This window comes from Vipera berus, assembly GCF_964194415.1.
Source record: "Vipera berus genome assembly, chromosome: Z".
Lineage (NCBI taxonomy): Eukaryota > Metazoa > Chordata > Lepidosauria > Squamata > Viperidae > Vipera > Vipera berus.
This window is the reverse complement of record NC_138205.1, coordinates 16633940-16701146: the sequence shown is the minus strand read 5'-3', so window position 1 is coordinate 16701146 and position 67207 is coordinate 16633940. Positions and strand designations below refer to the sequence as shown.

The window sequence follows — 67207 nt, the reverse complement described above, 5'->3', positions numbered from 1 at the left end:
CCAGTCTGCCGTTACCACCACAGCCACGCCCACCCAATGGGCCACACCCACCCAATGGGCCACACCCACTCAATGGGCCACGCCCACTTGGCACCCGATGATACATAAGTGAGGTTTGGGTTCCAGTTCGGTCTCTAGAAGGTTCACCATCACTGACCTATATTCTCTGCAGCCTATGGTAACCACACTGCACGCCTCACAAGTCAAGAGGTGGATTCTGATAAGATGGTGGGAGAACTGGAAACTTGTATAGAAACAGTAAAAGTAACCACAGCAGCAGAAAAATGGAATTACTCCAGCATGGGTACTCCTAGAGCTGATTTATGGTGTACTGTGGGGGTAAAATACTTACACTTCCCTCAAACTGAGCAGGTACTTGTGCAATTGTCCAATTGGCAATCCCCTTAACCCTGGCATTTGAGAAAGATAAGGTAATAAAAGGGCCCTGTAGAATAAAGAGGGAGCGTTAGGGTGTGATGTCAGAGGCAGGGGCTCCTTTATTCCAAATAATACAGGACCAGATGGAAAAATTGCTAAGGTATTACAAGGTCGCACTAAGCTGGCAGAAGAATTGGCTCAGAACTCTGGAATAGATTCTTCTTTGGCTGGATTCATGGTTTGGAAAGTGGAAAGATAGGGTAGTGTCAATCTTCACATCTTTGGTGGCGGCGGTGGCAAGGGTATTAAAAGCCTTTAAAACCACCTCCATTCAGTGAAGCTATGCTTCTTCCAAAAGAAGAAGAAGAAATAGAGGAAGGAACAGAGAAGGTAGAAGGTAAGGTAAAGGTAAAGGTTCCCCCGGACATGCGTGCTAGTCGTTTCTGACTCTAGGGGCCGGTGCTCATCTCCGTTTCAAAGCCGAAGAGCCAGTGCTTGTCCGAGGATGTCTCCATGGTCATGTGGCCGGCATGACTAGATGCCAGAGGCGCACGGAACGCTGTTACCTTCCCACCGTAGTGGTCCCTATTTTTCTACTTGCATTTTTACGTGCTTTCGAACTGCTAGGTTGGCAGAAGCTGGGACGAGTAACAGGCGGTCACTCTGTTACGCGGCACTTGGGATTCGACCCGCCAAACTGCCAACCTTCTGATCGATAAGCTCAGCGTCCTAATCCACTGAGCCACCACGTCCCAAGGTAGAAGGAGGTAGACGGAATCAGGACAGAGTGTGTGATATCATGCTGTCAAGGTGAGCAGGATCGTATGGAACAACGTTCTAGGAAAATTGCAAAAAAAAAAAAGCAAACTAGGGTATAAAAGAAAAGGGGGCAAATTGTAGGGAATAACAAAGTGTTGTTTTTGCATCAGACCATGTTTAATACATTTTAAGAGCAAATACTTGGAAAATGAATGTGGCCTAGAGAAGAACAACTAAAAGCAAAGGTTAGAAGAACAGGAACTGCCTTTGCTGACAGTTTAACCATAAGAGCTTGCACATAACAATACTGCTTGCGCCTATGCAGATGGATTCCAAGAAAACAGGACCTGGGCTAGGCAAAATTGCACACACACACACACACACACACACACACATACACACACACCCCTAACTTAGAGAAGTGAACACAGGTAAGACACGGGTAGGGGATTCACATGAGGGAATTAGGCATTCCAGATACGGTGTAAACTTATCAAATGGGATTGCAAGGGAGGGACTTGTGCTTTGTGCTGAGGGAATAAAATGCCGTTGAAATCTATTTTTGGATGTGCCTACTTGCTAGCCGCCCGCTCTTGCAAGAACGTATTTTTCAGTAAACTGATTGCTGCTTCACTTGATGACTCTGTTAAATTCTTGGAAGCTGAATGTGTTTCTCACACAACTGTGCTTCCCCCCCACACACACACACTCTTTCTAGCATGTGTATGGCAGCCATTTCAAAAGACCATTTAAACAGACTCCAAGACATTTGGGGCTTTTGATTTTAGAAGGGATGTGCAGATCTATATAAATCAAACCCACTTTACTATCTATGGGAGTAGGATAAGAAGGGCATTTTAAAATGATTTTTTTTAAAAAAAATCAGTTTTAAAAAATCAAAAATTCTGCAATTATATTTGTTCATTACTCTATTAGCTGTCGGAATGGAAGTTCACTTGGAGTGGGGAGGGAGTCAAAAACGTGAGGAGGGCATCCACCCTGCAATCAAAGCCCAACATCTTATTTCACTGTTTCTTACCTTTGGCAACTTCGTGGACTTGGTGGACTTCAACTCCCAGAATTCCTGAGCCAACTGACTAGGGAATTATGAAGAGTTAAAATCCAAGCATCTTAAAGTTGCCAAGGTTGAGTCAGGCTGCCTTATTTATAAGTGATAAATGTAAAATGTAAAAATGCTTTCAAATCTGGCAACTTTAAGATGTGTGGACTTTGCTGGCTGGGGAATTCTGGGAGTTAAATTGCTAGGATTAAAAATCTCTGCTGGTTTGAACCATTTCTGCATGCATGGAAATGCATAGAAAAGGGCCAGTTCATCCTGAATAACTATCTATGAGATCGCTAAGAATTGACTTGGATTTGATGACATGTAAATCACCAACCAATCAGAAACTTACATTTTTTTCAGAACTTTATTTTTACAAATTTATGAGAAGATTTGACTGCGGGCAGTCCTGGAATAGAATAAACTATTAGGATGTTATGGAAATTAGATTTCCATAACATCCTAATCTTTAATAAAGTAAATCCACTATATCTATGAAATCCAGATAAATAAAACAAAATAAGAGTATAAAAATCCGAGATAAGGAGGAGGAGCAGGGGACATTTCACATTTTCCACTAACTCTCTGATTCACTCCCACTGTCACTTTCACTCTCACTCTTGTTGTCATCTTCCTCCTCATCTTCCTCCTCCTCTTTCTTAGCCATATGACGATAATAACATAAGCTGTAAGGAAAAACGGGGATAACACCGTGGGAAATGAAGCAGAACACGGGTGTCAAAATCAGTCACGTCATATGACGTATCAAGACGTATCACAACTTTTTTGCCTTTGCTGAGCCGGGGTGGGCATGGCCTGCGTGTGTCTCATCCGGCCCGCCAGCCAGCAATTTGATACCCCTGAAGAGCATAGAAGCAGATTTTAAGGTTTCTAGCCTTGTTGAATTCCACCAGCAATCTCTTTTTTTACTGATTAAGCTCTTACACATACCAGCTTCAGAGAATGCAAGGAAAAATTCTAGGATATGCCTTTAATTCATCTACAATACTGGCTGTGCCTGCAGGGCCATATTATTTCTTTGCACAAGTTATTTTGTGCATCTTTCAATAATGGGATGGGGGTGGGGGACTCAGTCTCCTGCCTAAAACAGATTGCATATCCTGGGCATAAACAAAAGTGTTTGTTGCCTTCAAAAAAACCCCTACAGGTAGTTCTCCACTTATGATTATAATTAGAACCAAAATGTTGGTCATAAGTCATTGCTGTTGTAAGTCGGGGCACCCACAGGATCAGACCTGATTTTTTTTACTTTTTTTATAGTAGACACTAAGCAAATCCTGTGGTCATTAACCTGAATCACACATCTTAAGCAAATTCATTCTCTCAGATGGGTGCTTTTTGCTGGAAACTCAAAAAAATGCCACACACCACAGTCACTCGTGAAAATGGATGCTGCAACCAGATATAAATTCAAACTGTTGCTAAGCACCCGAACTGCAGTCATGTGACCAGGGAGTGACATTTTACAATGGCCAGAAGTGCTTTATACATCATAAAGCACCTTTTTCAAAGCTGATGGAACTCAAACCATTGTTAAACGACTGTTTGTAGATTGAGGACGTGTGTTCTATTAAAGTTTGTCTGCCATTGTTGATTTTTCACCATGGTCCCACCAGAAAGTAGCACCTCATCCCTTGTGTTCTCCTGCCTCAGACTGATGTCCTCAAGGTAGGTTAAACATAAACATACCTCTCTGGGAATAGAGGGACCCCTGAAGGACAGCATTTTGAGAAAATTGGTTTTATAATTTCAGCTATAAATGATGTTCTTTTAAGGATGACAATAGTTATATAGCTGCAACTCGGTGATTACCTTCACAACTTTCCACTGGGAAAATTGAACCCCAATTTCCTTAATCTACAATGGGCAGGTCCGTGTAGGCCAGGGGTCTTCAAACTTGGCCCTTTTATGACTCGTGGACTTCAACTCCCAGAATTCCTTAGCCAGGCACGCTGGCTGAGGAATTCTGGGAGTTGAAGTCCACGAGTCATAAAAGAGCCAAGGTTGCCTACCCCTGGTATAGTGCTTAAGGCTTCAGACTAGAAACAAGAGGTCCATGAGTCACACCTTAAGCACAATGCCGGCTGGGTGACCTTGGACCAGACACCTTCTCTCAGCCCTGGGAAGGAGGCAATGGCAAACCAAACAAAGATGGTGAGGGGTCTGGAAGGTAAACCATGTGACGAACGATTGAGGGAACTAGGTATGTCTAATCTAACAAAGAAAAAGGACTAGGGCTGATTATGATAGCAGTCTTCAATATTTGAGGGTCTGTCACAGAGAAGGAGGGGATCGACCTGTTTTCCAAAGCACCTGAAGGCAGGACAAGAAGTAACGGGTGGAAGATTATCAAAGAGAGATTCTACCTAGGTCAGGGGTAGGCAACCTTGGCTCTTTTATGAGTCGTGGACTTCAACTCCCAGAATTCCTGAGCCAGCCATGCTAGCTCAGGAATTCTGGGAGTTGAAGTCCACGACTCATAAAAGAGCCAAGGTTGCCTACCCCTGACCTAGAACTAGGGAGAAATTTCCTGTCAGTCAGAACAATTAATCAGTACTTGCCCCTGGAAGCTGTAGCTGCTCCATCACTGGAGGTTTTCAAGAACACACTGGACAGCTATTTGTCTGGAATGGTATTGGGTCTCCAGCTTGAACAGGAAGATGGACTAAAGGCTCTCCTAACCCTATTATTCTATGTTCTATGTTGTAACCACTTTGTAAAAAAAAAACTGCCAAGAAAACTGCAGGAACCTGACCAGGCAGTCTCCAAGAATCAGACTCAATTGAATGGAGGTGGGGGGGAAAGCACACTTCAGAGGCAAGGCTTGGGAGACAGGGATGGCTGTGGCAGCCTTTTCCCACCAACTGCTGCCCAGGCGTGACAGCCTCTGAGATTCACAGTTCCAAAATACTAAATGTCTTCATGTTATCTGCTTCCAGTTGTCCCCACCAAATGCACATGAGGCTACTCAATTGTAAAGTGGTGAGACTCACAAAGCAACAACAATGAAGAACAGCACACCTCCTGTAATCACGCTCACTTTCCAAGCTGTCCAATCAGCTTTAGGGGGTGGAGCCCGGGAAGAAATCCCTAGCGTGAGAGGGTTTTTCACTGTCACAGGTACCGGTGACAATAACGAAGATGGTGGTGGTGGAGACAATGATGATGGCGGCGGAACCAGCGCTGGTGGGTGAGCAAACCAGGTGGTGTTCTCTTTTGGAGGTAGCACTGAAAGAAGAAGAGGACAAGACGGGAAATAAAAAGACATCGAGGTGGGGATTAGGAGTCTGGGCTCCTGTTTCTCAGAAGTAGGATAGAATTCTCAAAGGATAAAATTCTCAGAGGAAGGATGGAATTCTCAAAGGAATTCTATCTCTTTAAACTTCAACTCCTAGTCCCGTGGTGGCGAACCTATGGCACGGGTGCCACAGGTGGCACGCAGAGCCCTCTCTGTGGGCACACGCGCCGTCACCCCAGTCCTAGGCCTTCAGCTGGGTTTTATAAAACCTTTTCACTTTAGGCCTCCTCCGCCGTGTGCAAAAAAAAAAAGGTTCAATCAATCAATCAATTTCAACTTCTCACGGGGGAAAAAAAAGTTCTTGCAAAGTTGGAATTGATTGAACTTTTTAGTCCCGCCCAGTCTGCCGTTACCACTGCAGCCACGCCCACCCAATGGGCCATGCCCACCCAATGGGCCACACCCACCCAAAGGGCCACGCCCATCCAGCACCCAACGAAACATAAGTGGGTTTTGGGTTGCAGTTAGGGCACTTGGTCTCTAAAAGGTTCGCCATCACTATCCTAGTCAATTGGCTTGGGCAGGGGTAGGCAACCTTGGCTCTTTTATGACTCGTGGACTTCAACTCCCAGAATTCCTGAGCCAGCTATGCTGAGGGGAAAGGGAGAGGTTTCCAAGCTGAGCCATGCTGGCTCAGGAATTCTGGGAGTTGAAGTCCACGAGTCATAAAACAACCAAGGTTGCCTACCCCTGGCCTAGGCCTAGGCCGCTCTATGACTCGCGGACTTCAACTCCCAGAATTCCTGAGCCAGCTATGCTGAGGGGAAAGGGAGAGGTTTCCAAGCTGAGCCAGGCTGGCTCAGGAATTCTGGGAGTTGAAGTCCACGAGTCATAAAACAACCAAGGTTGCCTACCCCTGGGTTAAGTGAATGGCTTGAAAACTGACACAAAGCAACCTACTTTAAAGGAAAACATATCTGGTGTTCAAAAAGCAGAAGGACTGGCTCCACCCAAGAAGAGAAACGCTCTCTTCATTATCACAAGGTTGAAAAGGAGTCTAAAGATGACCCAGGGGTATTTTTTTATATATTGCAATGTTGCAAAAAGAGTAGGGCTTTAATCACATGGTTGAGCCAACCATCTAAACCTTTTTAACCTCCTCCCTGCAGATACCCCTGAGGTCAGCTGCAGCAGCAACCTCTGCACAAACTATATAGAGATGTCTTGTTTTTCCCCCCTTCAGAACTCTTAATGAAAGTCAAGGATTTAATCAGCCATTAAAAACCAGTTCCCTAGAGCCCAAACCTTGATTTCACAGACTAAAGCCACAGTACAAGCTTACATCTGTGCTATGAGGCAGGTAGGCAAGCAAGTTGTTAGGCTCAGGTGTTCTACATCCAGGCAGTCTCAACTGAATCTTCCACTGCTCAGTGGATTTATTTTCCCTGAGAGAAGAATATTGTTACAGCCTTTCTTCTATATCACAGCCACAGTTTCTCCATCTCTGGTAGAAATTAAGAAACAGCATCTCTTATGGGTGGCCACTGTATGTGCCCACAGTCCACAATCTGTCTTGCTCACAAATGCTATACCCATTTCACAGGGGGCATAAAAAACAATGACCAGTAGACGGTAGCAGATTCAGAGGCCTTGGTGTTTCTTTATTGCCATCTGGTGGCTACCTAAAGTTTTGCAGCCTAGGAATCATACCCCTAAGGTGGGCACCATCCCCATGTTACAGAATGAGTCTCACTGAAGTTGGCAGAATTTCCTTCTTGCTACACAGCATGACAGAGTTCATCCAAGCCCATACGTACTATAGGAATATTACAGATAGTCCTCATTTAATGACTGTTCAGTGACCATTCAAAATTACAACAGTGCTGAACAAAGGGACTTATGACCTGTACTTAAAATTATGGCCATTGCAGTGATCTCATGGCCATGTGATGAAAATTCGGTGTTTGGCAGTCTGCCTGTCCTTGCAACCAACCACAGGTTATCTCAGCTATCCACCCAGCCCACCAGTGCATGCAAGCTGGACAGCACTGGAGACCCAGGCCTTTTCCCCACTCCACTACACCCAGCAGGCCTCACCATAGTTACAAGACCAGAAGCATATTTACCTTCACATTTCTCTACAGTTGCTGAGAGGAGTACCCAGCGAATGAGAGACGTGGCCTTCCTAAAGAGGCCACTTCATGCCATTCTACAAGCATGTGCCATTCTCGCTCTATTTGGAGACAATCACGTGAATGGCGCCTGCTTGGAGTATGGTGCAAGGTGCTAGGAAAAGCATCTTCCTGTGTCTACTTACCTTCTATGCTTTCTAGGCTCAAAAGCTAGCAAACGCAGTTGTAAGGCTGCCCCTTTGGGGAGAAAAGGTCCTCCGAACCGAACCCCAATATGAAGCTTCTGGGGACATGTTCCAGTCCTGATTCATTTCACTCACCCACAACTTGAAAGTCAAGCTGGCTGGAAGTATAGCCATTTGTGTCCACCATTTTACATCGGTATCTGCCTGCATCTTTCGTGTTGGCTTCTTTCTTGGTAAGAAAGGAATCTGCCCCGCTGGCCATTAGCTCCTCCTTGTCACCCACCATCTGAGAAGAACAAGTCCACATCATTTCTGTGTCTACTTAACAAAGTTGTTGCCATTCAGCATGACAGAATGGGTAGCAGTACAAGCTCTCTGCTGCAGAGTAGGATCATTCAACATACTGCTTCAGTTTGGAAAGTCAAACTCAGAAGCTAAAGAGACAAAGGGAATAGGGCAGGGGTAGGCAACCTTGGCTTTTTTATGGCTCATGGACTTCAACTCCCAGAATTCATAGCTGGCTCAGGAATTCTGGGAGTTGAGGTCCATGAGTCATAAAAGAGCCAAGGTTGCCTACCCCTGGAATAGGGTAATAGGTTTGTGTCAGACAAACTGCTTGTTGGAGACAGTGCTTACCTTGTAGAACCTGTATGTCTTCACTCCATGGCTTGCCTTATGCCATTTCAGAGCACAATCCAAAATCAAATCTTCATCTTTTTCCACTTGAACTATCCGTTCTGCAAAATTCAGCATGTTATAATTCTACTGCCAGGCCATGCCAAGAGCTGCTACCTTAAATTATTCCTTTATTGGGCTTTCTTGACCAGCTACCCTGCCTGGAAGTGATGGGAGAAGGCAGGGAGGGCCCTTTAAGTGATGTTTTCAGTAACAAAGCTCGCCTTTGATTAATGTTTCTACTTCTTTGAAGTAACAAGCAAGAGTGTGAAATTCTGATCAGGATTGGGTCAAACTGGCCAGAGACAAGAATTGTCCAAACATTTGAACTTTAATAACCTAAAAACTCAGACTTCCGGGTGGCAAGGCTCCGCCGATGGCGGTCATTTCTGACCGTCAGCTCCGTTGTTCCGTTCGAATCGCAAAAACAGCAACAATCAGCTGTTTCGCGGTTTGGGAATCCTCCCCTCGGGAGAAGAGGGGAGGGTGAGCATTCAGGTAGAGGTAGAGCTCCCCTAGACCCCCAGAATTATTAATCTGGGGGTCAAAGGGTGAGAGCTCCCTCGGAGCCTGAATTAACTCCAGACTCGGGGACTCCTCTGTTTTAAGGCTTTAAAACAGAGCAGGATGCTGCAACCATCCCTGCACTCAATATTGTACTCTGGATTACTTGGACGCAGGCAGAGCTGAGCAGGAGAATATTGAAACAGCAAGTATATGATCTTTAACTCCGGTTTAACTTAAAAGAAGGGGAGGAAGATGGCGCCAGAATAAAATTTTTGGAGAAAGCAGGAAGAACAAAAGAATAAGGAAAATAAAATAACCTAAAAACTCATTATAATGTAAAAACCTCACCTACTGAATATGTAATTGATCATTAACAAATCACGCTAAGAATATTACGGGATGCTATGAACTGTTACATAGCACATATATAGCTACATATATACCTTTCCGGCTTGGACCCTATTTTTGGCAGAGGCACACCGGGATAAGAACCTTGCCGTCATTTAAAGCTAACAAAAATTCCACGGACCCACAATTTAGACAGAACTTAGACTGGATTCTTTACCTCTCAGTCCAACCAGGTCCTGTTATCTACTAATCCAGCTTAAAACTGCATGAGTCGATTTGGGGGTCTTCCCTACCTACCAACACTCACCTCCACACTTGAGGTTCTTGGTGCAGCTATACTGATTTGCAGTACATGAGAAGCAACTGATGAAAGTATAAATCATCCGACCTATAGAAATGGAGTTGAATCAGAGGAGGACCAGAAGTGAGAACCTAACTTGCTGGGTGCAAAGCAGAAGAAAACCAGAAGAGTGGACATGAGGGTCCCTGCCAGCCTTATGGGTCTATGATCTTGCTCTTAAAGGCAAAACCACACAGGACTCTGATGAGTAGACCTAGTACAGGGGTGGCAAACCTATGGCATGCGTGCCAGAGGCGGCACTCAGAGCCCTCTCTGTGGGCACGTGCACTGTCGCCCCAGCCCCTCCTCCCCCCGCGGCCTCTTCACCAGCAGCCCTCCCAGAGGAGTCGCCTGCGAGCATGGCCCACGAGTAGCAGCGCAGCCAAGGACATGGCAGCTGGGCAGCGGGGACAAGACTCTCGTGTCCTCTTGCACGCAGTTGATGCTGCGGGGTGCAGGCGGAGGGCATGGCTGCCATGGCGCTGCTGAGTTAGTCCATTTGAGGTACCTCAATTAAAAATTGTTGCCCAATGATGCACTGTTTTGCCCAGTTAAAGGTAACAGATACGAGAGTTTTAATAGCATATAAACTAAGGTTGAAACTAATCCTTCCTTCCTTCCTTCCTTCCTTCCTTCCTTCCTTCCTTCCTTCCTTCCTTCCTTCCTTCCTTCCTTCCTTCCTTCCTTCCTTCCTTCTTTCCTTTCTTCCTTCCACTTGAAACAGTTCTAATTATGTTCAGGACCAAATATAGAGTAAGACTTGTGAGGAGGGGGCAACAAGAGGAGAATCTGACCCCTAAGCCTGATCACACTTCAAAACAACCCACCATTCATTTTAACCAATTTGATACTCACCACATTCGTTGCTGCAATAGACTACAAACCAACAGGAGAAACAAAGAAGGTCATTAGCAACAGATGGTTTATCTCCTCCAGCCCCAATTCCCTACCTAGTGGTTTTGAACTGGTACTTGAAGTTGACATTTTAACATCAGTTTGAGCAAGCAAACCACCAAGCTCAATTTCAGTTGACGGTATCAAATGATAGGCACAGATCAATCAGAGGAAGAGAGAATGGTAGGTGGAGATAGCGTCTTTGTTGCTAGAGACCTGTGGGTCTTCTGCTGTCTGTAACTGACATTAAATGAAGTATCCACTCTCAGTTTGTTCTCTGCCCCTCAAACCCGTCCCCTCCCCACTTGTCATTTTGGACAAAACCAATCCTGCTCCATTAGAGAGACAAAAGAGAAGGTCAAAGTAGAGTGAACTATGGCACTATTGTGAAGAAGAACCCTAAGTACAGGGTTTCTCAACTTTGGCAACTTTAAGGCGCGTGGATTTCAACTCCCAGAATTCAGCAGCCAGCATGTCCTTGGAATACTAGGAGTTCAATTGCCAAGGTTGGGAAACCCCGGCCTTAGTGTACAGTAATCAGTAGAGTAGGAAAGTTTCAGAATTTAAGGAATTTCATTTCTCTTTAGAATGAACCAATTCAGTCTTTCTGTGGTTATGGGAATCTCACAAATTCTTGGAAGTCATAGTTTTGGAAAGTTTACTTTCAGCAACTGAAATGGGACAGCCTACCAGAATGGGCAAATTGGCAGCAACCAGCAATAAAGAGAACATTATGGGGAAACCTCAGATTATGTTGATGGCAATACACAGAATTGCACCTGGTTATTTAAATTTAGAACTACATCGTCCTTTTTTTTCCTTTTTAGAAGTAAATAGAGCTCACGTTTTGTAAATTGTGGCATGACCTCTTGAAAATAAGACACCAGTTTCTGGAGGCTCCACATCAATTCATTGAAAAGCTGCTCACCTGCCAAAAAGAAGGAAGATACAAGAGGGTGTTATGGAAAAGTTGTGACCTGGGTTCTGGGACCTGGCCTTGTTGGTGAAAAGACTGGAGCATTCTATGAAATAAATTAAAAATCTGGGCAGCTCAGGAAAAGACTTAGAGGTAGTCCTAAACCCGGCAGGCACCAACTTGCATTTTCTTTCCACCTGACTAAGTGCGCTATTCTGGAATCGGTAGAAGCCAGCTGAGTTTATGCGCTTGCTAAAAACGATACAGGGACTTCTACAGTCTGTAGAGATCCCGTTGTTGTTTGCTAAATATATCTGTTAAGATCAGCAAACCCAATCTTAATGATTCATTAGAGCAGTGATGGCGAACCTTTTAGAGACCGAGTGCCCAAACTGCAACCCAAAACCTACTTATGGATCATCGGGTGCTGGGTGGGCATGGCCCATTGGGTGGGTTGGGCAATTGGGTGGGCGTGGCCCATTGGGTGGGCGTGGCTGTGTTGGTAACGGCAGACTAGGTGGGACTAAAAAGTTCAATCAATCAATTCCAACTTTGCAAGATCTTTTTTTTCCCTGCGAGAAGTTGGAATTGATTGATTGAAACTTGTTTGGGGTTTTTTTGTGGGTTTTTTTGCACATGGAGGAGGCCTAAAGCAAAAAGGTTTTATAAAACCCAGTTGAAGGCCTAGGAGTGGAGCAACGATGCACGTGCCCACAGAGAGGACTCTGCATGCCTCCTGCGGCACGTGTGCCATAGGTTCACCACCACGGCATTAGAGCGTCCAGTTGTTGAGCCTAGCGATGGAGGATCATTTATATCTTCACTTTCCTCACCTCCCAGCACAGACCAATTTCTCTTTACAGGGACATCATTGTTGTTGTTAGCTGCGAAGTCGTGTCTGACCCATCGCAACCCCATGGACAACGTTCCTCCAGGCCTTCCTGTCCTCTGCCATCTTCTGGAGTCCATTTAGGCTCACGCCTACTGCTTCAGTGACTCCATCCAGCCACCTCATTCTCTGTCGTCCCATTCTTCTCTTGCCCTCAACCTTTCCCAGCATTAGGCTCTTCTCCAGTGAGTCCTTCCTTCTCATTAGGTGGCCAAAGTATTTGAGTTTCAACTTCAGGATCTGGCCTTCTAAAGAGCAGTCAAGGTTGATCTCCTCTAGGACTGACTGGTTTGATCACCTTGCAGTCCAAGGGACTCGCAGGAGTCTTCTCCAGCACCATAGTTCAAAGGCCTCAATTCTTTGGTGCTCAGCCTTTCTTATGGCCCAACTTTCACAGCCATACATTGCAACTGTTATCCATATGTGAGTTTGTTGATTCATGAGAGCAAATTCTCTGGCTTGGTTCACTCCAGTTTCCACTGGCTTTGTTGTAAACATACAGTGAGGCCTTGATCACCAGTCATGAGATGGCTTTACTATGGAGCCTTTATTTGGGGTACTTAAACCACTGTCTAAAGAAGAGGATCTTTTGAAGAATAAAAATTGTGATCTTGGCTTGGCCTCCTTCCTCTTTATAAGCTTTTGCTATTCCAGTGTCTGACTTTAAACCTAGTCAATGTTAGTCACTACTTGTGAGAACCATTTTAAGATTATTAGACTAGAATTGCCTTTGAAGTGCACGTTTAAAATTGCTAATGTGAAGGGAAGGGAAGGGATTTGGGGAATATTAATGGGGGAAATCCTTTCTTCCTTTGAGTAAGGGAATTTCAAAAAACCACCAGATGGTGCTGCTTAGTTAATTCCAAGAGGAAAAAAAATATTATATTGGAATTCATTATGATGGTGACTTAAGACAAAAACAGCAAACAGGCCATGATGGGTGAATTGGGCAAAGCTTTTTTGAGGTATATGGAGGACCTCGCACCACTAACCCTGTTCTTAATGGATTGCAGTATGTCTAAACTCAAAATAATCTTGAGTGCCCTTCAAGGGGAACCAGTCTTATGCATTCCTTTTATGCCATACAGCACCATTCCTTTTATCAGGCCTCTACCTTCAAAGTTATTTTCCTTGATCTGGTTCAGAGAGCGTTTGAAGTAGACGGTGAGTTGTTTTAGTGTTAATTCATCTGAAAATAATGGAAAAGAAGAACAATTTTAGGTAAAATAAAATGGCCAGTTTCCTTCCTTCCTGCTCATGCATTTGTCTTAAGAAGTCTTGTTTAAATCAGTTCTTCATATCTAAACCCCAGTCCACAGCTTCCACTATTTTGTGTCCCTTTGTGAATTCTGAGGTCTGCAAACCTAAAAACTGTTTCCAAAAGTTTTCTGATTCAAACACACATTAAAGCAAACATTGCTGGATTCATTTTAAGACAGCGTGTTGTGGACCCATTGTAATTTATGCTTGGAATGCAGATAAGTCCAAATCAGGGGTTCAAAATCATAGCTGTGTGTTATGTGTAAATCTCCTTAAAGATGTTCTTGCAAAGTCTGAATCCGTTAGGGAATTGATTATTATCCCTACTAAAGGTAGTTCTCGACATGATTACAACTGAATCCAAAATTTCCATTGATAAGCAAGACCGCTGTTAAGTGAGTTTTGTCCCATTTTACTAACTTTCTTGCGACAGTTGTTAAGTGAATCACCGCAGCTTTTAACAACACGGTTGTTGAGTGAATCTGGCTTCCCCATGGACTTTTCTTGTCAGAAAGTGGCAAAAGGGGACCACGTGACCCCCCCCCCCCCAAGACAGGGCAACCCTCATCAACAAATTCAAGTGTCCGAATTTTGATCACATGACCACTGGGATGTTGCAACGGTCTTAAGTATGAAAAACAGTTTTAAGTCACTTTTTTCAGGGCTGTTGTAACTTGGAATGGTCCCTGAATAAATGGCTGTAAGTCGAGGACTACCGATATATAAGTGTTTAGTACATTTTGAAGCACAGAAATTTTATCTCGCACAGGCACAAAAAAACATTAATATATTTTCATAAATGCATACATTATTTTCCAATTATTTATAACCTCAAACAAATGATCAGATATAAAAAACCTATCAATTGAGTCTACTGGGTTTGATAGCAAACCTAAAGTAGCATTAAGATGATCAAAGGCCTGGAGACTAAAACATAAGAAGAACAGCTACGGGACTTGGTTTTGGCTAGTCTAAAGAAAAGAAGAAATAGGGGAGACATGATAGCAGTGTTCCAGTATCTGAGGGGCTGACACCAAGAAGAGGGGGTCATGTTATTCCCCAAAGCACCAAAAGGCAGGACAGGAAACAATGGTTGGAAACTGATCAAAGAGAGAAGCAACCTGGAATTAAGGAGAAACTTCCTGACAATGAGGACAATTAACCAGTGGAACAGCTTATCCCCAGAAATTGTGGGCGCTCCATCACTGGAGATTTTTAAGAAGAGACTGGACATTCACCTGTCTGAGATGGTATAGGTTCTCCTGCTTGAGCAGGGGGCTGGGTTAGAAGACCTCCAAGGTCCCTTACAGCTCTATTCTATTCTATTCTATTCTATTCTATTCTATTCTATTCTATTCTATTCTATTCTATTCTATTCTATTCTATTCTATTCTATTCTATTCTATTCTATTCTATTCTATTCTATTCTATTCTATTATTTACTTTTACTTTACTTTTATTAAATTTATATACCGCCCTTCTCCCGAAGGACTCAGGGCGGTTAACAGGGCATATATAAATAACAATACAAAAATTAAAAAGGAATTAAACAAATGCCCAATTAAAAATTACAATAGCAATAAAAGCAATAAAAGACCCATTAAAAACCCTAACGTTCCCCCCATCAGGCCAGACCAGCTAGTTCAAATAAGTGGGTCTTCAGACCACGCCGGAAGGAGCAAAGGTCCGATGTCTATTCTATTCTATTCTATTCTATTCTATTCTATTCTATTCTATTCTATTCTATTCTATTCTATTCTATTCTATTCTATTCTATTCTATTCTATTCCATTCCATTCCATTCCATTCCATTCCATTCAGATGGTGAACCCAGGGCTGGATCCAGATCTTGTCCGTTTGAATGACTAACAACAGTTCAGTTAGGATGACTAACATCAGTTCCATACCAACGTACACACATACAAAAACAAAAGAGATATCACAGCAACCATCTTGCAAGCCTCTGGTTGCATTTATTTGAGTGGGCATCCTAGGCATGACTAGAGCTCAGTTTGAGCTGGGGCTTTAAGATCAGCACATATTTTGTTAACTGAAGCACCCATTTCAGTGCTTAAATGCAGTGCAAACCGTGACGCAAGATTACATTATTTAAATTGCTTGCATGACATAGGAATATGGTCAAAGGCAAGGAAAGGAGTCTTCAGTCTGCTCCTTTAGAGTTCTCGTCTCCAAATTTGGTCTCAAAAAAGGGTTCATCTTAAAAGCGTGTTTTTTTTTTTAAATCACCTCATTCATTCAATATGATATCTTCAGCTTCTATTCTCCCTTCACTACCCAGGCTCAGAGCAAGTGTCATCGGGATTTATGTTTTTTAAGGCTTTTTTTTTCCACCCATCAAGGCAGTTCACCCTCTGATTTTTCTACTTGCCATTTCTATTCAGTTTTGTTTATTTATTTTATTTATCTAGGAAGCCTATATTTAAATACATAAATATGGACAGATAACAACCAGTTCACAAAAACCAATATAAAAGCCTACCACAGAACAGTTAAAAATAATCCAATACAAAAAAAACCACCCCTCCCTGAGGCAACATATAACAAACTCATACTGTATATACATGAGAATGAGGCTTCTCTAAATCTTGGTCCGTCCTATGAAGACCTACGGGAAAGGCCAGGTCTCTGTGGCTTTCTCAAAAATCAAGAAGGCCCAGGACCTCTAAATCTCAGGCACAATGAAAGAGAAGAAATGTTGGTTTCATCCCACAGGATGACACTGGTTAAGACAAGAGAGGAGATCTGGGGCATGCTGAATTTATCGGGTCTGGTGGGACAAGCAGAGATAAGTGGTCCCACAAAAAAAACAGAACCCATTCGTAATATGTGCCTATAAAATATGGCAATTTCTCTAACTTGGTCCTGCCAATGTTTGAAGATGAGGTTGCCATAGCACAGTGTTTCTCAACCTTGACAACCTGAAGATGCCTGGACTTCAACTCCCAGAATTCCCCAGACAGCCATGGGGAATTCTGGAAGTTGAAGTCCAGGCATCTTCAAGTTGTCAGGGTTCAGAAATATGCCCTGATATGAGAAAATCCAAGGAGAGCCTTCAGATTATGCCTCCTGCTCCAAAATATTGATCTTATAAATTAGTATAATTTGGTAACTTGCCCTCATTGTTATATATTGAAGAATATATATATATATATATATATATATATATATATATATATATATATATATATATATATATATATATATATATATATATATATATATATATATATATATATATATATATATATATATATATATATATATATATATATATATATATATATATATATATATATATATATATATATATATATATATATATATATATATATATATATATATATATATATATATATATATATATATATATATATATATATATATATATATATATATATATATATTCTAATGTGCCTAATGTGCAATCAGCCCGAATCTCAGAAGGGTATGGCTGACTGATGAAAACAAATAAGTTTGAAATGCATATCAGTCTCCCTTTAATTCTTTGTTAGCAATCTAAAAAAATTTACACAAATATGAGCTGTCACTGTTGTGACTACTGCCGGTCGATGGCCTTCGGTTAGGCTGAAACAGGAAATAAAGATTTGTCCCATGTTTGGGGCCTAGCAAGGTAATCTAAATAGTTAACAAGCATTTAACACATATCTCCCTTGCTTCTCAGCTAACAAAGTGAGATAGAGCTTGTGGCCTAGAGGTAAAAACAACTGCCTAATGTGCAATCAGCCCAGGTTCGAATCTCAGAAGGGTATGGCTGACTGATGAAAACAAATAAGTTTGAAATGCATATCAGTCTCCCTTTAATTCTTTGTTAGCAATCTAAAACATTTATATATATTCGAATCTCAGATAAAGGGTATGACTGACTGATGAGAACATAAAGAGTTCGAAATGATCATCTCAGCCTCCCAAAATTCTTTATTAGCAATTTGAATAATTTGCACAAATAATGAGCTGTCATAAGTTGACTATATCCTGTGGATAAGCCTTGAGTCAGGCCAAAACAGGAATGAAAGAGTTAATTAGCAAGGTGCATTCAAAAAGCCTTGACAAATACTTAACACACACACACACACACACACACACACACACACACACACACACAGATATATATATATATATATATATATATATATATATATATATATATATATATATATATATATATTCCCATTTATATCCCGCCCTTCTCCGAAGACTCAGGGCAGCTTACAATCTAAGAAGCACAAATCAATGTGCTTAGCAGTAGCCTTCATTCTATGTATATGCCTGCTTATTAGGGCTTTCACACACACCCAGCGGCATTATTACAAAGTCAGCTTATTGCCCCCAACAATCTGGGTCCTCATTTTACCTACCTCAGAAGGATGGAAGGCTGAGTCAACCTTGAGCCTGGTGGGACTCGAACCTGCACTAACTGCAGGCAACTGGTGTTACTTAAGGAGGCATTAGCCCACTGCTCCACCAAGGCTCTGTTCCATATATATAGGTTACCATGTAACATTTCAAATCCTGCCCTTAAAAATGCTCACAGGGCCAGGATGTAGATTTAAGTCTGTCCAAAAAGGCTCTGAGTCTGATCCACTCCTGAAAAATTTGGATCTTCTTGGAGAGCTACTGGAAGGAATGCATTCATACCGATACTCCCCATATATTTTTGTGGCTGCATGGGTTGATCTGATAGCCTCTCCATGGTATTGTCCAGGAGCTGCTGCAATTTTGTTTTGAGTTCAGGGTCCCTTCGAAGTTTGTTTTCCAGGTAGCTATTTTTGAACTCTTCTTGAAGTGCCACGGCTTCTTTGCTACATTTTAAACAGCCCTGAGATCCTGTGATGACCATGGTCAGGAGCCCAAACTCTAACCAAGACATGACAATATCTTGCCCTGTCAGCTGCTGGAGGGGGCCTTGAGCAGCAAAGCAGTGACCTCATAACCACGACCTCACAAAGCCTACGACTCTTCTATGGAAACATGCTCAGCTGTGGCTCATAATTGGCTGCACTCATCACAATGTGCTAGCTTCACTATACTGTATGTGTAATAGAAACAGAAGAAAGCACATTATGGTTTAGCACAGTATATTTATTTATTTTTATTTTAATCCCATTTATATCCCACCCTTCTCCGAAGACTCAGGGCGGCTTACAATTTAAGCACAAACCAATGTGCTTAGCAATAGCCTTTATTCTATGTATATGCCTGCTTATTAGGGCTTTCGCCCCCCCCAGGCGGCATTATTACAAAGTCAGCTTATTGCCCCCAACAATCTGGGTCCTCATTTTACCTACCTCGGAAGGATGGAAGGCTGAGTCAACCTTGAGCCTGGTGGGACTCGAACCTGCACTAATTGCAGGCAGCTGGTGTTACTTAAGGAGGCATTAGCCCACTGCTCCACCAATGAACATTAAGTAAAGGTAAAGGTTCCCCCGCACATGCATGCTAGTCGTTTCCAACTCTAGGGGCCAGTGCTCATCTCTGTTTCAAAGCCGAAGAGCCAGCGCTTGTCCGAGGACATCTCTGTGGTCATGTGGCCGGCATGACTAGACGCCAAAGGCGCACGGAACGCTGTTACTTTCCCACCATAGTGGTCCCTATTTTTCTACTTGCATTTTTACATGCTTTCAAACTGCTAGGTTTGCTCACTCTGTTACGCGGCACTCAGGATTCGACCCGCCAAACTGCCGACCTTCTGATCGACAAGCTCAGCGTCCTAACCCACTGCGTCCCTCATATGAACATTGCTAATGAACATTGCAAATAAAGGTTGCAATGGGTAGAGAAATGCAATCTGCACTTAACTTCCAATTAGCATCCTGAAATGTTTTTTTAATCAGAAGATGGAGGCAATTTAGCTTCTGTCCTTTCTGATATACTTCCAATGCTCTCTTTCATATTTAATGCCTGTTCCTTATTATTCTTTCATTGGTGAGCTTGTGTTGGATGGTCCATCTCTCACTAATATAATCCCTGTAGACCTGCATTGGACTCTAATTCCTGTTTTCCTCAGCCGGCATCTAGACCAGTGTTTCCCAATTGGGCAACTTTAAAATAAGGGGACTTCAATACCCAGAATTCCCCAACCAGCTACGCTCACTGAGGAATTTTGAAAGTTGAAGTCCACATATCTTAAAATTGCCAAGGTTGTAAACACTGGTTTAAACAATACTGAGTAAGTGGAGCCTATGAGTTTAACTTGAAAGCAGATTTCTTCTTGTGACTCTTTAGTAGAAAGTTGGTTTTTAGTGTTGATTTATCTGAAAACCATTGAAGAAAGGAACCACTCTACAAATAGGAAAGCAATTAGCTTCCTAACTGCAGCCAGCCGTTGGTCAGCCAAATGAGTATAGATTATTCATAGCCTGCTTTCAGGCCACTGAAGCTGACAGCAGTGAAGACCATTCTGGCACTTTAAAGCAGCTCGTGGGAACATGGAAAGTGAGAGGAATTTCTGTATGGAAGGGATCCAAAGTACTAATTTGTGGGTTTTGCAATATCTTTGTATCAGGGAGATGAAAGGGTATATCTAAGATCATGAAATAAGTGTGCAGATTCCAATAATATTAAGTTTAAATATTAGTGGCCCTATAAGAAAGCTAGAAATCATAGCATTCCCATAATTTTCAATTATTATTTTTTAATGTATTAAATTTGTATGCCACCCATCTCACCATCAAGGGACTGAACACCTAGAACTTCCCTCCAAAACTCTTCTTCCTGATACTGGTTGCTATTGTTTCTCTTATATTCTGCCTTTCTTCTCCAAAGTTTAAGGCTATGAAGATATGCCGTTCTATTCTGCCCAGTTTATCTTGAAAACAACCGTGCAAGGTAGGCTAAAGTGAGACCGCCTTAGAAAACTGTGTGAAGATTTGAATACATCAAATGCTAGCCCAAGGGTTCTGCAAACAGGAAATGCACATCAGGGTTTCAGCCTGGTTGACTTGCATGCCAAGTGGCCCTGGAGTTGACAATTAACAGCATAAATTTATGGTACATAAGTAGGGAATGTATGTGAGGCAAGAGAATAATTTTGTTAAGAAATGTTTGTTTTTATTAATGAAGAAATTGATTTTACAATCAATAGTAAAAAAAGTAATTAAGAAATTAAGAGCCAATTTGGTGTAGTGGTTAAAGCATAGGCTGGAACAGGGGTAGGCAACCTTGGTTCTTTTGTGACTCGTGGACTTCAACTCCCAGAATTCCTGAGCCAGCCATGCTGAGGGGAAGGGAGAGGTTTCCATGCTGAACCATGCTGGCTCAGGAATTCTGGGAGTTGAAGTCCATGAGTTATAAAAGAGCCAAGGTTGCCTACCCCTGGGCTAGAAAATAGGTAGATGGTGAGTTCTAGTTTCTCCTTACGCACAAAAGCTATCTAGGCAACTTTGACTCAATCATTGGCAGATGGTGAGTTCTAGTCCCGCCTTAGGCTTGAAAGCTGGTTGGATGACTTTGGGCCAATCACTAGGAGACGGTAAATTCTAGTTCCACCTTAGGTATAAAAGTCATCTGGGTGACTTTGGGCTAGTCCCTTTCTATCAGCCCAACCCATCTCACAGGGTTGTTGTGGATATGTTTGCTGCCTTGAGTTTATAAATATAAAATAAATATGTTTGCTGCCTTGAGTTTATAAATATAAAATAAATATGTTTGCTGCCTTGAGTTGTTAAATAAATAAATAAATAAATAAATATCATATATATCGAATCAAACAATTCAACTTTCCTTTAAATTTACCCTCCCCCCAGCTGACCCTAAGAAGGGCAAGTCCCCACAGTCTCCTCTTTCTTAGCTCCGGTCCTCTCACCCGCCATGCCTCATAACCTTCTAAATTCCTGGGTTGTGTCCCCCTTTCATCACATCTTGGATATCAGGACTTTGGGACCACCTGGCCATATGGGGTCAAAATAACTCTGGTCACGGTCTGCTCTGCATTAATTAACCTTTGATCCTTAATGGGCACCCCAGGGAAGAAGAGGTGGGAGGGCCTCATAAAAAACAACAGAGAGATTAATAGCCAGCCAACCAGCAATTTCACTTTCAGACCTTGGGAAAGCTGGGGGGAGGGGGGGAGAGGGAGGACCACATCAGCCGGGTGAGGGGTGGGAGGAAAGGGCAGTAATTTGGGAGGGGGGGCTTCTATAGGGCTGAAATGGCAAAGCAACTGCACGGAGCGTTGCCAACTACTTAAGGGGAAAACTAGCCTGCGCTTAGCAGTTGGATTTGCAGAAATCTCAAAATAGAAATAAACTTCACCATCTGCTTCAGATCTGTGTTTAAGGCTCACAAACAGAGAGGGAGCGAAAAAGTGGTAATTCTAGCTGTGAGCCCAAATTACAGGGTTTGGGTCTGTGGCACAATTCAAAAGTTTGTCTTAAATTGTGTGAAAATTGCACGCTTCGGCATATTTTGACAAGTGGCTTAGGTTTGGGATTTGGATCTGCTGAACTTACCAAAATATGAATTATTGTTAGAGCAATATGTGTAATTGCTAAAATTCTCCTTTTTTTGTGTCAAGCATTATTTTTAAGCATTTGGATGCTGATGTGGGTTGTAAATCATTGACAAAGGCTTTTGGTCAGCATTCGATTAACATTCAGGTAAATCTGTTATGCAACACCACATAAGATAAAAAGGTAAAGGTAAATGTTCCCCCGCACATGCATGCTAGTCGTTTCCGACTCTAGGGGCCAGTGCTCATCTCCGTTTCAAAGCCAAAGAGCCAGCGCTTGTCCGAGGACGTCTCCGTGGTCTTGCGGCTAAGGCGCACGGAACGCTGTTACCTTCCCACCACAGTGGTCCCTATTTTTCTACTTGCATTTTTACGTGCTTTCGAACTGCTAGGTTGGCAGAAGCTGGGACGAGTAACAGGCGCTCACTCTGCTACGCGGCACTCGGGATTCGACCCACCAAACTGCCGACCTTCTTCTGATCGACAAGCTCAGCATCCTAACCCACTGAGCCACCGCGTCCCCACATAAGATGCATGTTATCAAAAGGAGAAGAGGGCAAATATGACACAGATTTGCATAATATTTACATGCATACTAATCTACATACGCTCATGGAAATAATTTAAATATAACTACCTTCATAGGGAAGACTGTTAACTATCAGATTACAATCCTTCTCTCCATATAGCAACTTCAAGGCTTTAGTGCCCCTTTATAACACAGGTAGGCTTTGATCTACTATTGTAAATCTGGTCACCCACATGACCGACCTGATTTTTTGACCTTTTTTGCAGCCCTCATTAAGCAAACCAATTCACTACAGGCCAATTTTGCCAAAAAAACAGAAGTAAATGGCAGTTTTTGGCAAAACCATTGCAAAATGTGACCAAGGGATACTGCAAATGGTTGTAAATGCAGACTGGTTGCCAAGTGTCCCACATGCAGTCACATGACTGCAAGGGGGAGTGGCCATCAGAACTTTGGACCAGGTCATAAGTAATTCCAGGTTCTATTATGTTCGTAAGTTGAGGACTATTTATTAGGACTGAAGCTTTAGTTATAACTGCAAGAAGGGGCAATTATTTTTGGCTCTGAATCCCACTGTGTCATATTTGTACAATATCAAAATCTTACAATATTTCAGTCTATCTTAGACGTTCACAGTATTCCATGCTGTGAACTCATATTCTGAGGATATTAATCGATTGATTATTAATTATTAACATTATAATGTCAAGAATTTCCAAGACTATGTCTTAGAGATTCACTAGTTTGACAAGATTTTGCCAATCTATCTTTTATTGCTGCTTTAGACTCTTGCTTTTCATTCTGATTACTTTTATATGAAGAAAGTTCTGAGTCTTGTTCTATTTACTGCCTAGAAAGTTTCTTTGATTATTTAAATTTATTAAAATTTAATCAAGTTATTGAATATACCCAGATGATTAAGTGAATGTAATAACAAAACTGTAATACAGTCTCCTTGAGCTTATTAAAAGACAGATTAATAAGTTAATTTAATGATCAGTTTAATAAGCAAATGTAACCTCAATGGAAGGAAAATTCAGCTAGGAATACACACACACACACACACACACACAGGCATTTTGCCTGGTTGTGTCAGTAGAATATGTCTACTGTTGAAAACAAAACAGAATTGGATAAGATTTGGTGTGGCGGGATGTAGGTACTGGGGAAAAAATAATCAAATTTAAAAATGGGCTGTATCTGGTTGATGGAGGGAAAAAAATGGAGAAAAAAATAATCCCAATGCCCCTGCAATGGAAAATTGGGCAACTTCTTCACAACAGCCCTAAAATAAGTAACTCCTGACCAGTCCTCACAGTTACAACCATTGCAGCATCCCTATGGTCACAAGACCAGAATTCGGGCGCTTGGCAAACCTGCATGTATTTCCGATGGTTGCCGTGTCCCAGGGTGATGTGATCACCATTTGCAGCCTTCCCAGCTGGTTTCCAATAAGCAAAGTCAACGGGGGGAAGCCAGATTCTCTTAACAGCCACATGATTCACTTAAACAATTGCAGCTTAATAAATGTGGCAAAACAAAAGGTCACAAATTGGGTACGACTCACTAAAAATCGCCTTGCTAATCAACAGAAATTCTGGCCCCACTGATGATCCTAAGTCGAGGACTCCCTGTATTTTCCTGGGACTGCAGGGCTGTAATAGGATGAGTTCAGGAAAAGCCACCAACTCTTTAAGAAGCAGCTAAAAAAAATGCACCCACACCAGACTCAAAGCACATTTGCCCACTTCTGAGCCAAATACAACACACCTGTACGTCTGATAGCAAACAGTATTGTACGTAGCCTTAAACCCCGGTGTGTTTTTCTTAGGCCTCCAGAGCAAAATTGACAAGCTAAATGTGGAAAAGTAGGCATTACGGTCTTTCTCTATCTAGGATGGATTTTTTTCTTGGGTGGAAAGACCAGACCAAACCAACTCTCTCATTATGTACCAACTAGGACTCAATTACAACATCCAAAAACGGAAGGAAGAACTGTGTTAGAATGGGAAATTGACCCTTTTTTAAAGGGTCACTTTTTTCAATATTGAACTTTCTGGAAGGCCATCTCTCCCTCTGAGCAAGATGGCCCCAAACCTTTATGCATCTCCTTTATGATCCCCTCATACCCTCTGGATATGAGGAGATAGGAACTGACTCCACTAATCTTTTGTTTTTCCTGCTTAAATCCTGTTGGTTTACAAACTGGATGTTTTTCCTGATGGACACATGGGGCCTTTTTAATTTTGCCTCTTTCCCTTTGTATATCTCTCTTCTGCTCAGTATCCTGCATTACTAGCCCACCTGTCTGCATGTGTTTGGCATCTGTCTCATCAGTGGGATTTACTCCCTTCTTTGACTCATGAAGAACTCTGTTGGAAGTCCCCTCATACAGGGCAATGCCATCAGGAAATGTAGCAACCCCAGATCAAAGCCTCTGAGATCTGGAAAAGTGTTTTACTCTCCTGATTCCAGGACTGGGTGAGAAACCTGACTATCAAAACTTGTGTTAACTCATGAACACTTTAACAGATCTCCAGAGGCACCGTTTCCCGTCTCTCCCGGCCCCATCTGTCAACCCCCAATCCATACATCCAACAAGACGACTGTCTAGTATTTTTACCCAACGGCTTGTAAAACTTGCTAAACTTCCTCTTAAACTCTCAGCAAAGAGGGTTTTATTTTTAAGAAACTCCAGCCTGGCTGATATCGGATTCCAGAAAGCTCGGTGGATAGTGTCGTTGGACGCAGGCTCCAGACACAACAATTGGGGAAGAAAAGGTGGGTTTGCTCTGATCACTCTATTGTATCATTGTATGCTTAGTTCATGTTATTTTCCCTAATGCATGAGAAATTCTACATTGGCAACCAACCCCATCAGCCCCAAATTTGATGAGATAAATATTTAAGGTGGAAAAGTTTGTTGTTTCATACCTGCATTATGTTGGCTTTTCTTGCAAGATGATAGATAGATAGATAGATAGATAGATAGATAGATAGATAGATAGATAGATAGATAGAGCCAATCCTGATTAACTATTGAAATATAATGAGCCCCCAGTTATTAAATAGCAAAATGTGTGACACTGGCACTGAAAACCTGCAATGTGTACACTGCAGTATTATCTGAACAATGCTGTAATATCTCAGATGATGCAGGCCATGAAAATCCTATAAAGAATATCCAAGCAGTAGAGATAGACAATGTGCCAGTGCTTATATTGCTAAATATATCCATATTTACCACAGGCCTTTGGCAATAAAACGTGTAATAGATGCAGGGGAATGCAAGTGGTTTTGTAGCTAATGGCCCATTGGTTGTTCATATTTGGGGGCTTAGTGGCAGTTTTGTGGGAAACTGGAAGAACTTTCCAAGATTTCTTAAAATGTATGATGAGATGAAAGTTCCCCCAAGCATTCGCATCTTAAGACCTCACTAATCTGCCATTGCCTATTGGGTTGTATGCCTGAAATCAGAAGAAATGCTTGAAATTTCCACAGTGACATGTTAAAATTATTACAGTTTTCTGTACAATGCTTCTTAGATTACTGCAGGTCAGAAATTAAAGAAGCGCTGAGGCTGATTCTATTATTCTTCACCTTGAATGAGCTTTATGTTGATATCAACTATTTAATATTTGATGTATGTGATAGCATCTGTGGTACTTCAACAGACCTTGTTGAAATATTTGCTGTTTTAAAGTTTGCAGAGGTTATTGCTTCAAAACAGCCTCTATTACTATGTGTGTTCTTTAATCTATTTTAAAATACATTGGGTTTTTTTTAAAGAGTCATTTCTTCTACATCTCTAGAACCTAGAGATTCATGTACTTCTGAACATTTGTGTGAAAATTCATTAAAAGCCAAAGTTTCCATAATTTTGGAGAAGACAGATCAACGATTTTGTAGCATCCAAGTCTAAGATTGATAGTCACTAAAATATTTCTCCCACACCCCAAAAAAATGCATTGGAGGGGAAAAAAACTTTTAAAAATTCCATAAAACAATTCTCCTTGCCTTACAACTTATAGACTAATTTCTCTTTATGCATAATAATACATGTTTATGACACATCACTAATATTTTATGGCACAGAAGACAAATGAATTACTAGCACAATTTACTACATATGGTTACTAAATCTCACCTCCTTTTTAAAAACTCCAAGTAAATGGTAAAAGATTGTTACTATGCTTGAACCAAAAATTCTACTCCATTAAAAGTTTGCATTGGAGCACAAATTATCAACATTTGAGGATTCTTAGTGACAAATGTCAAGCTTTAAATTTTATTAAATTTATTTTGCTTAGCAAAAGTTTTGATCTATTTAATATGTCTGAAAATGGGAAACAAAACAATACTATAAGCTCTGAAGATTGACACATACTGTTATACATTTGGGAAATCTTCAGACTTCTACATTTTTCTACAGTTTAGAAACAAACAACTATGTGCATTTAAGAACTATTATATTTTTCTGCATAGGTCCCAAACTTATTTTGCTCATATTTTAAGCACTTTTTTACAGATATTTAGTCTTGGTAAATATTGGTAAATATTGCAAAAACCCCTTAAAATTCATATGAAAACTATTATCAAGGAACATATTTAAGCATTAGATCCTTATTTGGTGTATTCTTTCAAACTAACAAATACTTAACAAAATGGTTATTTATACCTGTGTAAATGTCCCAGTAGAAAATAATTTATAAGTACAAGAATTGATTACAAAAGAAAATTACATGTTCATGGAATGTTTTCAGTAAACAGTCCACTATTCTTTCCTAATGTGATACTACCTAAAATTAGAGTAGGCTGCTTTGCAAATTTTAACAAAAAGGAGATAGTGTTTCAGAGTCAATGAGATATAGAGCTAAATTTCATTGGTGTCTGCGCTATGCAAGATGGCTATAAAGTAAGTAGCCGTCTTGCATAGCGCAGACACCAATGAAATTTAGCTCTGTATCTCATTGACTTTGAAACACTATCTCCTTTTTGTTATTATTATTTATATTATTATTTATTATAAATTCACAACAAGACAATCCCAGATTCAGTCAATCAAAGATTTAATAAAAAATCTTTTTCTATGGGTATTTTAATCACAATCAGAATTGAAACTAAAAAAGACTGACCAGCAACATTATATAAACTATTTCTCTTACAGTATGTTTCAAACTATACTTTATGCAATGGATAAACCCCTTGTTTCTTTATGGGTAGATTAATTATCAAAGCTACTTAAAAGCTTATTTTTCTTTTATCTGTCATTTTTAGCTCCAGGAATGTTTTAACATGTTCACTAGATTTAGAGGGCACATTCATTTCTTGTGTATCTAACTGGAATGAAATAGACATTCATATTTTTAGACAACAATGCCGGACTTATTTAAAATTCAGACTTCTCTAAATGTGGTAAGCTGCAGTTATAAGAAATATAGTTTATAAAAATTATATAAATTGGGCTAAACAAAAAAAAGGATATGTTTAGACAAATCTGCATATATCCACATTTTAGATCAGTTTTAAAAATTCAAACCAGTACAAGAATGGGAGAAACAAAATGTCTAGGGAATAAATTAAAACTGACATATTTGCATAAATGAAAAACTGAGAAGCTTCTCTGTAGTGCACATCACAATGAGTTGCATTTAACAAACTCTCATGATGAGGCTCAGCCTGCTCTGATGAACTTAAAAATCGAGATGCAAAAAAAACCTTTTTTTGAAGTCCCAATGTTTGAAAACTGCTGCTAGTCTTTGTTTTCATTCTTGATATTTGTAGTGTGCTACAGTAAGAATCTGGTGTTTATACAGTAGAGTGTAGACAATTCCTAGTGTGATAAGAAAAAACAGTGAAGGAGATACACAGAAAGTCACAAAAGGAAAAGACATCCCATAACATTACATGAATAAAGCAAGATAAATATAGAGAGAAATTCTTGTCTGGAAGCATTATCAACTAAAAACTGAAAATCATGGACTTGCTTTCAGAGGCGTTTACACTACGATATTTTAATTATAAAAGTTGGAATCCAGTTCCTAACAGCCAAATCCTATACAGAATTACGAAGTCCCATTTAGTCCAAAGATTGCTCCTATTCCAAGACTACAATTCTACACATACCTTAACTTAGAACATATGCATAATTAACATGTATTGTATAATAGTTGTATTTAGGCCCAATTAAAGTCAATGGCCAGTTTGGTTACTGTTTGAATTTCACAAAATTCAGTAGGAATGAAATTTAACTAAGCTCTACATCCAACCTAAAGAGTTTTCTTTAGCAAATGCCATGTCTTCGCAGGGTCTCAACAGATGAAAACTAAGACCATTGTTCTTTTTCAATTCTCTCCACCCCATTCTTCCTAAATACACATACTGCTAAAAATTCAGTTCTTTGTCTTCACGGAGTACCAGCTCTTCTTCTGTTGTATATACAACAAATTGAGATCTATGTAATTTATTTCCAGTTCAGCGCAAACAGGATTTTGCAGCCTTCAAAGTTCAGATAGTATTTGTTCTTTTGATTAAAAGAACAAAAATAACAAAATCCAAAAGTGTTGCCAACGTGGTGTCCTCAAAATTGAACCTTTCGGTTAATTTGTGTTGGTTTTTATCTTTTTGTTTAAAAGTGTTAAAAGGTAAAAAGGTAAAGGTTCCCCTGCACATGCGTGCTAGTCGTTGCCGACTCTAGGGGCCGGTGCTCATCTCCATTTCAAAGCCGAAGAGCCAGCGTTTGTCCGAGGACGTCTCCGTGGTCATGTGGCTGGCATGACTAGACGCCAAAGGCGCACAGAACGCTGTTACTTTCCCACCATAGTGGTCCCTATTTTTCTACTTGCATTTTTTACGTGCTTTCGAACTGCTAGGTTGGCAGAAGCTGGGACGAGTAACAGGCGCTCACTCTGCTACGCGGCACTCGGGATTTGACCTGCCAAACTGCTGACCTTCTGATCGACAAGCTCAGCGTCCTAACCCACTGAGCCAAACTTATATAAATAATAATAATTGCAACAGCAACAGCAACTCTAGCTGGGAATCCTTTGCATGGCTTCTTAAGGTTCAAATTGTAGATATATGAGTTCTGTCAGAGTTCAGAGAGTAAAGTGGAAATTTAGAACAATTATTGAAGAATAACAACTGTAAGGTTATAACTAACTCAAGCTGCTCTAAAGAGAAAAATAGAGCAAATAGGGCACCAATTTGTATAGCAGATATCTCCCTGGCATTTAAAAAAGGTAAAGGTTCCCCCGCACATACGTGCTAGTCGTTTCCAACTCTAGGGGCCGGTGCTCATCTCCGTTTCAAAGCCGAAGAGCCAGCGCTTGTCCGATGATGTCTCCGTGGTCATGTGGCTGGCATGACTAAACGCCAAAGGCGCACGGAACGCTGTTACCTTCCTACCGTAGTGGTCCCTATTTTTCTACTTGCATTTTTACATGCTTTCGAACTGCTAGGTTGGCAGAAGCTGGGACGAGTAACAGGCGCTCAACTCCCATCAAACTGCCAACCTTCTGATTGACAAGCTCAGCGTCCTAACCCACTGAGCCACCGCGTCCCGGTACTGGGCCACAGCACACCAGCAACCAGTCCCCACAAATAAGCAAAGCCCCATTCATGGGATGCAGGCAGCACACAAAACCACGCACCCTCCAGTCCATGGAAAAACCTCTCTCCACAGAACCAGTCCCTGGTGCCCAAAAGGTTGGGGACCTCTGCTGTATAGGATTGCAAGTACCGTATATTATCCACAAAAAAGAGAGTGACTTGTACAAAGATCTAAGTGGGTAGGTTGATCTAGTTTTTGTGTTGGGTAAACTCAGACCTTGTGGTTTCTGAATATAGTTTATGGTATAGCACTATGCAAGTGTCCACTCAATTGTGAATTATACAGCAAACTATGGTTAAAATGTGGATTAGAGTGATGTATGAAGCTAGCAGTGATAGAAGGAGGAAATGAATTATATGAGCCACAGGGCTAAAACAGGAGCAGGGGAATCATGATTTGACTCCTTTAATGACCTACTCATAAAATCCAGCCAAAATGGCCTCTTTGTGCACATTAATGTCCCATTCATACTCAGGATATGGAAGTTCCTGAGGCATTTTTAGTATTTGTTGGCATTCTACCTTTATCATAGAAATGCCAGCCCTTCACAAGAATGGTAAGTGGTCCCACTTGGATCATAATCATGTTTCAATTATAGAGAAGCCACACTGGTTATTCATATTTACATTATTTTTATTTTTGTTTAATTTATTTGATTCCTATAGTTGCTAATCTCAACAAGTGACGCTGGGTAGAGTACATCATAAATATAAAACAATGAAAAAGTATTAAAATAATTTAAACAGTATAAAATAAATACATATAGAGTGAAGGTCCTGGCCTATAAACCAGGAGAGTGTGAGCTTCCTAGTCCTGCTTTAGGCATGAAAGCCAGCTGGGTGTCTTTGGGCCAATCACCAGGAGACTGTGAGTTCTAGTTCCGCCTTAGGCATGAAAGCTAGCTGGGTGTCTTTGGGCCAATCACCAGGAGACTGTGAGTTCTAGTCCCGCCTTAGACATGAAAGCCAGCTGGGTGTCTTTGGGGCAATCACCAGGAGACTGTGAGTTCTAGTCCCGCCTTAGGCATAAAGGCTAGCTGGGTGACTTTGGGCTGGTCGCTCTCTCTCATCCCAACCCACATCACAGGGTTGTTGCTGTGGGGAAAATAGGAGGAGGAAAAAACATGTATGTTCGCCACCTTGAATTAATTATAAAATAATAAAAAACCCTAATAAATAATAAATATGGATCCAAGTAAAACTGTTACTATTGTTGTTAATACAGTCAAGAAATGGGACCCTTAACACACATGGGCCCCAGGCCTGGCACACAATCAAGTACATATGTTATTGTTGTTTTTTTAAGCCTACCCATTGTAATTGGCTTTTTCAGACATCCCACCTAGCTATGTGGGTCCTTATTTACATATATATCCAATAAGTTGTTATTTCTAGTTCTAAGTATATATATTTTTTACAGAAAAGAGTCATATAGTTCTGTGAACCTTATTTCCTGGTAACATATAGTTCAAATTGCTGACTTCAGCCATTTTTCATAGATGTTCTCTAGACATAATAAAATGAAAAGTTTAATGTTTTTCTCTTTTATCAGCAATCTAAACTGCAGTCAGTGGATTTGAACACTGCTTGCAGCATAAAACTGAATAGAAAGGAGGAATATGAATTGAATAAGGAAATAAATACTGTAAATTAGTTGTGTATATTTTTCCATTAGGATCTCATTTTAAAAAGCCTTCTAAAACTTTGAGAGGCTCAATAGTGACTATATAATTTGTCATGGAGTTAAAAACTTGAAAGACACATAGTTCTGCCTTTAAGATAGATTAGAAAGTTATTACTGGACATAATTTTTTAAAAGCACATTTTTTAAAAATAAATACATTTCTTCGGAATGTTTTTAAATTACATTTTGTATACTATATTTTACAGTTTGCTTGCCATTCTGAATTTTTAAATTTGCAAGGGTGAAAAAAAAATCAATCCAAAATATACATATATATATATATATGTATGTATGTATGTATGTATGTATGTATGTATATATATATATATATATATATATATATATATATATATATATATATGTGTGTGTGTGTGTGTGTGTGTGTGTGTGTGTGTGTGTGTATGTGTATATATATATATATATGTGTGTGTGTGTGTGTATGTATATATATATATATATATATATATATATATATATATATATATATATATATATATATATATATATATATATATATATATATATATATATATATATATATATATATATATTTGTATTTAGAAGATTTTCAAAATAAACCTCAAGATATTTGGACATGTTTGCTATAAACCAGATGCAGTGAAGATTTTTGAAGTAAATAGGAGAGATGTAAACTGTAGTACTCACTTATGTGGAAAATAGCTAATCTGTTGCATGCAATGTGTCTTATTTCTACATATAGTAAGTCATAAAAAAGGTAAAGGTTCCCCCGCACATGTGTGCTAGTCGTTTCCAACTCTAGGGGCCGGTGCTCATCTCCGTTTCAAAGCCGAAGAGCCAGCGCTTGTCCGAGGACGTCTCCATGGTCATGTGGCCGGCATGACTAGACGTCAAAGGCGCACGGAACGCTGTTACCTTCCCACCGTAGTGGTCCCTATTTTTCTACTTTTATTTTTACGTGCTTTCGAACTGTTAGGTTGGCAGAAGCTGGGACGGGTAACAGTCGCTCACTCTGTTATGCGGCACTGGGGATTTGACCCGCCAAACTGCTGACCATCTGATCGACAAGCTCAGTGTCCTAACCCACTGAGCCACCGCGTCCCTTTTATAGTAAGTCATACAGGTCCTTATAAATCATAAGGTGTTCTTCTTTGGCCAGACTGGGATTCTTTGGAGCAGGGGTCTCCAACCCCCAGTCCGTAGACCGGTACTGGGCCATGGCATGCCAGCAACTGGTCTGCACAAACAAGCAAAGCCCCATCCCCGGGATGCAGGCAGTACAGGAAACCATGCCCCCGCTGGTCCGTGGAGAAACCTCTCTCCACGGAACCGGTCCCTGGTGCCCAAAAGGTTTGGGACCTCTGCTTTGGAGCAAAACCTCAACCGGGCATCTTCAGAGGTTTTCAGCACCACAAAGCAAAGAATAAAATATTTACTGTTGCAGTGTTAATAGTATTAATGTCAATCCCTTGCTAATAAAAACCAGCCTCCCACCAGTGTATTGTTTTGTGGCACATTCAAAACTAGCCAGTTTATTTCAGCGTGCAGTTTTGGGTCCACAAAATATGTGACAGTCTTTAAATTGTTGTAATATTCTTTGTTGTTGTAATATTAACACAACACACCCTACCTATTCAAAATCCTTAATGTAAAAAAATATATATGTTGCTTTGATACAATTAGGAATATATAAGAAACTGGCAAACTCTTGTAACCATTTCTTAAATTTGCCCAGAAGTGAATGACTTAATAGAAATAAATTATGCAGAGAAACAATAAGTATGCAATATTTGGAGAGTACTATGAAATGAAGAGGTTGAAATAGCTGAAACTTGGAAAATTAGCTGGCAGGTTGAAAATAGGTAAACCAGCTGAAATCATGTTAACGTCTATCTCAAATACAGGATCTTTCGGTGATCAACTGGACCTACTACTGCATATATTGTCATGGCAATGGGATCTAGTGAATAACTGCATCATAACAAGCAAAAATCTCGAAAAAGAGCAGTTCTTATCCTGATTATTTTTTCTCCAATTTTCTATTGTTCTGAGCCAGAAGCCAAGACTTGGTGGTTGCAGGACTAAATACAGAATTAGACAAACTTGCACTGAGTGAAGGATTTGAACTGTTAAAATGAAAACGGTTGTGAAGGAAAGAGGTGGCATTTAAACAGGCAACAATTGTTTAGGTAAATGGGAATGTTGTATTTATGGCAATAAATCAGAGACAATAACTTTTGCTGTAATAACATTGCTTACTCTCAGGAGAAAGCAAAACAAAGCAAATTGTACAGTGGTAGCAAACAGGTTGCAGGTGCTTAGAAGCATTGCTGGGTTTATTGTATTGGTGTTGTAAAGCAGAATGCCTTGTATTGTATTACACCAACAGATGTTGTGTTATTTCATTTAATCTTTCAAAGAATGCGAGGAATGAGCTGGGCTAATTCAGACCAAAGACCATTTCTGCTTCTGCAGTTGCCAAGGGCATGGCTTTGGGATGGCTGGAAGCAAACCTTAGTAGAAGTTTGATACAAGAAGATTGTTTTTTAAAACTGCCTTTGAAGCTTTTTGAGGATTTAATTTTAGCCTAGGAAGAGGAAAAAGTATCCTTCAACACCAGTAGCCTTATCTTCCATGCAGATTTTTTAAAAACATGCTATTTGTTAATGTTTATTAAGGCCATACTGTTTTATCAAATACATAATCAATGCATCTATTGTTAACCTATTCTGATGTAAATGTTTTGCAATAGAAGAAAGGGAGAAGGGGTTAATAATTACTATGTATGTTGAGGGCTACAATCCTGGTTGATTAAAAAAATATATGCCTTTCCATTAGTCAGCAATTTGTTTACATCCATTGTTCTTGGTTGTAAATATCTGAGCTTGTACAGAGACAAATTGGGGGAAACAGTTTCTCTGGATTGGGAGCAGGATATTCAGCTTTTCAAGTCTCAGCCTCGTTTTCCTGAATTTCTTTTTGTTATTCTTTGTGGACCATTACAAACAGCAGTGAGAATCATTTCCGTACCAACCCATCTATCATTTGAATCCTTCATAAAGTCCTACACCTCCACGCATACCCATCGCCCAAATTGGTGATGCTCCAGAGCATTATATGAGAATAATGGCAGGTGAAAATTTTTGGAACAAAAATGAATTAAACATACATTAGAATTTATAAAGAAAATATTCTACAAGGCAGCTTTGTCTTCCCAAGGAGGAGGAGCAAAAGAAAAATCTCAGTTTCTTTTAGGGAACAAAGTCTTCAGGGCAACTTTAAAAAACACTGCATATGTTACGTATCCTCTTTGACAAAGGAGCGCCGGCTAAGATGATAATAGTTAAAACATACATCACTTCCAAACAAGTCAAACACACTCTCACTTCTGATCTACCATTGTCTGAAAATGCATGCAAATATAAGAATTTGTTTATACTCAATAAAGCCTAATGATACGTAGAGATATCTTTGTTCAGGCAAAATCTCTGCACTAAATTAACGCCTAGAGAAAATACATGGCAGTTTTAGATACCGCAGAAACCAGAGGACTTGTGTCACCTTTGCCGGTGCTAAATAGTAACTATAAATTATTCGGAAAGCCATATAATTGCTTCTCAGAAGAGTTGCCTCAATCCATACTTCTCTTTTTTTTCTTTTTTTTTTAAATGAAATAAGAATGTTTCCCTTGAGTTTCCCTTTGAAAATGCAGTCTAACTTTCCGCATGTTTATCAAGAAATCGTGCTTATTCCCAGGCACTTATTTTTCAGTACCTGCCATCTATCATTCCAGTCCTATGACTGAATTATATGTGATGCTTAAGTCACATATTCCCTCTTCCCCGGTTTTTTAAATTTTATAAAATGTGAACATGGAAAGTGATACAGATATGGGGCTGATTTTGTGATTCTAAAGCCAAACCCCCCTTCTGGGCTCCCCTCTTTCTGCCAAGGAACTATTTTTTACCCCAGAGAAGAACTGAATCCCCCAGCAGTGTAAAATCACAGCAGATTTGAGGGTATCAGTAACATCTCTGAGACATTGCACCAGATGCCTGGAGCAGATTTGCAAACCTTTATTGCTGCATTTTCTAAGAAGATGGTATGCCTATGCGTATGAGTGAGTACGCATCCATGCATTTTGATTCCTGCTTTTGCAAGTATGATTCGTAATACCCTTCTATCCTATCTTGCTTATTTTTCTCTATTAGATCTGACAGAAACTGTATTTCTTTACTCAGTAATAGCCCTGGATAGTTCTGTTATCTGATTAAAGATAGCTAGACACCTTAAAATTGCCTCAGAATGTTATTATCAATGGTTCAGAATTATTCAGGATCCGGCAATCCATAGTGGAATATATCTTTTCTTTCTTTCTCTATTTATACATATATATGAGGCATATTTTGAATTAGACTTAGAACCCTGTTGAACAAACAGTTCATCAGTTTATAGCAACAGTTGAAGCATGATCTGAATGTAATATAAACCCATGTCTCTTTGTTTCATGAGATACGACACAGTAACTGGCACGCTTTGTGAATGAGCAACAAATATTATTTTATAGTTTAAGGAAATCTGCTAAAATTGCAGATGGTTCCAAAACATGTCATTCACAGAAGATGTTTGTGGAATAACCCCAGTTTCGTGGTTTTTTATTTGTTTGTTTGTTTTGCTGTTTGAAGAAGAGAAATACTGAGAACAGGTTCTTAAAGTTATTGATTGCTTCACCCCTGTTTTTGCAGGCAGAATAAAGAGATTTGTGATGCATTAAAGAATACCAATTTATTAAGCATCAGCATCTTGAATGATTATTTTTAACAACAGATATGTTAGTCTCTTGCAGACAAACGACATGACTGTTGATTAAAATAATTATTCCTGCGAATGGGTGGAATGGATGAGTCTGACAATTTCAGTGGCTCTCCATTCCTCATTTTTTGAATTTTAAATTCAGCACATCCAAACTCACATCAATCTGAGATTCTTTTTTAATTTTGCACAAAACACGCATATAATACGTATGTACCATTTTGGATACTTTTTCCTGATCTTCATAATCGTCCCTAATACAGTGTGTTTTTGTGCAGTTTCTTTAACCCACATATTTGTTTAAACATTTTCTCTCTCTCTCTCTCTCTCTCTCTCTCTCTCTCTCTCTCTCTCTCTCTCTATATATATATATATATATATATATATATATATATATATATATATATATATATATATATATATATATATATATATATATATATATATATATATATATATATATATATATATATATATATATATATATATATATATATATATATATATATATATATATATATATATATATATATTCAGAGAGTTTGTTAATTAGAAAACTACTTGACAAAGTTCAGAATGAATTTCAGTAGTATTTCAACACATGCGTTGGTTAAAATTAAATAAGTGTGCACCATGGATATTTATTTTTCTCCCACAACAATACCACAATGATTGTGATCCAAGCCCACCTCCACCTTTGTACTTGTGTTGTTGCATTGGAAAAACAGATCTGTTTCACAACATCAAAATGTGTATCTTATGAGTCCCCCGTTATCAGGCACTTAAAAGTATATATTGGAGATTCTTTTACATTGTAATATTATGATTCTGGGAAAGAAGAACCAAGCAAAACATGGCATCTTTTAGAAAAGTCTCAGTTTTTTTCAATAAGTATGAAGGACTGTTTCAATTATGTGGTTTTGGGGTGCATTATAATGCTTTTGCAGGAAGTTAGACCCACCCCACCCCCGAGAATGAAATATTTTGGGTAATATTAAAAAAAGGCAGGATAGAAAATTTCCCCTAAAGGAGAAATGGAGAAAAAATTTAACAAAGGCAGAAAGCAGCCCCAATTTTCTTAATAGGCCTCAAGCAGAAGCCTCAAGTCTTTAGAGAGGGATATTTTGCACCTATTAAGAAAGACTGGGCCAATCTATTCATAAACAAAACACCCTCAGCCCCCACAGCTGATGGGATTAAGAATTTACATTCCCCCCACCCAAATTCTAAGGAGATGACATGACCTTTAGGACATAATAGGATTAACCTACCACCATTGACACAAGGCTCACTACATTACACAACCTCTTGGAGCATCTCAGTCAGAAAGTATAAAAATCCACCCACTCTCAACTCCATTTTGTCAGCTGTTCCAAAACTGCATGCTGTTGCTGATTCTGCTAAGCAATAAGCAGAAACCTTCTTTTCTAAGCAGCCTCCATTTTATTTCCAGTGTCTTACTCCCGGATTGGAACTGGACCTGATTTTTCTTTCAACACTTTAAAACACCTTGGGAACAGGGGAAATCAGATGATGGGTCAAAAGAGTCAAGACTATGGCCATAGTTGCACAAGCCTCACCCTCATTTACCTGGTCTAGTGGTTAAGGCACCAGGCTAGAAAGTTGTAGACCATGAGTTCATGTCTCACTTTAGCCATGAAAGCCAGCTGAATGACTTTGGGACAGTCACTCTCTCTCTCAGCTCAGTCCACTGTGAGAGGGAACTTGGAGTCCTAGTGGATAATCACTTAAATATGAACCAACAGTGTGTGGCAGCAGTCAAAAAGGCCAATGCAATCCTAGGTTGCAGTAACGGAGGGATAGAATCAAGATCACGTGAGTATTACCACTTTATAAAGCCTTAGTAAGACTACACTTAGAATACTGCATCCAGGTTGGGTCACCATATTATAAAAAAGATGTTGAGACTCTGGAAAAAGTGCCGAGAAGAGCAACTAAGATGATTAGAAGGCTGGAAGGTAAAAAATATGAAGAATAGTTGCAGGAATTGGGTATGTCTAGTCTAGTGAAAAGAAGGAATAGGGGTGATATGATAGCAGTATTCCAGTATTTGAGGGGCTGCCACCAAGAAGATGGGGTCAACCTGTTTTCCAAAGGACCAGAATAGATAGAAACTAATCAAGGGGAGAACCAGCCTAGAACTAATGAGAAATTTTCTATCAGTGAGAATAAATAACAAGTGGAACAGCTTGCCTTCAGAGGTTGTGGGTGCTCCATCACTGGAGGCTTTTAAGAAGAGAATGGACAGCCACTTGTCAGAAATGGTATGGGGTCGCCTTCTTGAGCAAGAGGTTGGACTAGAAGACCTCCAAGGTCCCTTCCAACTCTGTTATTTTGTTACTTCACAGGGTGGTGGTTGTTGTGGAAAAAATAGGAAGAGGAAGGTGTCTTGGATATATTGGCCGCCTTGAGTTATTTATAAAAATAATAAAGGGAATGAATGAATGAATGAATGAATGAATGAATGAATGAATGAATGAACAAATGAATGAACGAATAAGATGTAAGGCTTTGATCAAACACTTGTGGTTGCTGCAGATCTCCTCTTGCTTTGGTACCACCATACTTTTTGCAAGAGGGCGTATTTTTGATAGCATGGTGTAAGAAAGAAAGACCCTTAGATAGAAGACAAAAGCAGAATTGCTTTTGGCCATTTCTTCCAAGTTAGAAGTTGGCTATCCAATGCCTGTAAAAATGCCATTCTTTCTCTTCATCGAGTTATGATGTGGCTCTGTCAAGGGTGAAGCTTGTTTCTGGCAATGCTCAGCCTCTCCCGGGTTTAACTGGGTGCAGCAGCAAAAGGAGATGAAATGGAGACAAGCTGCGGGAAGCCAAGAGCCGCACATCCTTCAACAAGAGGCGTTAACACACACACACACACACACACACACACACACACACACACACACACAAATCTGATATCATGGAATGGATGTCATGAGAGCCAACAGCCTGAGTGAGATGGAGTAACCGAGATGGCCCTTCAGCCAGCAGGAATGCCTGCAGCTTGCAGTTTGCTTAAGTAAAGACACATGACAAAATAATGTATCCTTCCAATCCTGAAATCACTAAGCCTTTGTTTTTGCTCCGGGGAGGAAGAGTGAGATGGATTGGTAGCATGAAAACATTACAGGAAAAGAAGGAATCCAAACATAAGAGGATTTTCTATTAATAAAAAAAAGATAAATGGCCCATTAATATTTAGCAAGATGTGTCTTTCATTCCAGGAATTTTATAGACACTGTAATTAAACACATATACCCATAAAGATCACGCAGTACAAACATTACACTACAGTGCGGTACATTCCCCATGATACTCTATCTATAGGAGTGAAAGTTGGATAGAAAAAGCATTGACATGTTTTAAATGTAGTGTTGGAGGAGATCCCTGAGAATAGCATAAACAGCCAAGGAAACAAATCAATGAATCTTCAAAGCAATCAACCCGGAGTCCCAATCAAGGCACAAGTGATCAAACTCCAATGAACCTACTTTTTACATGTGTTGCAATAGTAGCATAATCTAGTAATCCTAACACTGGCTTTAATTATTGATTGATTGTGAAGACTTCATTCTCCAGAGAAGGGGCAGAGATATTAAGGCAGAATCCTGCGTGTCTTACAATAGCTTCTCAACAGTTCAGACATACAGTACCTGGTTTCTTAAAATCCAGTGCTTTGGCATCAACCTTCTGGGTTTTCTGAATCAGTTTTTTGAAGCTCTTTGTGGCAATGGCAGAGACCGAAATGTGAGCCTTGGGTACCCTATCATTAAATTATAGTCCTTGCTCCTTCTTTCGTTGCTCTAGAAAAAGAATCCTGAACATCAGGGGGGGAGGAAACTGGAGTTTTTTTTTCTCTTGCACATACCCCTCCCATGCCAAAATACTTTCTGAAATGGTGTCCCAGTTCCTTTCCATCTTCTCCCCAGTCATTCACACTCAACGGCTTGGAGAAGGTGACACAACATGTGTGGAACGAATTAGTACAGACCTCGGCTTCAGCACAAAAATTGATGGCAAAGCAGACAGGAGGGAAAACATGTGGATAGTTGATGGGAAGAAGGCAATCGCTTTTAGCCATGATTTATGCTTCATGTACCCCTTCCTGGAACGGCAGAGGCTCTAACCACCTGTCCTCTAGAGATGCCAAGAAGTGTCAGATGCTCAAATTCTAGCCAACACACCAAGGACAATTCCACCGCCTTAGTTCCTGCCGATTTTTGCTTTATGGAGCCGGGAGAAAAATGCTAACTTCGTTGATTAATAGCTAGCTCAATAGGGCTAGTTATCTCTGGATTCTACATAGGTTTATTTTAAATCCTCTGAGTCCTGATGGAGTTTGCCCTCAAGGCTAAGGCAGGATGAATCCCCAACAAATCCCTGCAGGAGCTCTTTTGCACAGAGAAGAAGGCCCAGAACTCAAAAGGGAGGAGGGAAAGACAGATTCTACATGTATTAAACACAGTTGGGCTTTAAGTTTAAGCTGCTGCACTGTTAGCATGACCCAAGAAGTGTAGGTGTGAACTGGGGAAGGGAAGGGAAATGTAACATGGTACAATAGTCCTTGACTTACATCCATTTGTAAGTCCAGTGACCACAGAAAAAAGTGGCTTACAACTGGTCTTTGCATTTATAACCAAGACAGTATCCCCATGGTCATCGTCGTCATCATCATCATCATGTCTCGGGCACAGCACATTGGACATCCCCATGGTCATATGATCAAAATTCAGGGGCTTGGCAACTGGCAGTGGTTGCAATGTCTAGAGATCATGGGATCACCATTTGTGACTTTCCCAACTGACTTATAAGAAGCACAGTCAATGCGGGAAGCTGGATTCTCTTAACAACTGCTCGATTCAGTTAACACTGCAAGGTGTCACTTAACAACCATGGCAACAAGGGTCATGAAGTTAGGCACAACTCACTTAACAAATCCTTTCTTAATAGCAGAAATCCTGCCCGAAGTTGCGGTCATAAATTGAGGATTATCTATATATAAAATCCCGCCTTCTGGCTAATCATGGGCTTGGTTGTAAAATCAACAGCAAATGTCGATATCCTGCAAGCATCGTCTTGACAAAATACATTTAGCACAGTTGCAACAATCTGTTGAAGTATTGTCTCTTCATACAACATTACCAGTGACTGAAAGTCCCTTTCTATTGTTGATTTTCACTTGCCACATGAAGGTCTTTTTGGATACTGATTATCTGAATGCAGCCTGCCTCTGTGTCTCCAACTCAAGCAACCTGTAATTTTATGCCCATGTCAGGAAATTCAGAAAACAGCCAGCACTGCACAAAATTCAGAGACTGGTATATATATAAATGTTAAAGGCAGAATTATCAAAATTGTTTTTGGCTCAAGAGTTTCTCTCAGTGGAACAACCTACTGACCTTCAGATTATTTTGGACTATAAGCAACTGCAAGCTGAGCAAGTGGCTATGTAAATTGAGTATATTGCTAAGGTAAAGGTAAAGGTTCCCCTGCACATGCGTGCTAGTCGTTTCCGAGTCTAGGGGCCGGTGCTCATCTCCATTTCAAAGCCGAAGAGCCAGCGCTTGTCCAAGGATGTCTCCTTGGTCATGTGGCCGGCATGACTAGATGCCAAAGGCGCACGGAACGCTGTTACCTTCCCACCATAGTGGTCCCTATTTTTCTACTTGCATTTTTTTTATGTGCTTTTAAACTGCTAGGTTGGCAGAAGCTGGGACGAGTAACAGGCGCTCACTCTGTTATGCGGCACTCAGGATTCAACCTGCCAAACTGCCGACCATCTGATCGACAAGCTCAGCGTCCTAACCCACTGAGCCACCGTGTCCCTTAGTATATTGCTATAAATCCATTAATTAATAAATGGGCATGAATTAGTAGGAAGCATAACAATACAGCATAGGTATGGAGATAATAGCATCAGCTTTCAGACTGCCCCCACTGCTGGCATTGGAAAACACAGCCAGGATAAGCTTGCCAACTACTTTTGCCATAGCATCCACAGGTGGTGTAAAAATTCAAGATGGTGGCTGCAACTGCCCAATTGGACTTCTCCCCATTTTATGTGTGTTGCAGATGCCCACATTTTGTAGTGCTGCAGGGCTCCAAAGAAATATGTTTACCATCTTGTGACCATCCATATTTTTTAGGACGGATTTAGTAGCTTTGTTTCAGATTGCCTCTTGAGGATATTTTTGGTGAGCAAATGTTTTGTAGATGGGAACTATGGATGTGAGTAGGGCCAGGATTTTCTACAGGTAGTCCTCAAGCTATGACTGCAATTGGGTCCAGAATTTCCATTGCTAAAAAGGTGGTTGTTAAGTTGCCCCTAATTTTATGATCTTTTTCATCATTGCTGTTAAGCAAATCTCTGCAGTTAAGCGAAGCCAGCTTCCTCCATTGACTTTGCTTGTAAGAACCCAGCTGGGAAGGTTGCAAATGACGATCAGCTGCCCCTGGAACCCTGCAACCATAATAATAAATACATGCCAGTTACCAAGGATCTGAATTTTGATCAAGTGACGGGGAGAATGCTGTAATGGTTGTAAGTGTGAGGTCTGGTGATAAGTCATATTTTTCAGTGCTGCTATAACTTTGACCTATCATTAAACAAATGGTTGTAAGTCAAGGGCTATCTGTATTGTATTATGGGCTTTCATAAAATCCACACCGAAAGGAATGTTAGAAAGCAGTTATGGAAAGAATTCTGTCTGTCAATTTATCAGTGCAAGATGATCAGAACAGAACAGGAGTAGATTTGGTGAAGCCAGCAAAAGAAAGACTGAGTTATGAAAAGGATCAGATCTGGCTGGGGTGCAAAGGGTTCCCCAATACTTTTCTGCACAAGAAGCAGAAAAAGGAAGAAAGATGGGGGTGAGGCAGCCATTCTTGGCCAAAGGGACAAAACTAACTTCCTGCCGCTGCTTCTTCTCCAGTGGCCAGATGCTGTAATGATCTTCCTGGGATGCAGAGAGAGCAGCTTCTTGGTGATCCTTGCTCCCAGAATGTGCTGATGTATTGTTTTTGGGATGACAAATTTTATGTTCTAATTGGGCACGACTGTATCTTAGAAATGACCTCTGCTCCAAAGTTCTTGCTCTTCAAACAAGCTCTCTCCACTGATGCCAGCAAACACCCCAAGCAGGGCAGAGCAATAGACCACAGCCAGAATCAATGAGGTTTTTAGTAGCTCAGTTAATCTACACAAACTCAGAGTGGTACTAATTCTTCCACCTTTTCAAACTCAACTTCATTCCACTTCAATCTTCCTTAACCTATCAGCCTTCCAGATATGTTGGACTACAACTCCGATAATGTTTATCTTACACAGGAAGAAGTATATTGGCTTATTGCCCCACTTTACATTGGAGAGAACTGTGTAGAGAGAGTTTCCTCCTTTAAATTTCTGGGAGTCTACCTCTGTGAAGATCTGACCTGGAAAGTTAACACAACTCAGGTGGCTAGAAAGGCCCAACAGAGGCTTCACTTTCTTAGGGTCTTGCGGAAGAACAGGGTAGAACAGCAGCTAATGACCCTCTTTTACCGGTCTACCATAGAGAGCGTCCTCTCATATGGTATTGTGCTTTGGTATGCTGGTCTGACAGCCGCGGATAGGAAAGTATTACAGAGGGTAGTGAGCACAGCACAAGACATTGTGGGCTGTTCCCTGACACCACTGAATGACATCGCCAGGGCTCGTTGCCTTGGAAGAGTGAGGAAGATTCTCAGGGATGACTCACACCCTGGCCGGTATCTCTTTACTCTCCTACCATCCGGTAGGAGATATAGGAATATAGCCAGCCGTACCAACAGGCTGAAAAATAGCTTTTATCCGTGGGCTGTTAGGCTTTTAAATGGGACATAATCTTATGCAGAATTGACTTGGGAGGCCAGTGTGTGGTGTAGTTGGTTCACATAGTGTGGTGGGATGGAGGGTTTGTTATCACTGTGTGTTGGGGGGAGAGAGCACGGGGGGAGGCTCAGCTAATCTCAATGTACACATGTTGTACTTTGACAATAAAGGTTTATTTATTTATTATTTATTATGAGCTTCAATACATCAGGATGGTGCCGAATTGGTTATCATACAGATTGTCCTCGTTTAGCAACCACAATTGGGACCCACAACTCAATCATTAAGCAAACTGATCACTGAGTGAAAACTACACTGGGCTTATGATCTGACTTCAGCTTTCCTTTGCTTTACACACCAGCAAAAAAAGTTTACTTTTTCATCATGGTCATAACTGCAAACTGTTGCTAAACAAGGCAGTTGCTAAATGAAGACTACCTGCATTTTGAAGCTTCTCAAGAGGGAAGCCATTATTTTACTTCTCGCTAAATATTGACCTGGTCCATGTTAATTACTGCAACTGCTGCTTTAATAGTAAACAATATAATTTGCATTGATATGCAGTCAAATGTAGCAGAAGCATATGGTTTCATAAATCAAACTGTCAAGACTCGTAGTCAGAGGAAATCGACCCGTTTACAATGAAAAAGTTTACCAGTTGCAATAATTATCTGAAAATAATGAAAATAAAAATCCCAAGTAATTGACATTCTCAGCAAATATGCTTCAAGTCTATTGCCTACCATATCTCCTCCCTATAACAACCGTGGTATTCAAGCACATTTTTTTTCCTCAAATCTGTACGGTGTTAAGTTTCACCAGACTGACATCTTCAGCAATTTTGTTAAATTAATGCTAATATAAATTATTTTCCCCATAATCCCTCTCCCAAAGGTATATCCCTATGCTATCTGTTTTAGATGACAGACCAATATTGAGGTTAAAGGATTAAGCAAAATGCAATTTCCTTCCAATCTTTGGGAAGGGTCCCTTGGTGTTTCTTGCAACCTGAGACCAATGCATACTTCCAAGACAGTTCTTCCAAAATTACTTTTCCTGTGGGGTGAAATAACAGGATGTGACTCTATGTGCTTCAAGAAGAATAATTTAAATCAGGGATGTCCAAACTTGGTGACTTTAAAACCTGTGGACTTCAACTCCCAGAATTCCCCAGCCAGCAATGCTGGCTGGGGAATTCTGGAAATTGATGTCCATAAGTCTTAAAGTTGCCAGAGTTGGACACCTCTGACTTAAATCAAGAGTTGAGGGGAAAAATGTTTTAGACAAGGTCCAAAAATAGTGTGAGCTACAGTAAATGATGTGGATAACGGCATATAAACGTTGGTGAGGTCAGATCAAAAAGAGGAAGTGGACATTAAAAACAAAAGCAAAAATACCTTTTTTGAAACTGAAAGTGTAACTTCTCATTTTAAAAGCATTAATGAGGTTGAATAAAATACTTTGCTGCCTTTTGGCAGTGAACATTACTGCTGCTGCTGCTGCTGCTGCTGCTGCTGCTGCTACTACTACTACTACTACTAGTAGTAGTAGTAGTAGTAGTAGTACCAGGGCTTTTTTGTCATAGAATGCTCAGAACGGAGTTCCAGCACCTTTTTTGGATGGAACCTTGTAGGGTAGGCAAGGGTACGACATGTGTGAGTTCCGGCACCTTTTTCTTTTACAAAAAAAGCACTGACTACTACTAATACTACTACTGAATTTCCATGCTAACCTGGGTGTCTGGGAACCTATTCTGGAAGAGCATCAATGGCTGACTTACTAACTTCTACTTTGGCTCCTATTATAACCCATCTCTCTCTCTCTCTCTTTCTTTTTTTCCTCTTTCTTTTGTCTCCACCAATCAAGTGCTTTAACATATATATATAGTTCAAATGGCTATTTTTATTTTTTATTTTTTGCAGCTGAAATAAATAGCACATTCATCTAACTACTGAAGACCTCTTTTGCTGGTCTAATCTACTCACTTGAGGAATTCTATGGAATTACCATTAATACAGGGTAGTCCTCAGCTTACGACTGTTTACTTAGTGACCATTCAAAGTTACAACACACCTACAAAAGGGGATGACGACCTGGAACTGACATTCCAGTGACTACCCCCCACCATCCTGACCAAATCATGTGACTGTACTTTGGGTGCTTTGCGACACAGCTACATTTACAGCCATTCGTAGCATCCTGCAGTCATGTGACCGCGTTTTATGATGGTTTTGCCAAAGCCGAGCACATACTTCTGGTTTTTGGAAAAAACATGCCATAGCGAACAATGAGTTTGCTTAATGACTGCCCCGTTCAATTAATGACTATGGCATTCCCACTTACGACCACTGCATTCACTTAACAACTGCTGCAAAAAACATCATAAAATTGGGTTAGTCACATGCTTTTTTTTATAACTGTCACCACTTACAACTGCAATGGGCAGCCTCCATTATAGTCATAACCAGGGCTTTTTGGATGGAACCTTGTAGGGTAGGCAAGGCGGGTTGTATGACATGTGTGAGTTCCGGCACCTTTTTCTTTTACAAAAAAAGCACTGGTCATAACTCTAGGACTACCTGTACAACTTTTGTGCTGGGGCTTATATGACCTTTGCTGCTTTGCTGAATGAACTGGATGTGCACATAACAGTCCTAGAGAAATTTCAGCTCTTGTTTTATTTTCCACATTGATGTTTCTGTTCTCTCTATCTCATCTAAACATTGGGTCTGATGTTCAGAAACGTAGTGGCGGTAACAGTGCAAAATCTTAAAGCCTTGTTCCATACCTTCCTTTAAAAAAAAGATTTTTGTTCTGTTTGACAAATGATCTATTGAAATTCCAGATGGTTTTGAAACTCTTCTGCATTATGTCAAGATCATCTACTAGAAGGGGAAGGGGGGAAAGTGTTTGTTTTGGCAGCTTAAAAAACAAAATTGTTCTCTACACCCATACTACTTTTCTAAAGTGATGGGGTCAGTTTTCCAAAAGGAACAATAGAAACGGATGCCAGATCTTCATCTTGGTTTCTCCCTCTGTAGAGCAGGTGCTAAGACAGAAGGGCTGTCAAGGAGGATGTTAAGAATTGTATAAGATGGCATAAGATCAAACTTGGGATGTTTCCCATGTTATAGCAGAAAGGAGTAGAGTATTTCCTTGACAATTAGAAAAAAGTAACACCATTAAGACAGTCTATTTGGTTGACTCTACAGGGAATCTCCAGCAGTTATCTATACAGATAGTCTTAAACTCATGGCCATAATTGAACCTGGAATTATGGTCATCATAAGTCCTGCTGATTGTTAAGCAGATCATCATGAAGAGGAAAAGAGGGAAGGGAGGGAGGGAAGGAAGGAAAGAAGGAAGGAAGGAAGGAAGGAAGGAAGGAAGGAAGGAAGGAAGGAAGGAAGGAAGGAAGTGTTCTGTATGCAGGCACCTGCATAGCAACAGCCACCAGGGGGCGTTGGCCTGAAAAGTTTCGGCAGGAAACCTAGGGCCAACCCCATTGGCTGTTAGCTTACCTGGCCAGGTATATAAGGAGGCCAGGTAGCCCTCATTCCCCAGTTCACTACCCCCTTCAATAAAGAGCTGAACTCACACACCAGCTGGCATCTCTTCCTTGCGTCGGACCCACTACACAATAGGAAGGAAGGAAGGAAGGAAGGAAGGAAGGAAGGAAGGAAGGAAGGAAAGAAAGAAAGAAAGAAAGAAAGAAAGAAAGAAAGAAAGAAAGAAAGAAAGAAAGAAAGAAAGAAAGAAAGAAAGAAAGAAAGAAGGGAGTGAGGTTTCTTTGTAAATACATCCTGGTTGCCAAGCACCCAAATTTTAATCTCTTGTCTGCAGGGACACTGAGATTGCCATAAGTGTGAGGACCAATCATAAGTTACAGTTTCATCACCATCATAACTTTGAACAATCATTAAACACATGGTTGTAAGTCGAGGATTACCTGTAAATCATTTTCCAACCATTAAACAGAAGGTCGTAAGCATGTAAATCATGCTTCAAGTATAGGAAGGAAAGATCCATTGATAAATTGGATGAAAAATTTCCATTCCAGTCTTGGAGTAAGATGAGTTGCTTGATTGTCAAGAGGGCACAAAAATCCATTTCTGTCATCCCTGCAAAAGATCTGAAACAGCTGAGACGTAATCCATCATCACCCAACTGTACATCTGTAAAAGAGAAGGAAGTTTCTAGTATTAAATTGGCAGCCCCAAAAATTTTAGTACCCAAAGGGGATAACGATTGACCAGTTACAGAAAAGTAAAAGGACCCATAGGGACATATCTGCATCTCCAGCAGCTTGGAGAAGGGATCATACATATTTCATAAAGTCTTAGCAAGTGGTCTTAAGTTCTGAACATCTATTTTTCTCCCCTGCTTCCTAAGCATAAAGAAACTCATTGGTTGCACAGATTCCAGAGGAGACTTCAGTGGAGGTACTGGGAGGATCCTAATGAATCCAAACTCAAATTGATGGCTCAGGAAGTATTGCCAGCATGTCTGTGCCATACGGCATTCACATAGAGGGAAATGATAATTTAATTTCAGAAGCAGCGATTTATGGGGTCCAGCCCAACATTCCTCAGCCAGGTAATCTTCAAATGGAGCAGGACTTCCACATTTATAATTCCTAATCACCTTAGCCAAAGCTAATCAACACCTGGCCTTGAGCCATCTGTACGATGTTGTGAATTTTCCCCAAAACAATTTGAGAGGGTTCTTTTGCATTCATTGTTGAGAATAGGGGTGCTATAAACAAAAATTTGAACAAGAAACCCCCAAAATGGGTCCGGATTACCTACGGCAACACCTGCGACCGGTGTCAACGTCCCTCCGTCCAGTGCGCTCCCACAGAGAGGGCCTCCTCAGGGTGCCGCCGATCAAAGAATGCCGATTGGTGACCCCCAGGGGGAGAGCGTTCTCTGTGGGCGTGCCAGACCTCTGGAACAGCTTACCGGTTGAGCTCCGGACGGCCCCCGACCTTCGCTCCTTCCGCCGCGATCTTAAAACATTCTTTTTCGAACAAGCTGGCCTGGTCTGACGGGATGGGGTTGGGTTTTTAAAATTAGTTTTTAACTTAATTATGTATTGATTTTATGGGCATGATGTTTAATTGGTTTTTAATGGTTTTTTAATTTTTGTATCTGGTTTTTTATTGTGTATTGCCCTGTTCACCGCCCTGAGTCCTTCGGGAGAAGGGCGGTATAGAAATCAAATTATTAAATTAAATTAAATTAAAATGGCTGCAGATCTTCCTGCTAAAAAGCTTGGATATGTTAGGGTTAGGGTTACCGTGTTTGGTGGACATGTGACAAAGTAAAGAATTACTGGAAAAAGATACATACCTGGCTAGAAAAGATGTTAGGAGAACGTGTAGATTTTAAACCTGAACTTTTAAAATTAGGTATAATGCCAGAAAAGACTAACAAAGAAAGCTTATATTTGCTTTTGCATGTCACAACAGCAGCAAGAATTACATTTGCGCAATACTGGAAAAATGAAGGAATACCATCAGATGAAGAAATAATTTAAAAAATACTAGAATGTGCAGAGATGGATAAACTGAGACTGAAAGAAAAGGAAGAAACAGAATATTATCAAACTTGGGACTTATTTTATCGATGGCTAGAGGACAGAATAAAGGGTTAGGAATTAAATATGTATTAGCAAATGTAACCTCAGACAGCACGTTTGTTGAAAAATTATTACTGAATGTATCGGGGGGGGGAATCAATAAAAACTTTTACAAAAATAAAGCTTGGATATGTTAATCAGATCAGTCAAAATCAGCTCTTTGTTGGAAGAAACTGCTTCACTGGTACAGATGGTCCTTGATTTACAGCTACATTTGGGACCAGAATTTCCATTACTAAGCAAGGTGGTCGTTAAGTGAGTCGCACCCAATGTTATGATCTTTCCTGCCATGGTTGTTAAGCAAATCACTGTAGCTGTTAAGTGAATCACAGGATCATGAAGCGAATCCAGCTTCTCCCACTGGCTTTCCTCTCAGATGTTAACTGGGAAGGTCACAAAGGGCGATCACATGACCCCAGGACGCTGAAACTGTTGGACAGCCACACTGGTTGCCAAGCATCTTCGTTCTGATGACATACTGTAGGGATGCCGCAATGGTTCAAGTGTGAGGACAGTTGTAAGGCCGTCCATCCCAAAGGTGTTTTCTCAAAAGCAACTGGACTTCCTTGATTTTTTTCTCTGAAAATGTTTTGAGAACTTCAGAACCACGATGTAAAAAAGATGTCGAGACTCTAGAAAGGGTACAGAGAAGAGCAACCAAGATGATTAGGGGGCTGGAGGCTAAAACATATAGGGAACGGTTGCTGGAATTGGGTATGTGTAGTTTAATGAAGAGAAGGGTGAGGGGTGACATGATAGCAGTGTTCCAATATCTCAGGGGCTGCCACAAAGAAGAGGGAGTCAAGCTATTCTCCAAAGCGCCTGAAAGCAGGACAAGAAGCAACGGATGGAAACTAGTCAAGGAGAGAAGCAACCTAGAACTAAGGAGAAACTTCCTGACAGTTAGAACAATTAACCAGTGGAACAACCTGCCTCCAGAAGTGGTGAATGCTCCAACACTGGAGGCTTTTAAGAAGAGACTGGCCAGCCATTTGTCTGAAATGGTATAGGGTTTCCTGCCTGAGCAGGGGGTTGGACTAGATGACCTCCAAGGTCCCTTCCAACTTTATATTATTATTATTATTATTATTATTATTATTATTATTATTATTATTATTATTATTATTATTATTATTATTATTATTATTATTATTATTATTATTATTAATTATTATTATTATTATTATTATTATTATTATTATTATTATTATTATTATTATTATTATTATTATTATTAGGTTTCTTGAATGAGAAGCCAAACACTTTAAAAAAGAAAAAAGTTTTCAAAAAAACAACAACACACAACCACCCAAGAAAGTCCAGTTGCCTTTTGGAAAAGCACCTTTGGGACAACCACGATCTGGATGATTGGGAAGCTCCGTAGAGCAGCGGTCTCCAACCTTGGTAACTTTAAGACTTATGGACTTCAACTCCCAGAATTCCTCAGCCAGCTTGGCTGGCTGAGGAATTCTGGGATTTGAAGTCCACAAGACTTAAAATTTCCAAGGTTGGGGAGACCTCTGGCATAGAGGCTGTGAGGCCCTTTTCACTGTCACTGGTGATAATTGATGCTTTTCTTTTATTCCCTGTCCAGTTCCATCTTGCTTCATGTGATTTTCATCTACCTCTCTCTGTTTTTCCCTTCCTAATGCAGCTATTCGTTCCCCATCTTTTCATTTGTTTCAGTGCTGTTCTGTTTGGGTTATTTTTCCTGGAAGGAGAGAGAGGGGTGTTCTGTGTTGTGTGTACTTCTGTGTTCCTCTGTGCAAAAGGAAAGAGAAGAGTTGGGAGTGTGTAGAATTCGGAATCAATTAATGTTATAATGTTAAGGGACGCGGTGGCTCAGTGGGTTAGGACGCTGAGCTTGTCGATCAGAAGGTCGGCAGTTTGGCGGGTCGAATCCCGAGTGCCGCGTAGCAGAGTGAGCGCCTGTTACTCGTCCCAGCTTCTGCCAACCTAGCAGTTCGAAAGCACATAAAAATGCAAGTAGAAAAATAGGGACCACTACGGTGGGAAGGTAACAGCGTTCCGTGCACCTTTGGCGTCTAGTCGTGCCGGCCACATGACCACGGAGACGTCCTCGGACAAGCGCTGGCTCTTCGGCTTTGAAACGGAGATGAGCACCGGCCCCTAGAATCGGAATCGACTAGCACACATGTGCGGGGGAACCTTTACCTTTACCTAATGTTATAAGATACCGTATTTCACAGGTAAGTAATTCTAATCAGTAGCCATTAATACATTATGTCCCCTGATCCTACCCTTTTCAGCAATGTGGCTTTTGGCAGATATAAATATATGTGCATACGTTTGTTTTAGGGAGAAGGAAAATTTTTCAGATTGATTTGCCTTGCTATGTGCAGACATAGTCATGAATTCCCATGGGAAAAAAGGAAGGATATGAACAAAATAAATAATAAAATGTTTGGTCAGATGTAATTCCTTTTATCCTACACATTGTTGGGCCATTAAGTGCAATAAAATCACTCTTCAACGTCTACAAACAATGAAATAGTCTCAAATTAAATGGGCTTATATGACTTTTTATTGCTGTTAAGAAAACTGACGCATTCCATTTGCTGAACTCCTGCCTTTCTGCATGGATCTTATACACACATGGGCAGGATTGCATTTTAAGCCCCATACTATTTCCAGCTACAGGACAGTTCTGGAAGAAAGAATAATTATACACAGAGCATTAGTTCCAATATGTCACAGGCAGACCACCAAGGAAGCCATGCCCAACTTGGAATTTGCAAAAGAGGTTAAAGATTGCAGGATGGAAGAAATTCCGGATTGCCTCCTGTAGCCAACATAGGGTTGCGTCATGCATGGAAATCAGAAGAAAGTTCAAGAAACCATACACTTTGCAAGAGAAACCCCACTCTGGTGACTGAGGATTATCCCACACGCAACACCCACACCCCCCAAGGCAATTAGCAATCAGAGGGGGAGAAGTGATGGGCACGCTGGAGACATCACGTTCCTCTCTTGCAATGTTGATCCCCTATTAAAGGGAAAGAAACCAATAACTAATAGCTTTGCTAAAGCCCAAGCTCTATTCAGAGCTATCTTTACAAGACAGATGCAGAGATTATGTGATTCGCGGGTCTATGGCTGTTTCATTGCTTCTCACACTGTATTTTTGGAAAATGACACTAAAATTGCCTTTGACTATCTCTCTGGGTTATGCATAAGATAAATGTTTAAGTAAAAACTGTCTAAAGGCATGAAAAGGCAGATTAGGTAGTCCTTGGCATATAACTATTGAGTTAGTGACTGTTCAAAGTTACAATGGCACTGGAAATAGTGATTTTCAATCAGTCCTGGCACTTTCAATTGCCCCAGGGTCACAAGATCAAAATTTGGGTGCTTGGCAACCAGCATGTATTTCTTCTGACTGTTGCAGCAAGTGGTTATGTGGTCACTATTTGTGACTTTCCCAGCTGGCTTCTGAAAAGCAAAGTCATTCTCTCAAGTTCTTAGTCCAGAATTGCAGAGGAGAAACCAATATGTTACTCAACCCTCCAGCATGCTGGAATGCAGACAAAATTAACAATTTCAATTTATCATAATCCACAAATGGTTATTCCTTAATCCAAAGTTCCTCTTCACCTTGTTATTTCTCCTAGAAGGGTTAAAGCATCTTTTCCAACATATGCAGGACCAAAAGCAACTTCTCTTTGTTTATCCCCTTCCCTGGTTTCTCCCGACTCCTCCACCCCACCCATCCACCAGGCCCTTGCGTTGGGCCAATTCCCAACCATGCCTCAACCGTGAAAAGAGAGTTGAAAGCTATTTACTCATGCTCATTAAAACCTCATCTGCTTGGCTCTTGGGTGTATGTTCTCAATTAGAGAAAGTTGTTTTGATCAGAGGCAAGAGGGTAGCGGGAGACGTCCATGTGTGTGAATTAGTATGGTACAAATGATCAGAGAGCCCAGAGCCGGTGCCTTAACAACTTTTGAAGTGAGAAAACCATGTGCATTGATCTCCATACTAGTGGTGACCACCCACAGAATGCTTGAAATGTCAGAGATAGGAGATGAAGGCCATGTTGGCTGGGAATTATGGCAGCTGAACTCCTCAACAGGGACAAATTTGTGGAGCTTTACTATCATCAAACATCTTCAGCATCATAGTTTCATATCTTTATCACATGAGCCTTGGCTTGCTTCTCTCTCTCCCCCTCCCTCTATTGTTTTTGGAAACAACAGGTAGAAAATAGGAAAAAGGGGCAGGGAAGAACAGAATGCTCTTTTTTCATGTCAGCTATTACCTTTTCATCTTCCAGGTGATGAGCTGTTGAATCCAGACGCCTTTCCCCAGAGATGCTTCACTTCCCATGGGGTGTTGCAGTTTTCCTTCCGTTCCTTCTGGGCCAAACTCCCGACCCTCGTGACCCTTGTTACAATGCCAACCAGCGCCCACAATACTGCCTGCCTGAGCTGTCCGAACTGGCATCGGGTCGTCTGGTGGAAGCCTCCAGTACGTGTAGCAGTCCTTCTGGGCGATTCTGCACCTTTCGGGATTCAACTGACCCAGCCTCCAAATTCTGCCAAGGTTGCCAAGAACATAGCCACCGGTCAGAGCAGCTCACAGACCATGACGGGGATAGGACGTGTTGGTGGTCTCAGCCAACAGCCAATGCCACGCTTACTTTGGCTTTAGGCCGGCGAATGGAAATCCTTTACGTGGCTCTGCGGTTCTGCTCCCCACGACCAGAATCTTTGGCCATTTACAAGTCTATGGACTATGGACGCAGTTGGGTACCTTTTCAGTTCTATTCCAGCCACTGCTGGCGGCGTTACCATCTGCCCCCAACCACCACCATTGTGAAAAGCATGGAGCATGAAGCTGTTTGTATCGAGGCTCAAACAGCCCTCAAGCCCCTCACCGGAGGGCTGGTGGCCTTCATGCCTCTTGCAGGCCGCCCTTCATCCCAGCGGTTCGAGTATAGTCCTGTCCTCCAGGACTGGGTGACCGCTACCGACCTCCGCATGTCCTTTGACCGCATGCACTCAGCCCGGACTCTGGGGTTGCGCAGGAAAGAGGCCTCCTATGGAGTAGCTGAGCTGCAGGTTGGAGGCAGATGTAAATGCAATGGACATGCCTCACGATGCACAGCTGGGAAAGATGAAGGGGTACCTCAGTGTGATTGTCAGCACAACACAGCCGGCCCTGAATGTGACATCTGCAAAACGTTCTACTGGGATAGGCCCTGGCAAAGGGCAACACCCAAAGATGCTCATGAATGTGTGGGTGAGACTGTGGGGAAGATAGGGCACCCATGGCTGAGAACATTATGTGTCCAGAACTGGGATCTGCTCTTTGGAATTCTGCAGAAATAAAGCCCCATTTGCACATGGTCCTTCCCAGCCTAAAGCTGGAAAGATTTTGCCATGGGCATTTTTCCAGAGATTTTCAGAAAAAAATATACATATCCACTCTGCTGTTGGTCTGTTTAGGACAGGGTCTAGCCATCTTTTCAGATCCCCAGAAATAATTTTTAAAAAGAATTTCTAACATCTCATGAATTGTCTTCATTTTAAGAGATTTCCCCCCACACACACCCCAAAAATGAAGAATGGCCAAATTGGGTTGTGTGACAATTTGGGCCTCAAAATCTTAGAGCAATCTTTTCAGGCATTTTTAGGATCATTACTGGACTGTCTCCAATCTGTTCTTTTTTTTTAAGTTCAACATTTAATGAGGTCAGCAATTTCACCAAAACCTCCTAAAACCTAGCATCTTTATTTGGATAAAGATAAGATCTCATGTGAAAACACTGAAATCTTGTGAAATGGCCCTTTTTAAAAAAACGCTCTAATCCACTTTTCAATTTATTTGAGAATTCCCTTGATGCCACTTAGGGACACCAAAGATATCTTGGTACCCACGAGCAGTGAACTGGTAATCATTTAAAGCAGAGGTCCCCATCCTTTTGGGCACCAGGGACCGGTTCCGTGGAGAGAGGTTTTTCTGCGGATCAGAGAGTGCGTGGTTTTGTGTGCTGCCTGCATTCCGCGGATGGGGCTTGGCTTGTTTGTGCGGACCAGTTGCTGGCATGCCGCGGCCCGGTACCAATCCACAGACCGGAGATTGGGGATCCCTGATTTAAAGCATTTGATTGTTTTTTGGTGGGGATAAAAATTCCTAACACTGGAGGGTTGTTCAAAGTTAGAATCAGCAACCACTGAGGCAACAAGCGCATGTGATTTCTCTCCTCAGGAGATACCCAGGTCTGTTGAAAAAAACACATTACAAGGGATTTCTGAAAGGTCAAAAAGGTCGGGGCAGAGTGAGCTTAACCTATGTAGTAGTAGTAGTAGTAGTAGTAGTAGTAGTAGTAGTAGTAGTAATAATAATAATAATAATAATAATAATAATAATAATAATAATAATAATAATAATAATAATAATTTGGAAGGGACCTTACAGGTCATCTAGTCCAACCCCCTGCTCAGGCAGGAAACCCTATACCATTTCGGACAAATGGCTGTCCACTCTCTTCTTAAAAAATTCCAGTGTTGGAGAGCTGAACAATGTATGTAAAAAAAAATACTGGGTTTGATCACCCTGTAGCAGCCAGGATCTGGATTTCTTGACCCATTCCATCCCTCTGGACCCCCTCTGGCTTGGAGGACTGGGCATACTGGTGGTGGTCCAGAGGTGGGATGGAAAGAGGTTTTGGGCATGGACGGAGAAAGCTTCCTGAACTGATGAACCTCCTTCCTGTGTCCTCAGCCTGCAACTGCAACCGCCATTCCCATCGCTGCCGCTTCAGCATGGAGCTTTTCAAACTTTCAGGGCGCCAGAGTGGAGGGATCTGCTTGAACTGTCGACACCACACAGCAGGGCGCCACTGTCAGTATTGCTCACCAGGCTTTAAGCGTGACTTCAGCCACCCCATCAGCAGCCACAGAGCCTGCAAAGGTGGGTCAGGTCCTGAAACCCAGAGCATCCTTGCCAGGAGGGACAAGAAGGGGGTTCATAGAAGTCAAGATGGCGGCCTTGCATATCTGATCAAAGCCTGCTCTCTTTTTATGAGAAAGGAATAGGTGTCACTTATAAAAAGGAGCAGAGCTTCAGTCACACAGTTATGGCTGTCATCTTGACTTTTTTGACCTTATCTTGCAAATACAACTTTCTCGTTCTGGTGTTTTCAGTTCTTTATCAATAAGGAAGATTTTTTTTATCCCGCCTTTATTACTTCATAGGTAGCCGAAGGCGGCAAACATACCTAATATTACAGTACTTCTTCCTATTATATTATTATATTATATTATATTATATTATATTATATTATATTATATTATATTATATTATATTATATTATATTATATTATATTATATTATATTATATTATATTATATTATATTATATTATATTATATTATATTATATTATATTATATTATATTATAATATTATATTATATTATATTATATTATATTATAATATTATATTATATTATAATATAATTATATTATATTATATTATATTATATTATATTATATTATATTATTATATTATATTATATTATATTATATTATTATATTATATTATATTATATTATATTATATTATATTATATTATATTATATTATATTATATTATATTATATTATATTATATTATTATATTATATTATATTATATTATATTATATTATATTATATTATATTATATTATATTATATTATATTATATTATATTATATTATATTATATTATATTATATTATATTATATTATATTGTAAACTGGTGTAAGGAAAACAGCCTAGTTTTAAATAATGGAAAAACCAAAGAGATCATTGTCAATTTCAGAAAAGGCAGACACAGTCACACTTCTCTGTGCATAAATGATTCACCTGTGGAGATGGTTACCAGCATCACATTCCTGGGTGTGCAGCTAACGAGTAGGCTGGCTTGGTTGCTCAACAGTGAGAAACTGGTGAAGCAGGCACAGCAGCGCCTGCATTTTCTGCGTCGCATGAGAAAAGCACATCTTCCTTCCCCTGTCCTGACCACTCTCTACAGGGGAACAATCGAGAGCATCCTGTCATACAGCATCACAGCCTGGTTTGGAAGCATCACTGCTTCAGACAGGAAGGCGGTGCAGAGAGTGGTGAGGATGGCCGAAAAGATCATTGGCAGTTCCCTCCCCTCCATCCAGGACATAGCACAGAAGCATTGCTTGAGCAGGGTCCGTAAGATTATCTGGGACACGACTCATCCTCTTCAAGACCTGTTTTCCTTGTTACCTTCTGGGAGGAGGAGGCTTCGTAGTATCCGTAGCAAAACATCCAGATTCAGCCATAGTTTCATTCCATACAGCATTAACCTTGTGAACTCTCAAGCTTCCTCCTTCCATTATATATTTAAGATGGACAGTATTCAATATTTAATATTTATTTGTTATGTATACGTAGGGGTGTGGGTCTATACATATGTGTATATAGTATGGTTAGGTGTGTGTCATGTATGTATTCCACTTTGAGAGCGGGCAACTAAATTTCATTTTTAATGTGTGCCGTTGTGCCCACAGTAAAAAAAAATGACAATAAAGATTATCTTATCTTAGTTTTCATATTTCTTAACTGCCCATTGTAAAGCATGGGAAAAGTCCATGCAGTTCAAGTGAATGCAAAGGTTTATTGCAGACCTATGCTCTCTACAAAAATCTGAACTACTAATGGTCAAAGCAAATAGGCAGTAGACAAAAGTCAGTGGAATTCAAGGTGGGCTGGACTTAGATCTCTTGTGGGCACGAAGGGAATCAAGACCGATGACACATTTGATCCCTCCCTTCTGGCTCGACCTAGTCATTTCCTACACCCATCTTCCTCAGACCAACAATCCTGTGAGGTGGGTTGGACTGAGAGAGAGTGATTGGCCCAAATTCACCCAGACACCTTTCATGCTTAAGGTGGGACTAGAACTCACTTTTTCCTGGTGATTGGCCCAAAGTTACCCAGCCAGCTGTCAAGCCTAAGATGGAACTAGAACTCACCGTCTCCTTGTTTCTAGCCTGGTGCCTGAACCACTAGAACAAACTGATTCTCTAATTGTTCATAAGATGGAGTTTTTGTCTCCACCATGCTTAGGAAAAGGGCTACAATGCATATTCCTGGAAAAGAGAGGGGCACCATTGCAAAAACCAAAAATTGATTTAGCAATCTCCTCTTATCCTCCCTGGGATGTGAAATCTGTGATACTTGAACAGTCAACCAAGAGTCTGGGGTCAGTAAGTTTATAAGTCTCCCTGAAATTCTCACAAAAAGGAGACGGTCCCAAAAGGGTCCATACAATCAAAGCCTCACCATAGGGTAATGACACCTTTTAAAACAAGCCTTCCTTTGCTATGAAACCTGGGAAATGTAGTGTGGTGAAGGGGATGAGGATTGTTATGGTAGCTCTTTTTTGGATTCCACTGAGTAAAAAAATCTAGGATGTGTTCTTTAGGAAACTTTGTTTTCTTTTAATTTTGCTGTTATCCATCCTCTATGCTCAGTCAGACATGTCAAACTCGCAACGTCACATGACATTGCGCAATGGGGTGGGCACGGCTTCCAGATGATGCATCCGGCCTGTGGGCCGGCAGTTTGACACCCCTGAAGGATGAATGAATCCATTGGAGATGGATTCGAATATAGGCAGCATTTGAATCTAGGCAACTGTGGCTTGTCAGCAAATCATGGTTAAAAAGCAAAACCATGGCTTACTCCAATGTGTGAATCCACACTATGGTCAAGAGAGAGAGTTTTGGAGCTTTCTCTCTTAAAGTCACAGCACTGAGAAAGCTTGCATTCCTGTAAAAGGCACACATACCTTTTAACTAAAAAAAGTCAGGATGGATAGATTATTGCGGAGATGGCCAAGTACATATTCTCCTTCCATAACTCCTCCTCTTTTTTCTTTCCAGCTTGCCAGTGTCATCCTATTGGGGCAACTGGGGCCATTTGCAACCAGACCACTGGAGAGTGCCAGTGCAAGAATGGAGTCACTGGCCTGACCTGCAATCGATGTGCCCAGGGTTTCCAGCAAAGCCGCAGTGCTCACATACCCTGCATTCGTAAGCTTTCTTCTTCCTTAAACCTCCTTCCATGTCAGCCTTTTGGGACAGCCCAGTCCACACCTGGACAACAATTCATTTCTTGGGGCCAATTTGACAATGAAGCACCTTAGTGCAACCTCCCCCAACCTGGCACTTTCCAAGTGACACACCGCGATGCCTGGATAAGCATAGGATTAGCACTCCCAATACATCTGTTGTGTAGCTGGTTCTTTGCAGGCATTGAGCGAGACGGAAGGTTCAAAACAGCAACAGGCTTTATTGAAGGTCAGAACATAACAGAAACAGCAAGGGAGCTGCTGCGCAGTTATTTATATGGTTGGCCGATAGGTGGCGACCAATAGGTTTGAAGCATAGGTTTCCTGCCCAAAGACCTACTTAGCCGGCTGGAGACAACCAGTCTGGACTGGCTAGCAACTGTTACAACATATGCATGAACTAGTACTTAGCAATTGAATGCAAGCAATTAGCAAGCAGTGCAACAAGAGCAAACACTACAACATAGACAAAAGGCCAATACATTCCAACATTTATAGGGTATCAAGTTATGGAGAGTGTCCTTTGCCCCTTGGGTCAATGGGGAAGAAGAACCAAGAGGCCAAGATCTACAGATTCTAGTTTCCCTTTTCTTAAATTGCTTAGCTTCAGGGAAGGCTTCAGGAAACTCCATAAAATCTTTGTTTAGCATTTCAGAGTGGTTAGCAGGGCCATGCAACACACATAAAAAAGAACTAGAACAGTGGTGACGAACCTATGGCACGCATGCCAGAGGCGGCACTCAGAGCCCTCTCTTTTGGCACGCACGCCACTGCCGGCAGCAGCAGGTCCATCAGGCTGCCACCACTGCCCAGAGCAGGAGCCCCGCCCAGCAAAAAGGAGGCGAAGCGGCCGACTAGCAAGCTCAAGTAGAGATGGTAGAGCAGAGGTCACCAACCATTGTCGATTGGTGGACTGGAAGAAAAGGGAGGGGGAAGCATTTTGCAGGCATGCATGTGTGCACAGGGCTGTGAGTATGCACGCGCTGCAAATGGGGCGGGGCTGGTGCCTGCGTGATACTCACTACCCCTGCCCTGTTCTTGCGTGGTGCAGCTCCCTGTATCGGCGCCTTGTAGCAGGGTGGCCCATTTTTGCGCCCCTGGTTTTTGCGTGCCAGAGGTGGCACTCAGAGGCGCCTCCCTGTCACCCCACTCCCCGAGGGCACCATAATGCTGATGCACCCCTGGCACTTTGCAATAAATAAGTGGGTTTTGGGTTGGGGTTTGGGCACTTGGTCTCTAAAAGGTTCGCCGTCACTGAACTAGAATGTCAATAACACAGCCAAAGCAGCCATCTTGATTTTTTTTTACCCCAATCCCCATGGTGGTCCCACCGGGAATCTCTCTCCTCTCTAGCATAAAATCCAGTTGGGCTACTAACCTTCTTACAAGCTTAGGGCTGTTGTCAGGATCAAATAAAGGGGGAAAATAACATCTGTACAAACACTAAGTGCCTGGGAGGAATGGCAGAGAATTATATTATATATATTTTTAATATAAAATTAGAAATCTACAAATCAAACATAGGCCATCTCTGGAGATGGAGGTTGGATGGTGGATAATAACCACTCATCATTCCATGTGTCTTGAATTTATCTTTCTGTCCTTGTCTATATTTGGTCTTTGGTGCAAAATTACCTTTTTCTTAAGGAACAAAAAAGTTCAATGGAGAAGTTACCACTCTTTTGATACTATTCATTTCATCAAAGAAATATCCACACAGGTAATCCCTGCCTTAATTTACCATTCATTTAGTAACCAAAGTTACAACAGCAGTGGAAAAAAAAGTGACCTACAACAGGTCTTTGCTCTTACAACTATCACAGCATCCCCACATTCACGTGATCAGGTGCTTGACCACCCACCTCACAGGGTTGTCGTTGTAAGGAAAAGAGGAAGAGGAGGAAGGCAGGTTGGATATGTTCACTAGCTTGAATTATTTATAAAAAATAACAAAGCTGGGAAGCAAATAGATAAATAAATTTTGTTCCACGTGCACACACACAAAAAACACAAAATATCTTTCTTTTTTCCATGTGGCATACAACCACGATTAACAGCAAATTCTTCCCACTCCTCCTTCCAGCACATCCTTCCACAGAATAAAATATTGTTTCCCAATTATGAATCAGGAAGTGAGTTCATGTTTTCCAGTAAAGCCCCGATCTTTATGAGGAGGGATGCTGAATGAGGTAATCATAGGGCATAGCATACACACAGACATCTCATCTCAAGTGGACTGATGTCATGGAAGCCGGGCAGCCCAGCTGTGAGCTTCTGGCGATATCACTTTCAAAAGCATCAGCCTGGGGGGTGAAAATTTCCAGCAAAGATTTCTGGAAGTTGAGCAAAGGCTCCAGGCTCCTGTAATCATTTGATTGGTATTCAGCTTTTTCCTGCGGGCTGAAAACAATGAAGATCAACTTGGGAGGGTTGTGAACAATCCTTAGTGAAATCATGGAAACTCCCAACAGATCTGAGGCAGTGATTAGGATGTGGACCTTCTGTATAACATCCTTTATTTTTCTGTTCTCAAACCAAGACCGAGGAACTGATGCCCAAACACAGCTATCCAAATGTCCAGATAGAACTCATTTATTCAGACCTGGGAATGTATCTTTTCGGGGGAGGGGGGGAAAATATCAAATCTATTATTCTACATCTTACCCTCCCTAGGAATCCAGGAGGAGATGACAACTACAGTTATCCCACCTCAGGAATGGAAAGCAGGTGAGACGACAGAGTGTAAATATTATCTTACTTTTCCTAAGGAAATCAGTTAATTTTTTTTCCTTTCAAAGGGTTGGAAAACCACATCCCTGGAAGAAGAGCCCTTTTCATCTCTAAAAAAAATGAAAACAATTTCACAGTCAATGCAAAGAGTAAGGAAGATGATGCTCACAAAGCCATGCAGGCTTTCTTGTCAAATAAAAGAGGCTAAAGCAGTGGTTTTCAACCTTTTCTTCGCCGTGGACCCCCTTTAAATACCTTTTGTGGTGTGGGAAGTCAGCTCCCTAGAGAAGGAAATATTAAAAGGGCACAAAAATATATTTCCTAAAAGATATTGAAGAACCAGGAAAGCATGCCCAGATTTCTTAATAGTCCCAGGTCTCCTTTCCCCAAGCAGAAAAACCAGTCCTATAGATATGCAAATGTGAACCATCAGGAAGGCTGGAGCTAGAACATTAAGAAGACAAAGACACCTAAAATCTACATACCCCAGCCCCAGGGAAGCAAGACATGACCTTTGGACATAATAGGATCAACCCATCACCATCAGAATGCCGGAAGAGCACACTCAGACTCAGGTCCAAAGTTCATGACACAGGAAATAGCTTCAAACAGGAACAGGAAGCAACTCTAAACAAAAGGATCCAGAGGGTATAAAAACCTACTCCTTACATGTGGTCAGCCCTTCTTCTTTTCTGCTGGAACCATCTTTCTGTCTGGCTTTCCTCTCCAACAAACTACAACCTTCTTCCCAAAGCCGTTGCCGTGTTTATTCCCAGCTTGGATGAACCATAATGAAGACTTTTCTTCCAACAGTGACCATGGACCATGGCCACAAACCTCCAAAACTTAAGATTTAAATCATAACATTTCTTCAAGCCTTCGCAGACCCCGTATACGATATCACGGCCCTCCAGGGGTCTGTGGACCACAGGTTGAGAACCACTGGGCGGAAGCATTCTTTTAAGTCCAGAATGTCCATATACTGTAACATTCAAAAGTAGCCCAAACACCTCCCTAATTCACAGGAGTATAGGAAGAGGGAAGAGTTACAGGAGGAAGTTGCAAAATGCTTTATAGCCAGCTCTGTTTTAGCCATTCAAGTTGATTTCCAGGCCTGGTCTATCTAGTGGGGCTGACAAGTCAACTTGAGAATTGGTAGGAGGAACTGTATGAGGGAAACAGTTCTTGCTCCAAAGTGATCCAGTTGGCAGTTAGGTCAGGGCTTTCAACATTTTTCGAACAACTCCAATAAGCTCCAGATAGCATCTGAGATACCAGGAGAACAACAGGTTGCCTAATCTTGCTCTAATGAAAATAATACATGAGACAAATAATAGGTTTTAACTGCGGACAGACATTGCCCAGAAAAATGTTTGTTTGTTTTTTGTTCACCAGGTACTGAATGTCAGAGCCATTGCACAGCACCACAAAGACATGTCCACATGAACTTGAGGAACTATTGCAAGAAGGATTACGGTAGTGTTCGTTATTTATTTGAGATTCCACCGTTCCTTGCAGGAGCTCAAGACACTTCTGCAGGGTTTTTTTCCCCCATGAGAATAACTTGTGTGCAAACTCTGCTGAGGCATAATATTGGCCCAAAGTCATCCAGTCAGCTTCCACGGTTGAGGCTGGATTTGAACCTGGTGCTCCCCACTCCAATTACCTTCATCACCACAGTTAGTCCTTGGTTAACAACTGTTCTTGTTTAGCAACCACTGAAAATTATGAGAGTGCTGGGGAAAAAAAACTTTCTGACTAGTCTTCACTTTTATGACTATGACTAAAATTTGGGCACTTCACAAAAAGCAGGGATGTTTGACCTTTGCAGCAGTCTGTGGTTAATGTGATCACTATTTGCATGCTTTCCAGCCAGATTTCAACAAGCAGAGTTAATGGAGAAGCCCTATGTAAAGTTGTAAATCATCGTCACATGATAGCTTGGCTAACAATGTGGGTGATTTGCTTAACAGCAGAGGCAGAATGGAGGTTGTAGTTCTGTGGCAATGGCTGCCTCACTTAGTGATGGATTTGCCAGTCCCAATGATGGTCATTAAGTAAGGACTATCTGTACACCAAATTGATGCACCATCTCTCATTTCCATGGCCATTATTTCCCTGCTTGCAAAACTGTGATAAAAAACAACTGGAATGGTCAACCAGGAAGTGGTGTTACTGTTCAGGTAGTCCTTGACTTATGACCACAACTGAGCCAAAAATTTCTGTTGCTAAGTGAGAACAGTTGTTAAGTGAGTTTTGCCCCATTTTACAACCCTTCTTGCCACAGCTGTTAAGTGAATCACTGCAGTTGTTAGCAACACAGTTGTAAAGTGAATCTGGTTTCCCCATTGACTTTGCTTGTCAGAAGGTCACAAACGGTGATCACATGATCCCGGGACGCTGCAACCATCATAAATATGAGTCAGTTGCCAAGCCTCTGAGTTCCAATCATGCATGCTGCAACAGTTGTAAGTGTGAAACACCAGTCCTAAGTAACTTTTTTCGGGGCCAGTGTAATTTTGAACTGTTACTAAATGAATTGTAATTTGAGGACTACCTGTATAACGTGCCCCTCCCACAGAATCAATCCAGGAAATATAGAATATATGAAATTAATAGTCTTCATGCAGAAGGTGATGCTGTGGCCCCCTGATACATCCTCTGTTAAAACATCCATTTGCTGGGAAACACTGTGGCCCCAGAGATGACGTGCCTAGTGATGATAGCATGGGGTTACAAATTGGAGTCTTAGATGGTACTGCTTAGGGGGCAGGAATAAAGAAGAACTTGTAAAAGGAGTGATGTCATAGCTCCAGAAATAGGGCAGGATCACATAACAGTTCACTTCCTGATAGGGTTTTTTCTCTCTCTTTTTTGGGTGACCTTCACAATACTGATGGCAGTTCTCCGGGCCCAGCTGTTGGCCTTAGAGAAGTCTGGAACATGGTGGCAATTTACAGCCTCAGTCCTCACTGTCTACCGCCAGCGTCGCGTGCCTATTCGTCGGGGAGAGCAGCCACTCTGGGTACCAGAACAAGATTTGGCCTGCCGGTGCCTCCACCTCCAAGTGGGCAAATTTTACCTTATCATCGGCAATGATGCCGAGTCACCTGACCCTGCCCGGCTAATCCTTGACAAAAACAGCCTTGCTCTGCTCTGGAGGGATGCTTGGGCACATAAACTGCGAAGTTTCCAGCAACAAAGCAAGCATGGAAAATGCTGAGGTATCTAAGCCAAAGAGGTGATGGGAAAGTGGGTGAAGAAACAGGTAGGAAAAGGCCTGAATGGGTAAAAAAAAAAAACCTCAAACCCAAACTGAGTTTCAGAGTCCCACAGAAACTCCCTCGGGTACAAAAGGCTGAGCTTAAACTGGAACTGATTTTGATTTTGAAGTTTTAGTTCTGCATATCGATGACCCCCCTCATTCATCCTTGTGACAGACCCATGGGTTGAGATATTATCCCCTCTTTACAAGATAGAGGAACTCAGCTAAAGTAGAAACTTGGTTTTGGATGAATTAATGGAAAATATTTGGGCATGGGAAGCTGCTGATTAAGTTGTAGCACCCTGAGCCATCAGGAGACTAGCTGGGCAGAACATATGCTACTCTTCACTAGCAAACTCTATCCTGCCACAGGGACAAATCTCAAAAAAATGGTGCTGTTGTTATTTACCACATAACACAGATGGAGAATGGAGGTGTCCCCTGGCTTTGTTTTCCTTCTCTCCCTTCATGGGAGGAAGGATAAGGATAGGATAGGATAAAGAATAAGACTTTGAGTTTCAACAGAGGACTAAAGCATCTGTCTTGGTCATCTGTTCAAAACCCAGTATTTTGGGGCAAGTGTTTTTCACAGCTGCATTCAAAAGGAACCTCACCATCAATTGATATCAGCTAATAGTCAGATTTCTTTTGGTCATGAGTTTGGCATTTTTCAAGGATGATGTCTAAATTAGTCAAGAACCAGTTCTGACCAAAGTCTTCCTGTGAGACCTTTGAAACAAAAGCTATCACAGTAGTTAAGAACTGTAATGTGTCAAGTCATTTTTAAAAAGCTGCATTGTGTCAAAAGATATTTTAAACACAGCAAGTTACTATAATGCCAATAAAACAGAACTTCTCAGACGTTGTGGTGTCAAGAGCCA

The 67207-nt window shown here is 41.1% G+C and overlaps 1 protein-coding gene across 1 annotated transcript; it reads left to right on the top strand.

The window, feature by feature from the left end:
• Positions 1 to 54552: 54552 nt before the first annotated feature.
• On the top strand, positions 54553 to 66284 carry LOC308678670 (netrin-1-like; the record flags this gene model as incomplete). Its single annotated transcript, XM_081345900.1, has 6 exons — positions 54553 to 55483; positions 56969 to 57157; positions 60144 to 60293; positions 63005 to 63058; positions 64457 to 64537; positions 65965 to 66284. 6 exons carry the CDS (start codon positions 54553 to 54555, stop codon positions 66282 to 66284), a joined length of 1725 nt encoding a protein of 574 aa, XP_081202026.1.
• Positions 66285 to 67207: the final 923 nt, after the last annotated feature.